At 37.3% G+C, this 60,000-nt stretch overlaps 2 protein-coding genes and 1 long non-coding RNA gene across 3 annotated transcripts in view; 2 read left to right on the top strand and 1 right to left on the bottom strand.

Annotated features, from left to right (window-relative positions):
- Positions 1 to 1,259, bottom strand: part of LOC137649173 (putative uncharacterized protein DDB_G0271982) — a 51,771-nt gene extending 50,512 nt beyond the window's left edge. Inside the window, exon 1 of the mRNA XM_068382162.1 lies at positions 1,145 to 1,259. Coding sequence (XP_068238263.1) covers positions 1,145 to 1,259 — 115 coding nt within the window. The remainder of the gene's footprint in view (positions 1 to 1,144) is intronic.
- A 14,428-nt stretch (positions 1,260 to 15,687) lies between these two features.
- LOC137649626 (small ribosomal subunit protein eS10-like) lies at positions 15,688 to 34,651 on the top strand. The gene is made up of 6 exons (XM_068382599.1): positions 15,688 to 15,758; positions 32,976 to 33,056; positions 33,211 to 33,302; positions 33,542 to 33,655; positions 33,934 to 34,104; positions 34,576 to 34,651. Exons 2-6 carry the CDS (start codon positions 33,005 to 33,007, stop codon positions 34,633 to 34,635), a joined length of 489 nt encoding a protein of 162 aa, XP_068238700.1. The 5' UTR covers positions 15,688 to 15,758; positions 32,976 to 33,004; the 3' UTR covers positions 34,636 to 34,651.
- Positions 34,652 to 35,672: 1,021 nt separating this feature from the next.
- Positions 35,673 to 42,525, top strand: LOC137649625 (uncharacterized). The gene is made up of 5 exons (XR_011045796.1): positions 35,673 to 36,384; positions 38,984 to 39,039; positions 40,883 to 40,943; positions 41,703 to 41,767; positions 42,421 to 42,525. It is a non-coding gene; the product is annotated as an uncharacterized lncRNA (long non-coding RNA).
- The last annotated feature ends 17,475 nt before the right edge of the window (positions 42,526 to 60,000 follow it).

Raw genomic sequence — 60,000 nt, 5'->3', positions numbered from 1 at the left:
TTTTTTTTCCCGGATGTTTTTATTGTAAATATAAATCGCAATATGCATCGTTAACGTCACCATTAAAGCCAAAGTAATGGCAGCCTGTGTCCTAGACATCGCTTTCTCCCAATAACGTCGTTTTCCGAAATAAAAATAGAATTTCCCCCGACGAGAATTTCTTCGTTCCGGCGTAATTAAAAATTCCTTTTTATGACAAAATAAAAGTCACCACTTATCTTTCATAATAGAGTTTTTTATAAAGATAATTTCCAACGAATCAAGTTAATTACAGCTCAGGTAATGACATCATAAGTTACCCACTCGTATTCCCATTAGCGCCACTTGAGCATATGACTCCTTCTCTCTCTCTCTCTCTCTCTCTCTCTCTCTCCCCAACCCCAGATTTTCTCTCAACTTTGTCTTCAGGATCCTTCAGGGACTCGAATGACCCTAGCTGCACTTCTCGCTTTGATCGGAGTTCCAGACTGGAACTTCCAGTCTCTTCATCTAGTGCAGATGTTGTGCAAGTTATAACTCATAACATTAAAATCAAGCTTGCAATGTAAGAATTGTCATTCATATATATATATATATATATATATATATATATATATATATATATATATATATATATATATATATATATATATATATATATATATATATATATACACACACACACACATATATATATATATATATATATATATATATATATATATATATATATATATATATATGTATATATATATATATATATATATATATATATATATATATATATATATATATATATATATATATATATATATATATATATATATATATATATATATATATATATGTATAAATGTATAAATGACTAATATGGTACCACCATCTTATAAGAAAACTTCTTAATGTTGTAAAATATATATCTGTCAAAATAATTCTATAGTATGATCCGCAAATGTTATTCGTTTAGAGCCCAAATAGACAAACGGTATACACCAGGATTACTAGAGTACTCTATAAATCCTGGGTATACGCGATGCCATTCCTTCTAATTGAATAGTCTCAATCAAACGAATTCCAACAAAATTTACCAACGTGTTCTTGAATTTATAGGGTTAACTTTCTTTTCCGGCTGATTTTTTTTCTGCAGAGTTGTTTTACATTATACTTCCTTGGTTCTGCCTCTTCGTCTCCTCCTTATGTTTCGTCTTCTTCTTCTTCTTCTTCTTCTTCTTCTTCTTCTTCCGTGTATGTCTAATTGCCCTGCACTCGATCCCAAACATTATGGTAGTCGTTGAAGTTATAATCCTTCCGTCAAGAAAACCCTATAGGAAACATAAAGATAATGAATGTTTAAGTGTGAATATTTAGGCTCACCAGATCCAAACTAATTGAGAGTTTATCTGGCTAAAGGGTTCCATTATCCCTGGCTATTTTGTTATTACAAAAATCATAATGTCCATTTTTTATTCTTTCTCTAACTTTCTTCAGTATTTAATCATTTTATTTCCGCCTCTTTTGGGACTACTAATATACTTTCCCTTCTCCGACAGAAGAGAAGAAACTGGATGTGGTAGAGATGAGAATGTTGAGATGGATGTGTGGGGTGACATGAAGAGATAAGATATGGAATGAGGTAATTAGGAGTGAGATGGTATGGTCATGTCATGAGAAGAGATGAACAGTATATTGGGAGGAGAGTGATGGAAATGGAGGTACAGGGAACGAGAAGGAGAGGGAAACCAAATCGAAGGTAGATGGACTGTATCAAGGATGACTTTCGATCAAAGGAATTAACCGGTGATGAAGTGTGGGACAGAGGTAGATGGAGAACGCTAGCCAGAAACATCGACCCCACATAAAGGTGGGAAAAGAAGCAGACAAAGAAGAAGAAGAAGAAGAAGAATACACTTTCCCTTCTCCACTTCATCATTTACCTATTTTTTCTTCAATGGCTGCTGTTAATTTAGCCATAAGCCTAGTTCTCCCCAGAGGTTCATGTCTTTATTCACCCACTTCTTGTTATTGTGCTACGTTTTATTCCTGAGTTGCTGCTACTCCTTTTACCTTTCTTGCCTCTCAGCAGCTCATTTCCTTGTCCCTAGCTACTTTTACTTGCTATTGTTACTACTTACCATAATCCTCCCACTTCTTTACAATGTCTTTTATATCAACCAGCCAAAGGTAGCACTTCTACAACGTAACCTAATCTCTTCTTTATTTCCTTGAAATGAGCATCAACCGGATTTGCGATTTTTCCCCGAAAATGCCAGGGGGGAAATGAACTCTCTCAAGCACGCCTCCTCATGCACGAAGCTTGCATTATCTACGATCATTTGTGATTATAACTTAGTCGGAATTTCGGCGAGTATATTGCACTAATATTTTACGCGGAGCCTACTCCTGTTCACTAGATATTTATGCGGTAAATTAAACTCCTCGCCAGCTTTCTCACGGGGGGAAATGAATGGCGCCCATTTTCGTGTTTCTCTTTCTTCTCGCTCTCGAGTTTCTTCCTGTTTGTTCTTTGCTAAATGCGTTTCACAGGGGAAGATGAAAGTCTCTTAACTCTATCCTTAGACGGGAATCTCTTTTGAATATGGAAATTTGACGTCGATTCCTTGCTCGGATACTTTCTTATCTCTTTTTTTTTTCTTTTATCTTATCGCTTTACATTTATAATTTTATTTTGAGGGGTTTTATGGTGTAATATAGTGGATAAAGGAGGGTTAATAAAAAGATATCCATCTTGTCTAAGCTTTTAAGCTTTCTCGAAAGCGCACTAGGAAGAATAAGAAAGCGGGTATAAAAATGATTACTACATATTTTATATGTGATCGCTGGGAAGCATTCTAAAGGGCTTTTTTATTTAGCCTCTTCTTATGACAACTTCTTTTGCATAAGGTTATTAATTAAGCATATTTTCAAACCTATGCAATATATAAAAACAGTCTTTGCGAGACCGTAAAGCGACTATTGCTTTAACTAGAATATCGATTGTTGTATAGCGAGTTAGATGTTATCCAAAGAAATTTATTTTACATGATGGAAATTCGTTGTATTTAAAGCATCTATCAGACAGCGTGTTATTTATTCGGTACATAGATAGATAGATAGATAGATAGATATTCTTATTAAACACGATACAAAATAATCTGAATTTTACAAAAGAATATTTGGTCCAAATTACAAAATTAGATACAATAGATTTTGTACATAGGCATAATTTACATTCCCAGTATTAAAATTGCCTATGCAGACTAGTACTTTTGAACGAATAGTAATTAGAATCCTCATATGTCTTAACTTACGTATATATATATATATATATATATATATATATATATATATATATATATATATATATATATATATATGTATTTATATATATATATATATATATATATATATATATATATATATATATATATATATGTATATATATATATATATATATATATATATATATATATATATATATATATATATATAAATTTACATATTCTATATATATATATATATATATATATATATATATATATATATATATATATATATATATATATATATATATATATATATATATACATATATATGTGTGTGTGTATATAACGGATTTGACATAGGAAAAGTCTATTTTTGGGCGAGATAGCCATGTCGTCCTGACGAAAGTTCCACAATGACAGCTTCCTAATTGGGATATTTCTGCAAGTGATATACCAGAGAATTTTACCTCAGAGGTATCAGGGAGTTCTAACCTCTGGAGCGAATGTCCCAAGAGATATCGTGTATAAATCAGGGACGCGTTAATAACAAACCATGGCTATCCTGGGCTATCCTTCCCCGAATAGAGATAACCTCCCCGAAGGATATGGGATAGGGTAGGATATGCGGGCGAGAGAGCCGTTACAACTCCCGATCTCAATGTGCTACAACCAACACGTTTCCTGTAGAACCATTCCTTTTAGCAGACGCCATCTTTGACTGTTGCTTGGAGTTTTTTCTGCTCATTTTCATAGCTTTTTGAGTAATTTAGAGATCATAGATGCTTCAGCTTCTTTCTTGTCGAATAAGTTGAATACCCTTTTCTTGTGTGTTGTATATATATATATATATATATATATATATATATATATATATATATATATATATATATATATATATATATATATATATATATATATGTGTGTGTGTGTGTGTGTGTGTATATGTGTGTGTGCGTGCATGTGTGTGTATATGTGTGTGTGCGTGCATGTGTGTGTGCGTGCATGTGTGTGCATGTTTATCTTATGTGTATGTATTTGTGCAGATATACACACTCACGCATATATATATATATATATATATATATATATATATATATATATATATATATATATATATATATATATATATATATATATATATATATATATGTGTGTGTGTGTGTGTGTGTGTGTGTGTGTGTGTGTCTGTGTGTGTGCGTGTGTGTGTGTGTGTGTTTACAAACATAAAAACACTCAACTATCTGTCTTTGTGTACATATACAGGAAAGTGGTCGTCATTAACCCAGGGTGTGGAGATACAGCAAGAAATAAAATAGCGACCCCAGCACCAACAACAACAACAACTACAACAACAACAAGCTGGATCTCAAACGAGATTACTGGAATTGGGAAGTCGAAGTGAAAAAACCAACACTGCAATGTGCGGGATCGTATTACGGAGACAGAAAAAAATAATCTAATAAAGTGAACTTTGTTTAACCCCCACCCCCGAAAAGACAGGGTTTTCCTTTCGTCTCTCTGACAGGTTTCTGTGAAAGTGGATTGTCTTTACAGTTTTTAATCGTAGGTGGTGTATTTTCGTTTCTTGTGACGTCGAGTTTTTATGGATTGGAGGAAAACATTAGCCTCAAAAAGTTTGTCCTAATTCGCTTTTCTCTTTACTACCGCTTGACAGTTATGGGTCCTTTGACTGGCCAGACACTACTACATTGGCTCTTCTCTCTGGTTACGGTTCACTTTCCCTTTATCTACACATACACCGAATAGTCTGGCCTATTCTTTATAGATTTTCCTCTGTCCTCGTACACCTGACAACACTGAGATTGCCAAACAATTCTTCTTCTCCCAAGGGATTAACTTCTGCACTGTAATTGTTCAGTGGCTACTTTCCTCTTGGTAACGGTAGAAGAGACTCTTTAGCTATGGTAAGCAGCTCTTCTAGGAGAAGGACACTCCAAAATCAAACCATTGTTCTCTAGTCTTGGGTAGTGCCATTACCTCTGTATCATGGTCTTCCACTATCTTGGGTTAGAGTTCTCTTACTTGAGGGTACACTCGGGCACTCTATTCTATCTAATTTCTCTTCCACTTGTCTTGTTAGAATTTTTATAGTTTATATAGGGAATATCTATTTTAATGCTGTTACCGTTCTTAAAATATTCTATTTTTCCTTGTTTCCTTTCCTCACTGGGCTATTTTCCCTGCTGGGGCCCCCAGGTTTATAGCATCCTGCTTTTCCAACTAGGGCTGTAGCTTAGCAAGTAATGATTAATGATGATTTGCCACTGCTTTAAAGCTCTCTGTCGGTTTCTTTCAGTTTCTTTCAGACAGCCTTGAAATATATGTCTAATGTATTTGGCAGTATCTAGTTAATCTTTAAAAGTTATTATAGAGTTTTCTTGTTAAACTAAGTGCCACTTCTTAAAACATCTATAAATACGGCTTTATCAATAAACCTGAAGAATCTATTACATTTATTTTACATATTTGCCATATTATCTTCAATCAAGTCTCCATTACTCATTCACTTCATATTTCCTTCAAGTGCGCTCGTAAATATTTTCCTTTCCTACTTGTGTTCTTACAAATATCCCCAATTTCACCCATGACTCTATTGTTAAGTTGTCAGCATCGTGTTCAAGGTGTATTGTTTACAAGTCGCTCATGTATGGCACAGGCAAGGGACGGGACAATGCCCTAGCTAGCAGGACAATGACCCAGAGACTAACCATACATACACATGACTAGCCTCCAAGGCCCCCTCCACGCAAGCTAGGACCAGTGAGGGCCAGGTAATGGCTACTGATGACTCGCAGGTAGACCTATGAGCTCCTAAAAACCCCCATACTTAGTTCAACAAAGATAGTGAGGTTACTGACACTACAAGTAACTCTCGAGTTCAAGCAACCTCGAACCTCAGTCCATCAGATCGCTAGGCAGGGACGTTTTCAATAGGCTTCCACAACTATTCATAAATGTACCTTTCCTATTCTACTGGTAGGTCATTAATGGTTCAGTTCTTAAGCTCTGCTAAAAAGTAGTCCTAGTTTTATTTTACTCACATACTAAGAATTATCATTTCCTCCGCCGTTTTCTTATCAAGAATCCCTGTTTTCTTACAATCACTCCCTCTTAATTAAGAGATCATCACTGTGTACTATCTCTAGAGTTTTGGCCATTTCCATCCATAACTGGTCCTCTGAAGTTTCTCCTACGCTCAATCTGGTCCATCATTCTCATTCCTAATGTCCATTTAGCTGTCTCCATCCCTTGAAGGTATGTGCCATTCCCCTTCCAAATTTACTCTTAGAAATGGCCACTATTATCCTCCTTACTACCCCCTTCTGAATTTTTGATATGGCTCTTCGATCGCTCCTCTTAGAACTTTAAAGGTTCTTTTATCCATTGGCCCAATAAGAACTTCCAGTTATCTCTTACTTAAGTCAAGTATATATTCAAAATGTTCATTCTCATTTCCATCTCATTCCTAATGTTCTCCTTTTATTTTCCTACTCTTTTAATTAGTCTACATTTCTCTGCTTAACCTCTTTTAAATTTAACGAATGCCTTAACGAACTCTACAATATCCTTTTTGGCTTCCTATCATGGAGTTCCATCTCGTCTTCTTCATTTTCTTTTCAATAGTTTCTCAAAGTATTTGGCTCGAAGAGTCCTCGGCTATCTAATTCCTTTTTTTTTATTATTAATGCGTTTTGGCTTCTCATTTCCCAATTATTCTTTCAAAACTTTTCGGCCCTCTTCACTGTTTATAAAGAACATTGGTAAGCCGAAGAGGCTGACATAAGTCCCTTTTTATAGTTTATATATGAAAGATCTGTTTTAATGTTGTTGCTGTTCTTTAAATATTCTCTTTTAATAATAGTTCATCATTTATCATATTGTTTATTTATTTCCTTTCCTCGGTGGGCTATTTTTCCCTTGGGCTTATAACATCCTACTTTTCCAACTAGTGTTGTAACTTAGCTAATAACAACAACAACAACAACAAACAACAAACAACAACAACAACAACAACAATAATAATAATAATAATAATAATAATCACTCAATAACCCAGCCACTGAGGGGGGCAAGCCAGCTTCAATTGGTGCCGGTGTGACGGTCTGAACGATCCCCTGGTCTCAGAATTCTCCTTGATAATCTGCGCATGCACCAACATTACCGTTTGCCAGTACATACGAGATTGATGTTTTATTTTCCTGTAATGTTAGCGTGCGCACCTCAACATTACCGCTTGCCAGTACATACGAGCTTGATGTTTTATTTCCATGCGAGCGAAGCGAGCTAATGGCGGAAAATAACCATTACACAATGTCAAGGAGAATTCTGAGACCGGGGGATCGTGCAGACCGTCACACCGGTCCCAAGCCCGGGTAAATGGGGAGGGTTGGCGGCAGGAAAGGCATCCGGCCATGAAAAAATAGCCAAAACCAATATGACCAGTGGAAATTGTGAGGTTAGAATTAATGCTAGGGTATATATATGATGAAGTGTGGGACAGAGGTAGATGGAGAACGCTGGCCAGAAACATCAACCCCACATAATGTGGGAAAAGATGCAGAAGAAGAATCCCTCAGTCAAACAAACATTCGATTAGTTTAGTCTATGCCGTAAGGGCATGATCATAAAAGAAAATGAATGGTAGCTTAATAAATAGAAAACGTAGCTAAAACGTTTATGGATAACTATGTCAAAGACTCTATTATTATTACATACATACATATACCAAAGGCACTTCCCCCAATTTTGGGGGGTAGCCGACAACAACAAGAAACAAAACAAAAAGGGGACCTCTACTCTCTACGTTCCTCCAGCCTAACCAGGGACCCAGCCGAGTTCAGCTGGTACTGCTAGGGTGCCACAGCCCAACCTCCCACATTTCCACCACAGATGAAGCTTCATACTGCTGAGTCCCCTACTGCTGCCACCTCCGCGGTCATCTAAGGCACCGGAGGAAGCAGCAGGGCCTACCGGAACTGCGTCACAATCGCTCGCCATTCATTCCTATTTCTAGCACGCTCTCTTGCCTCTCTCACATCTATCCTCCTATCACCCAGAGCTTTCTTCACACCATCCATCCACCCAAACCTTGGCCTTCCTCTTGTACTTCTCCCATCAACTCTTGCATTCATCACCTTCTTTAGCAGACAGCCATTTTCCATTCTCTCCACATGGCCAAACCACCTCAACACATTCATATCCACTCTAGCCGCTAACTCATTTCTTACACCCGTTCTCACCCTCACCACTTCGTTCCTAACCCTATCTACTCGAGATACACCAGCCATACTCCTCAGACACTTCATCTCAAACACATTCAATTTCTGTCTCTCCATCACTTTCATTCCCCACAACTCCGATCCATACATCACAGTTGGTACAATCACTTTCTCATACAGAACTCTCTTTATATTCATGCCCAATCCTCTATTTTTTACTACTCCCTTAACTGCCCCCAACACTTTGCAACCTTCATTCACTCTCTGACGTACATCTGCTTCCACTCCACCATTTGCTGCAACAACAGACCCCAAGTACTTAAACTGCTCCACCTCTTCAAGTAACTCTCCATTCAACATGACATTCAACCTTGCACCACCTTCCCTTCTCGTACATCTCATAACCTTACTCTTACCCACATTAACTCTCAACTTCCTTCTCTCACACACCCTTCCAAATTCTGTCACTAGTCGGTCAAGCTTCTCTTCTGTGTCAGCTACCAGTACAGTATCATCCGCAAACAACAACTGATTTACCTCCCATTCATGATCATTCTCGCCTACCAGTTTTAATCCTCGTCCAAGCACTCTGGCATTCACCTCTCTCACCACTCCATCAACATACATATTATTATTATTATTATTATTATTATTATTATTATTATTAGCCTTATAGTAGTTATCATCATTATCACTATTATTTTCTAATTTCAAACATGCTGCCCGTTGAGATACTACCGCTAGAGAGTTATGGGGTCCTTTGACTGGCCAGACAGTACTACATAGGACCCTTCTCTCTGGTTACGGTTCTTTCCCTTTGCCTACACAGACACCGAATAGTCTGGCCTATCCTTTACAGATTCTCCTCTGTCCTCATACACCTGACAACACTGTGATTACTAGACAATTCTTCTTCACCCAAGGGGTTAACTACTGCACTGTAGTTGTTCAGTGGCTACTTTCCTCTTGGTAAGGGTAGAAGAGACTCTTTAGCTATGGTAAGCAGCTCTTCTAGGAGAAGGACACTCCAAAATCAAACCATTGTTCTCTATTCTTGGGTAGTGCCATAGCCTCTGTACCATGGTCTTACACTGCCTTGGGTTAGAGTTCTCTTGCTTGAGGGTACACTTGGGCACACTTTTCTGTCTAGTTTCTCTTCCTCTTGTTCTGTTAAAGTTTTTATAGTATAAATAGGAAATATTTATTTTAATATTGTTACTATTCCTAAAATGTTCTATTTTTCCTTATTTCCTTATTTCCTTTCCTCACTGGGCTATTTTCCCTGTTGGGGCCCTTGGGCCTATAGCATCCTGCTTTTCCAACTAGGGTTGTAGCTTAGCATTTAATAATAATAATAATAATATGTATACGATTAGGCATATAAATCAAAGAAAAGCAGATTACATAACAATTAATGACTCGAAAATTAAACGTCGGTTGATGGATCTGAACCTAAATTATTATTCACCGTCTGAAATTCATTCTATCAATGAATTTGGTCTCGCTATCGAAAATACTGTCCTTCATGTTTTTTACTCTTTAGACTATGATATTTAGAATACGCAAGTGTTTTGCTAGCATGGACCCACATATTACTCCAGGTTGCTGTGGTACTAATGATTTAAGAAGCACATACAAAATATCGTCCAGTTAAACTATGTAGCCTACATAAAAATGTAACCTTTATTTTACCACAATTGACTAATGCAACTCTTTACTTTACTTTGAGGGCTGCTTTTCTGGTCCTACACTATAGGGAACCTTACTTTCTACATGACCTTCATAATCATTTTATCGTAAATATTCCATTTTTTTCAGCATTTCATGCAGAATATTACTCGTTTATTGTCAAATTCACATTATCGAAACACTTGTGGTCGCATATTTGAAAGCTTTAGAACCTATAGTAGACATATATTTTGGTTCTATCTGTTCCAATTTACCAATATATTCCATTTTTTCAGCATTTCATGCAGAATATTACTCGTTTATTGTCAAATTCACATTGTCGAAGCACTTGTGGTCGCATATTTGAAAGCTTTAGAACCTATAGTAGACATATATCTTGGTTTTATATGTTACAATTTACCAAAAGTGCAACTTAAGAAATTGCAGAACATCATAAGTAGAGCAAGATTGATAAACGGTGTTCCATCCTGAGAAAGGATTACCATTATATTTCTTGAATTACACTGTATGCTTGTTGAAGCTAGAATATACTTTAAAATGTGGGCAATGGCGCATCCTATTATCAGGACCTGGTGTTCAAAATATTAAGGAGAATTACTAAGCGTGTAGCCAATAGGTCGTGTCGACACGGGAACAGTTACAAATGGATTAAAATGATTGGTGCCAATATATGTCTCTACTGTAGGTTCTAAAACTTTAAAATATGCGACCACAAGACTATATAACATGCTCCCAAATATACACCCGAAGGACTAAAAATATTAAGGTTTTCAAGACGTTGAAGACTTTCTTGTTTTCCAAGTGCTTCGATAATGTAGTTTGAAAACTACTTTACCTTTTTAAGGGCTGCTTTTCCGGGCCTGTGCAGCAGGGTAAATTGCTTATACTCTAAATACGTAAGAATGTATACGACAAACAAATCGTGTATGTCCTGTAGGATACAGGGTTTTCATATGTGACAGGACCAGGAAAGCATTCCCTTAAAGCAAAATGAATAGCTAATAAATATATATTTCATAGAAAGACTCGAACATCCTAAAAACTGACGTGCACGACGAAACCGAGAACTGAAATTTTAGGTAATATGAAATAAAATAATTGACATGTTTATACTTTTATATCAAGAGTTATAAATTATTCCAAACAAACAAATATTTATTACATAAAAAAGCAAAACATTTTGTTGGGAAACTAATTTAAAAGTATACTGTGAGTCCTATGTCGATGATGGGATGCAATGCGACCAATGCCGAAGATGGTACCATGATGAAAAAGCTTGCTCTAATTTAAAGGATGGTTCAAGTACTCTTTTAAAAAGCAGGAACATCATTTATAAATGTCCAAAATGTGTTGAGTCTGCATGTGTTGATGACATAACGAGACTAAGCATCATCATAGAGGAGATGAAGGTAAATGTACAACAACAGATGTCTGGTTTTATGGATATGATAACTGCTCAATACATGGATATGCGTCAAGAAATTGTCGAGCTGAAAGAGAAACTTATGGAATATGAAAAAGAGAATGTGACCAAGACTACATATGCAAGTAAGTTGAAATCAAGAAACACTTTGGTTATAAAATCTACGGAGGAAAATAAGAAGGCTTCAGATATCAAGAAAACTATCATGAAGAAGATAACCACGAATGTCGAACAGGTCAAAACCTCTAAACAAGGCCACTTGGTAGTTAATTTTGCGGATAAAACTGGGTTAGAAAAGGCTAAAAATGACTTAGAAGAGGTCAAGAATGACATTAAGGTAGAAGTAGATAAAAAGGATCTACTTAAACCGAAGATCAAGGTCTGCAATATTGATGAAAATGAAGATGATATAATTGCCAGTATAATGGAGAAGAATTAATGGTTGAATGATATATGTGAAAATGAAGAAGACTTTAAATTGATCAGGAAGTTTAAATCAAGACAAAGCGGTAAATTACACGTCATTATAAAGTGTAGTCCAACTATCAGGAAAGTCTTCCGTAAAAGAGATGATAGAGTATATACCACGCTTGGAGGATGCTGTAAAATCTATGATTCCTACAATGTATTTCAGTGTTATAAATGCCAAGAATTTGGTCATTCTGCTGAAAATTGTAGCAAGACTCAGGTATGTGCCAAGTGTAGCCAGGATCATCGAACCACGGATTGTAATGTAAATACGTTGAAGTGTCATAACTGCACAATGAGGAATTACAATGATACGAATCATAGGACATATGATGATAACTGTAAGGTATACAAGGAGGAGCTTACCAGGATAAAAAATAGAACCGATCATGGAGTCTAGCCCATTGGTTAAGTGTGGTCTGATAAATATTCAATCGGTGGGGAATAAAACCTTAGAGATTAGAAATCTTATTAACGAGATGGAATTAGATTTATGCTTATTAACGGAAACTTGGTTGCAGGGAAATATTAGTGATAACTCAAAGATTCAGGAGATGACGCCGTGTACTCATGATTTCTATCACGTACCAAGAAAGGACAAAACTGGAGGAGGAGTGGGTGTCTTTGTGTCGAAAACTTTCTCTAGGGTTTCTATCGTGAATGAAATGGTATTTGAAACGTTTGAATATATCTGTTTAAAACTGACAAGAAACAATAAGGTATTGAATATAATATCATTATATAGACCACCAGCGAGTAATATGACTAAATTCATTGAAGAATTTAGTATTCTTGTGGGTGTGGTGGACGATATTAAAAATACATTAATTGGTGGAGACTTCAACTGTTGGGTAGATGATGAAAATGATAATAAGGCTAAAGAACTCAAGGAAGTATTTGAGATGTTTAATTTAATAAACAGTGTTTTGGTATCAACGTCAGTAGGTGGTCATACACTCGACTTGGTCATATGTGGAAAAGACTCAGACCTAATAAAAAACCTTGAAGTGGAACCAGACTTTGAGATCTCAAAAACACATAAACTCATCACCTTTAATGTTAATATAAATTGCACCAGAGTATTAAAAAAATGGATCACACATAGGGAACGGGAAAATTTTGATGCTGAGAATTTTATTGAAGCTAGTGTAGCGCAAATGTCTTGTGTGAACACACAATGTGAACATATGGTAGACATAGAATGTGTTGGGTGCTATACCAAGAAATACAACGACAATTTTGGAAAAATGTACGATACCATGTGTCCCATAAAGAACAAACAAATAGTGGTACGCGAAAATGTTAGATGGTATAATAGTGAACTATTAAAGGCAAAAAGACACAGACGTAAGATGGAAGGTAGATGGAAAAGAGCCAAATCCTTACAAGCCAGAAATCTATATAATAAGGCCAGAAATGACTATAACATCCTGTTAGAAAAAACAAAAAGAAAATTCTACAACGGCGAATGTAAAAAAACTAATAACATGAAGGACTTTCATAAAAACCTTGATGATTTGATGGGATTAAAGAAAAAATATGTCTTGCCTGATAATGTTTGTGCAGAGAGTTTTGCTATATTCTTTAGTGAAAAAATTGATAAAATCTATAGAGGCTTCCCCCAAAATCACTTGGAGGGACAGTCAGCTATGCCAGTGAAAGAGGGAAAGAAGTTAATAAAATTTAGGGAGATAAATATGTGCGACTTGTTAAAGGTTATGAGAGAGATGAAGAATACATATTGTGGAAACGACCCTTTCCCAAACAGTTCAATAAGTGAAGCTCCAAACAAACAAGTCGTATATAATATTTACCTGAACATAATTAACCTAAGTATATCGCAATCCTGTTTTCCTAGCTGTGAAAAAACTGCGTTGATCAAACCAATTTACAAAGGGAAAGGTGATGTAAACGAGCTAAATTCATATAGGCCCATTTCAAATTTATCCTACATGTCAAAGCTTATTGAAAAAGTCATAAGTGAGCAATTGTGGGCGCATATTGACGAGTTACAGGTATTCCCGGAAAATCAATCGGCCTACAGAGCTAATCATTCTACAGAAACTACTTTGTGCTCAATAATGAATGATATGATAGGTCTTCTTGATGGGGGAAAGTGTGGAATTTTAATTATGTTAGATCTTAGTGCTGCTTTTGACACTGTTGTGCACGAGTACTTACTTGACGACTTGAAGTCTATTGGAGTGACTCAGGAAGCACTGAAATTTTTGCGAAGTTACTTAGTGAACAGGAAGACTATTGTAGAAGTTTCTGGAAACCGATCCAATGAGAGAATTCTTATGAAGGGTGTACCACAGGGTAGTGTCCTGGGCCCTATCTTGTTTAACATATATACTATCGAGCTATCACACATCTTGAAAAAACACAAAGTGGGTTTTAAACTATATGCAGATGATACTCAGTTTTACCTCTCAATTTCAACAACACAAGATACAAAGAAGAAAATTGATGAGATAATGACTGAAATAAAAACATGGATGCAGAGGAAAAAGCTCAAATTAAATGATGATAAAACAGAATGTATGTTCTTTGGCACAAGGGTGGCTTTGAAGAATTACCAGTTAATTCAAAGTATAAAAATTGGTGATGCTGATGTTGGGATTGTGCCTGTTGTGAAAAATTTGGGTGTACTGATAGACTGTAATTTGTCAATGAAGGACCAAATTGTGAACACAGTGAAAGTGTGTAACTATCACCTGAGAAACATAGCATTTATTAGAAAATATTTAACAGAGGGCAGTACAAAAATTTTAGTGGTGAGTCATGTAATATCAAGGCTTGATTATTGCAATTCTCTGTACTACAAATTGCCCAATACACTACTAAGGAAGCTTCAAAATGTGCAAAACCGGGCGGCTAGACTGATAAAAGGCATTAAATTTCGGGAGAGAATAACTCCTGCACTGATCGATCTACATTGGTTACCTGTTAAGGCTAGGATTGAATTTAAAATTTGCTTGTTGACTCACAAAGCACTTACAGGTGATAAGCCAAAATATCTTCGTGATTGCTTGATCCCCTACCCTGAAGCTACCAGCGCCACTGTAAGAGTTAGACATGCAGATGACCCACATAGACTATTCGAAATTAGTGTGAATCATGCAATAGGAGGAAGAACGTTCAGTTATGCTGCACCGAGACTCTTTAACGACCTTCCACTCGATGTCAAGAATAGCAATAATGTGGCAGCCTTCAAGAAAAACCTGAAGACTTATCTTTTTAGAAAGTGTTATAATAGTGACCTGAAAACTATTAAGCCTGAATACAAATGCTAGCGAAATAACTGATAACGATACAGAGCAAAATATTAACTGGAAAGGAATTATTTTTTCATACACCAAGGCCCGCCTGAACAGACCTTTAGTGTTTGATGGAGGGCGAGAAATAAACCTCTAAAAGTAAAAGTAAGTAAAGTAAAATATGTTCCTGTTCCAGATAATCATTATTCTTTTCACGCCTAAACTGAACATTTAACGTATTTTTATAAGTTTTGCCTTAAGAATATATTATCCATGCCTATTACTTTACTACTTTCTATCCCACTATTTATTATTCTATGTATATATTAAAAAAGCATTATCAAGAGAGCAAGATGCGCATCCCGATGCTCAATCTTTCTTTGTTTATTTCTCTCAACTATCTGCGATTCCCACCCTTCCATTCGTTCAACGTCGGGTAAGCACGTTATGAACCCGCTTCTTCTAAGTTATCGTTAATTTGTGAAGTCATCCTATCACCTATTGCTACTCTAGACTTGTCAATGTTGGTATTGGTTGTTTAGGAGAGGAAATTGCATTAATCGAAACCATTTGAATGATGAATTCGTGTCGTAAATTACGTGAGAAAGTTGTAGTTGGTGTTCGATGTTTAGCGGCATTTTCGTAGCGTGATTTGTTTGATCCCAGCTCATGTCTGATGATCAATTTATTTAAGCATAACGCCAAGTGCTGTAAACATTTAGTGCTTGCTGGGGAAGGTTTGCCATAAGTAGGAATAGTTCCGTATTTTAGGATCATATTTCTCTAAGTGCACGCAATTATGGATTATTATAACTAGTGAATTAAGATTAGCCTCCCTAGGAGCCTTTGTATATCAGCGGCCAGTTCCTCTCGCGTCCAATGAAAGTGAACGTTAACTAACCTTAACTATCCTCCTTACCTAAGCTACAAGCCGTGTCCTTAACTACTTTCCTAACAGGGTAGCTAACACCCCCTTGCGACCCCTCGTACACAGTCGTATTCTAAGGTAGACATTATACATTTGGGTGCTACGATACATACACCCCCAAATCATATCTTATAATTAGAGAAATAGAGTAGCTTCCCTGTTCCGCTGTTATGATGAAGCATGTACACTTCAAATGTGATAATGGTTTTTCATTGGTATGGTTTAACCATGCCATTAATTATATAGCTTGAACGCCCCCACCTAACCTAACCTACAAGTCGTGTCCTACCTAACTTCTTAGTCCCTACCTATCTGGGTGGAGCCTAACGCCCTCGGCGACCCCCTTATACTGCCGTATTCTTAATAGTCTGTCATCATACATACATGTGGCCGCTGTCATACATACACTGGAGGAGGACTGGCTATAATGATATTTTTCGAAGCCTTTTAGGCTATATTAGCGGCTAGTTCCTCTCGCCTACATTGAAAATGAACACCAACTAACGCACACGGAGCCTTTGCAGTTTATAGGGAAAGGCCTTTGACCGGCCAAAATTCTAGTAAGAAAAGTCCGAAATCTGCTCTTTCACAGGAATGATCACGGAATTAAATAATATTAATTTCCACTAGTTTTGTAATTGCTTGTCCCAACAATCTACATACTAGGACCACTCTGGTCATGGATGTCGGAAACGTGCAAGATAATTGGACAACTAACCCAAAATTCCCCTCCTAACCTGACCTACAAGCCGTGTCCTTACCTTCCTCGTGAACTAACCGGGGGGGGGGGGGCTGACGCCCCCGTGCGACCCCCCAAACACTGTCGCTAACATACAAACCCAACCTAACCGAACCTAGTAGTTCCCAGGTTACTACCCCTACCCGGGGGCAAGCCCCCAGACCCCCTTCGTAAGTCTTTCCTACACAAAAAAAGGTATGGGCAGCACTCAAAATTATATCTTAACCACATTGTCATAATAAAAAAGTTACTCAGTCTTACCTTTATATTTGATGTCGCAACATCACCAACTGTACACTTCTCACGTGGACCCCTAAAATCCCCTAAGAGGCCTTCTCAAAATAAATAATGAAAGATTTCGGGGGTTACTAGAGAAAAATCAAGTAGGTGTATATATTTCTTAATCAAATCAATTTGATCAGTATGAGTGATAAACTCAACAATAGCGCTCAGAGTAACTGTACGAAACACGTCTATCCATTATGGTGGTTAGAGTTGGAAAGGGTCGACTCCAGGTCAATCTCGGGTCATGTGGGGGGGGTATTAAAAATTTGAAACCACGCGGCCAACAAAAGGTTTGGTACGATTGCTTTGTTTGACACTGGCGTTATCTACCGAAATATCTTAACTAGATGTTGGTTAGCCTAACCTTTGGTTGTATATAAAAAAAAATAAGTATTTGGCATAATTTCAGGACGTGTCCTAACGAAATAAGTCTTAACAAGAAGTTAAAAATGACGATTGTTGGAATTAGCGAAAACATAAGTCCGAACATCGATAACTGTTCAAGCTTGCGCCACCAGCTGATAGGCAAACGGAGCGCCGCCAAACAGATGTTGTTATAGTCAAGCAGGAAACCATGCTTACGGGAAATTTTACGATCGAGTAAGTTGGCCGTGGCTTGAGCGGACGACGCATTGTAACGACCTTCCCCTAACCTAACAATTCATGATAATTATCATGCAGTATCAAATATCACTATAAATGACGTGTCCTTAAAACCTACAAACTTAACAAAGGGGTAAATATGTAGATTGACGGGGCAGTATTAAATTGTAAACACGAACGTTTCTTATGCTGGGATGACACGGGCTCTATCTATCGGGAAAGTTGGAAACCAAGCAGGAGCTACCCGTGACTTGCGTTCGGGACGTGCTGAACTTAGAAAATATTGCCGTGGTAAAGGTAAATTATGATATCCAAAATGATAAAATATGATAAAATAACATCATATTATGGTATGTTGGATCATTGTAAAGAACATCTTCCCCATAATGAAAAAGTTTTGGCTAGTAATAAGAAAGATATCGACCTGTCCCCAAAAACTACAGACACCCCACGCATACTTCCCGCCCCCAACTAAATCTACAAGCTGTGTACTTACCTATGCGACACCCCCCCCCCAGTACGGTGTGACGGTCTGAATGATCCCCCGGTCTCGGAATTCTCCTTGATAGTCTGCGCATGCGTGAACATTTTGTAAACTTGCGGCCAGTCTGAAATGTCCCCATCCATGCTTGTTCTTGTTATTGGGCTTCTTCAACATGTGCCATTCGACAACTTGTCGCCGGGTGTTATTGCTCACGATGGACGTCTCAGAAAGACGAACACAGCGAATGACAGAGTTCAGAAACAAATGCGAACTTATTGTAACTTATCAACTGGAAAGCATGTATCAGGATTGAACAAGAACCAACAGAGGACTGTTAGGGCTCAGTCATTAAGCCCCCTTTGGGATAGTGAAAGCGAATGTCATTATTTTAATACGCTGTATATAATTCTTGACTTATTCCGATTTTCATTTTACCACAGTAATAATTACGAAGTACAAAGCACGAGATGACTTCCATCTGTAATGCCAAAAGATATCATTTGTGATTCATGTAAATATTAAACTCTACAGTGTAATCCAATATTGCAATAGTGTGTATACATACATACATACTGGAACGCATCATTTTATATGTACATACGATGTTGGAGTTTTTTTTGTGGTAACTGTGTTCAAATCTAGAAAAGAATTTTAGAAACAAAAAAAAAGTACAAGTCACAATTTAGAATGCTGGGATTGCTGAGACCAAAAGGTTGTATCATGGACGCATCTCATATCCGTCCATAAGTTATTCAGTTTAACTCTTAAGCTGTCAAGTGATCGATTGTGGATTAAACTCAAAGCTACCCAAACTAAGGTCCAGTTGATGATTTCCCCTTGTAACATATATTACTTTAAGGAAGAAAACACACGTACATATGTGTATATCTTTTTTATCCCCTTTTCTTTAAATTTGTGATATAATAAAACTGATACGTGTAAGGGCGCAATCTTAGAGTAAATTGTTTCATAAATAGCGATCCAGTTGCACAAATAATGATATAACGTTTGTTAACTCCCTCTATGTAGAGGAAGGGGAACTATGAGACCGGGGGATTTCCCAGTACGCGTCTGCTACGTACCCATAATTCCCATTAGCCACGCATGTGCAATAATGTCAAGGAGAATTTTGAGACCAAGGGATCATTCAGACCGTCATACCGGTGTCACGGTCTGAAGGATCCCCCGGTCTCAGAATTCTCCTTGACATAGTATAGTGGTTCTTTTCCGCAATTAGCTCGCTTCGCTCGCATGAAAATAAAACATCAAGCTTGTATGTACTGGCAAGCGGTAATGTTGAGCTGTACACGATAAATTACAGAAAAATAAAACATCAACCTCGTATGTACTGGCAAACGGTAATGTTCGCGCATGCGCAGATTATAAAGGAGTATTGTGAGACCGGGGTTGGTTTAGACCGTCACACCGGCACTATTACAGTTTCAACCTAATTCTGATACCTATTGTTTTACACATTTTTTAAATAACTTACGAATATTCTGCTAATTAAGGCTTTTTGAAATATTTGCTGAAGAATAATGTTTCAAATTATAATCTCAAGGATCTACTTATGCTGCCATGTTTTCTCTTTTCTCCTAGTTTTTTTTTCTATGATGCATTTTGGGCAAAAATGTCTGATCGTCCTTAGTTTCTGGTTGTGATGTGTAGGTAGAGTAAAACTGCTGAAACCTGATTGGTTGGTTTGGTTCAAGATTATGCAAATAACTGTGAATTTGGAATTTATCGTCTTGATGTATGGATTCTGTTGTGCAGACGTTCAGTGTTTGTTCCTCTTTACATTTTTTGGCGATTTTGACTGGTTTCATGGATATTACCATAGGACTCCATGTTTGGTAAATACTGTATGTTCATGCGTGAACATTCAGTGCTACCTATGTGTTAAGTGTTCCAAATGCGATTCTGGTAAAGATTATTTTATGACTGTACTGACTTTATTATAATGTAAGGATTTATTTGTAATTTACTTTTAGCTTATGACCTGGGAAGGTGGTTCTGTGAGCTGGACCCCTCCCTTGTTCTTGTTCTTGTTGTTGGGCGGAGGGATTTGCCTTTCCATCGGCACCTCCTTGGGTTTCTTCTTTATTCTAATTCTTTTATTTTCCTCTCTTTTTTTCCACATTTGATAGATATATTTTTTCTTTTCTCTATTCCTTCTTTCTTGAACAGCACGTTTCCTATTATCTTCTCATCTTCATACGGGGCTGTTGCAATTCCACTATTTTTCTTCTTTCGTCACTCAGGTCTGTAACCTGGAAACTATTAGGTTAGGCGAGTTTGTTAGGTTTTGTGGCCTCTTACAAATCTTGACAGTGTTGATCAGGTTTTGTCCTGTTTTCACACAACCAAAGTCCCAGGCTCCCACCTGTCTCGGTTGGGTTTGGTGTTCCATAACGGTAGAACGGCGTATTTACAGTGGAAATCAAGGTCAAATTCGTTAAAAACACTATTTAATCCAGAAAATAGATATTTTCACAACGGATATCAGAGTTTGGTTGAAACTGTAATCTTACCACTGGGCATAGTTGCCTTTAGCGATTGATTTAATTGTGAACACACGCTGTTCAAGTCCTTGTTTACTTTAGGAAGACAATAATGCGTTACTGTATTGTTTCCATTAGCCAGCTGTTCTGTTTTTGTATGATGCGTTCATTGCCTAACTTTTTGGTTTATTTTTTTCAAGGTTTGGTGTGATTTCATCTGATGGCTATTGATTGTAATGAAAATGCTCTCCGTTCAGTGTATAGATCTGATGGCTATTGATTGTAATGAAAATGCTCTCCGTTCAGTGTATAGATCTGATGGCTATTGATAGTAATGAAAATGCTCTCCGTTCAGTGTATAGCTATTGATGCTAATTGTTGGATCAGTAGAACTTCAAAAGTTCAAAGTTGGAGCAAATGCTTTTTTGTTGACCAGGCGGACATGAGTCTTTTTATAGTTTATTTATGACATATTTGTTTTTGACGTTATTAATAGTTTATATATGACATATCTGTTATGACGTTGTTACTGTTTTTAGAATGATTTATTGTTAATTTGTTCTCTTCAGTTATTTATTTCCTTATTTCCTTTCCTCACTGGGCTATTTATCCCTATTGGAGCCCCTGGGCTTGTAGCATCCTGCTTTTCCAATCAGGGTTGTAGCTTGGATAATAATAATAATAATAATAATGTGAAAGTAAGAAATAACTCAAATAACCCACACGGCTTGTGAGCGCAACTTGCCAAGAACCGCATGCCAAATCACAGGTTGTACAGTAGAATGTATATATGTCTGAGCTCATTCCTGGAGGTATGAGAGAATCTCACAAAATTTAAAAATAAAGCTTCAATAATATCGACGTCATCCAGTCTCAGCTCATAACGTGTTTGTAAGATGACGCATCACAATTTGGGTTAAATTAGCTAATGATATATTGGTGTTTGCTTTGCTCACAAACATTTATCTCAATGCTCTTATGTTCTTGCAAGGGAAACATATTAAACTAGGCACATTAGACCCCTGGGCTAGTATCTTAGTGTTATCAATTGTACACAAGGGCGAGTTGTCTGTCTACATTTTGAACGTGGACTAGGCTTCCATTTCCCATTATCAGACAAATTATAGTTATATTGTATTGTACAGTATGTTCCAATATTGAAGACAAAATAGTCAGCCTTCCTTCTCGGTAGTTTGGTTATAGACACAGGCGCGAAAAGGAAATTTTGCAAGTAAATGCTGTCACTGCCCCTTGCCATAAGCGGGTACCTATGCTGACGAGTAACACAGTAAATACTGCCTAATATTGTTTTAATTTGGTTTCTGCAACAGTTTATAATCATATATATACAATTCATTTGTACACTACGTACTGGACACTGTAAGGTTACAATACATGATTGTGCATATGAATTACCTTTACCATGGTAATATTTTCCAAGTTCAGCCCGGTCCGCGCACAAGTTGCGGGTAGCTCCTGCTTATTTTCAAAATTTCCCGAAAGATAGAGCCTGTGTCGTTCCCGGCAATGAAGCATTCATTTTTACAGTTTAATGCTGTCCTCTCAACGTCCATTCTTACCTCTTCGTTAAGTTTGTAGTTGGTTGGGACACATCCTTTATAGTGGCATTTAATACTGCTGTAATAATTATTATGAAATGTTAGGTAGGGAAAAGGTCCTTACAATGCATCGGTCGCTGAAGCTGCGGCCAAGTTACTCGATAGTGAAAATTTCCCCCCGAACATTGCTTCCTGCCTGACTAAAATAACGCTTGTTAGGTGGTTCTCCGTTCGCCTATCAGCTGGTGGCGCAAGCTTGGAAATTTAGTCATGTACGGGCTTGTATTATCGCTAATCCTAAACGATCTACATTCATACCCCCTTGTTAAGACTGCGCTTCGTTGGGACACGTCCTGGAATTATGCCGAACCACTATTTTATAAGTACAATCAAAGGTTGGGATATGCAATATCTAGATGTTTAGGAGGTTAAGCCAGTGTCAATCAGCCCACCAGAACTAAACCTTTTGTTCCGTGCGCTTGTAGGCCTGTTTTTGTTAGCAGTGTGATTTCAAAATTTTTAACCCCCGTCGCGATCCAAGATTGACCTGACCGAACTTCTGAGTCTGCCTTCCTAATGCTAACTGCTGCGGTGGACAGACGTATTTCCACTTGTAGGCCTACTGTTGTTGGCCGTGTGATTTCAAAGTTTTTAACCCCGCCGTGACCCAAGATTGACCTGACCGTGCCTCCGAGTCAGCCTTTCTAACGCTAACCGTCATGATGGACAGACTCATGTCCTGTAGGTTTTCTTTGTGCAATGTGGTTGAATTTATTACTCATCGATCAGTTTGATGCTTAGAGGACGATCGTGTGTAATTTGAGATGCAGGAACCGCAATTGTCGCACAATGTTCGCTTAAAGATAATTTGAGTACCATTTTTTTTACAGTTTAGTCAAGATATAATTTAGTGCTGCCCATCGCTTTTATTGTGTAGGGGAGAGATTTAGTTGTGATTCACTTTAATCATAGTGTAACGATTTAATGTTTTTGATTTAAGTGTGACCTGGGAACTGATCGGTTAGGTGGGTGAAATACAGCGTATTTTATAAACTAAAACCTTAAATCTCTTGATAGCAATTGTTTCTTTTAAATAAACAAACAAAAGCAGTGCATTCGATTACTTTCCAGCAGCTGATATCTCTTTCTCTCTAGAAAATTACTATTATTTAAATAGTTAATTGTGCTTAAAACATTTATGTACTTTTCCTTGGGGGGGGGGGGGTGTTTTGAGTGCTGTGATCAGATCAGCTGATGGACAACAGTCAATAACAAAAATTTTGTATATTCTATTTTTCAACTAAATCTAAACATCATCTATAATTGTTTTGGTAGTATTATTGCATTCTAGAAAATTTTCGATGTCAGGATGCCAGAAAACTTCAAATTCATATGAGATACTACTGCTAGAGGTGGGGTCCTTTAGCTGGCTAGACTACTACATTGGATCCTTCTTTCTGTTAAGGTTCATTTTCCCTTTGCCTACACATACACCGAATAATCTGGCCTATTCTTTACAGATATCACAGATCATTTCCCAATTTTCTGTAGTCTATTAATGCCTATATTAAACAACGTAGACAACAAAATAAGAATTCAATTCAGAGATATGAGCGAAGTGAATGACAGGAAATTCACGGAACTCCTGAGGGGGAAAGACTGGACCGAATATGGTCAAGCCTCATTAGATCCTCATCTGGGTGCGGCCTCTTTTACAGATGAAATAGACAGCTTTTTCAATGAATGCTTTCCTTTAAAAACAAAATATGTAAGTGTTAAAAGATTGGTGAATAAGTGGCTCTCCAAAGGGCTACTGAAATCAATTAACATTAAACATAATTTATATCGAAGAATGAAATTGGGTGCTTATAGTGCCCAACGCTATAGAAACTATTGTAATATGTTGCTTACATTAATTCGCGTGGCAAAGAAAAAATAGTTTGATAGTACTTTTGATCAACTCCGAAATGATGCTAAAAAATCCTGGGATCTCATAAATTCGTCCCTTAGGCCTGGAAAGAAAAAGCACACTTCGCTAAGAAAACTCATTGGTCGTAACGGCGAAACTATTACTGACAGCCAACTGATTGCAAATGCTTTTAATCTTCATTTCTCTACAATTGGCATTACTCTCCGAGATGCCCTGCCTCAAAATAATCAGTTAGATTTTCATTCCTATTTGCCTCCTTCAAATCAGCACTCATTTATTTGACCCCATCTTCTCCACTTGAAGTAATCAACATTATAAAAAAACTAAAGAACAAAAAAGCAAATATTCATTCTCCCCCTACTAAACTATATAAGAATAATGCTAGTTTACTTGCCTTTCTTATATCCTTATTGTTCAACCGTTGTACTGCCTCTGGCATTTATCCTGACATTTTTAAAATAGCGTGCGTTACTGTGCTACATAAGTCTGGTGATAAATCGGATGTCAATAACTATAGACCAATAAGTTGCCTTCCCTTACTGAATAAAATTTTTGAAAAATTATTGTACAATCGACTCTACTCTTTCTTTACTAGATGTAATATCTTTTCTACCTGTCAGTATGGCTTTCTGCGTGGCGTTAGTACAAGTGATGCTGTAAATGACCTTCTTGAAAATATCTACAATGCGATGAATAAAAATGAATACCTTGGTGCGGTCTTTTTAGATTTGAGTAAAGCCTTTGACACAGTGTCTCATGATGTGCTGCTTAAAAAGCTCGAACGTTATGGAATACGTGGAAATGCGTTACTCTTACTAAAATCCTACTTAACGAGTCGAAAACAATTTGTGACCCTCGATGGCCATCTCTCAGAGGTTATGGATGTCAAAATAGGTGTTCCCCAGGGATCAGTCCTAGGACCGTTATTTTTCCTCGCCTATATCAATGATCTACCTCGATCAGTAGGTAGGTTAAGCTCCATACTCTTTGCCGATGACACTACGCTTCATTTTAGACATAAAAATATCTACTCCCTCTGTGATACACTAACCAATGATTTAACTCTTGTAAAAAACTGGCTACTAGCAAATAAGTTAACCTTAAATGAAAGAAAGACATACTTCATTATAATAATAATAATAATAATAATGTTTATTGGACAAAAACATATATACATACAAAATATTTACAAAAAAAGATTCGGTCCAAGCCCATGTGGAGCAGAGCTCTTCGGGCAATAATACAATAAAATAATATCATCAATTAAAAAAATTTATAAAAAGTAAATATTGATATCGATAAACTAAATGTACTCATATATATACATAAGAATATACATATGCATACACATACAAATACATATACACACACATGTACATATACATACACATGTACACATAGACACATATAAATGAGATTTTTAGCCTAAAAATAAATGGAAATGTACAGTATATTCGTATAATAAAGTATGATAAAGAAGGGCGGAATAATAAATAGTACAAATTTTGAATTTAACATTGATATGGTAGAAATGCTAGACTTACAAATGTATACAAGCAATAAAGAATATAAGAATTAAGAACATTATTGCATTAATGGTTAGTTCATGAAGAAATGTCTACTAATAAAACTTAGTACACAGATAATAACATATTAGTATATGATTTTTTAAAAGATCGAATGCTAAGCAATGCCTTAAGATAAGCAGGCAGAGTATTCCATTGTTTAACTCCCTGATAGAGATAAAACTGTTCACATTTCTTTACACGTACGAAGGGAAGAGTTAAGTTAGAGTCTCTTGTTCCATATTGGTGTGCTGATTGTACCTGAATTATTTTTTGTCTAATGGATGGATATTTATGCAGCGAAAGGGTTTGAAACATCAAATTCATTAAGGAGAGTTTGTAGGTATCCTCCAACTTCAGAATCGAGAGAGACCGGAATAGAGGTGATGTATGAGCTAAATAATCACTCGAAGTTATTATTCTCACCAGTTTTTTTTGCATAATGATTAGCGGTTGCAGGACGTTTCTACTGCAACTCCCCCACGCTGTAATGCAGTAATTTAGATGAGGAGATACTAAAGAGTGGTAGAGTTGTTTTAATATATATAGCGGGAAATAATCCTTCAGCCTATATATGATACCTATAACTTTGGAAATTTTATTGACTATCATATCCACATGCTTACTGAAGGTTAATTTATTGTCAAACATTACTCCTAAAAATTTTCCACTGGATTTCTGGTCAAGAGTGTGATTTCCTATTGCAACTCTTGTGTTACCGGGAACTTTGCGCAAAGAAAATATTATGAAATATGTTTTTCTCTCATTTAGGGTCAATTTATTCGATAGTAACCAATTTTTAACATTATTTAAGTTAGCAGTTAAAGAATTACAAAGAGAATAAATATTTTTATGACAAAGATGGAGCGTGGTGTCATCGGCAAAAAGTATGGAGTTTAATCTGCCAACTGAACGAGGCAAATCATTAATATAGATGAGGAAAAATAACGGTCCTAAGACTGATCCCTGGGGGACACCTATTTTGACATCCATAGTCTCTGAAAGATGACCATCGAGCGTGACAAATTGTTTTCGATTTGTCAGGTAGGATTGGAGTAAGAGTAGTGCATTGCCTCATATACCATAATGTTCCAGCTTTTGAAGTAGTATATCATGAGACACAGTATCAAAGGCTTTGCTCAAATCCAAAAAAACCGCACCAAGGTATTCATTTTTATTCATTGCATTATAGATATTTTCAAGGAGGTCATGAACGGCATCACTAGTACTTTGGCCTCGTAAGAAACCATACTGACACGTAGAGAAAATGTTACAACTATTGAAGAAAGAGTAAAGTCGACTATACAATAGTTTTTCAAATATTTTATTCAACAAAGGAAGGCAGCTAATTGGTCTATAGTTATTAACATCTGATATATCACCGGATTTGTGTAACACAGTCACACATGCAATTTTCAAAATGTCAGGATAAATACCAGCATCTAAACAACGGTTGAATAGCATAGATATAGGAAAGGCAAGTAGGTTAGCATTGTTCTTATATAATCTTGTAGGAGGAGAATGAATATTTGCTTTTTTGTTTTTCAGTTTTTTTATAATGTTCATCACTTCAAATGGAGATGAAGGGGTAAAAAAAATAGACTGCTGATTTGAGGGAGGCAAATAGGTACGGAAATCTAAGTTAATATTTTGAGGTAAAGCATCCCTTAGAGTAACGCCTATTGTAGAGAAATGAAGATTAAAAGCATTTGCAATTTGTTTAGTGTCAGTAATGGTTTCCCCGTTTCGAATCAGTTTTCTGAGTGAGCTACTCTTTTTTCTGCCCGGCCTTAGTGACGAGTTGATTAAGTCCCAAGATTTTTTGGCATCTCTACGGAGTTGGTCAAAAGTACTCTCAAAATAGTTTTTCTTTGCCTTGCGTATTAATGTACATAACAGATTACAATAGTTATTGTACTGTTGGCTACTATAATTACCCAATTTCATTCTTCGGTACAGATTATGTTTAATGTTAATTGATTTAAGAAGTCCTTTGGAAAGCCACCTATTCATCAATCTTTTAACACTAACAAATTTTGTTTTCAGGGGAAAACACTCATTGAAGAAACTGTCAATTTTGTCACTGAAAGAGGTCACACCTACGTGAGGATTTAAGGAGGCGTGACCATATTCTGCTGACCAGTCTCTACCCCGGAGTAGTTCTGTAAATTTTCTATCATTAATTTGGCTCATGTCTCTAAATTGAATTCTTATTTTATCATTCATGCTGCTTAGTGCAGGCAATAAAAGGCTACAGAAAATTGGGAAATGATCAGTGATATCAGCTAAAAATATCCCAGAGTTACTAACGAGGTTATTATTGGCCCAAATGTGATCGATACAGGAGAGAGAGTCATTTGACCCGATTCTGGTAGGCCTAGTTATTGATGGTCGGTATTCGAAAGACCGCATTGTGTTGATCAGTCTCCGTGTGGTCTCGCTTTCCCCTTCCCTCATTAGGCAGATGTTAAAATCCCCTGTGACAACAGTATTCCCAGAAGAGATACCTGGACTTCTTAGTACCGCCTCTAGCGAGTTGAAAAACATATTTTCGTCACCTCCTGGACGCCTGTATATACCTAAGATAATAGCAGAATGAGAGGAATTGGGAACAGAAACTTGCCCCGGCACTTTCAAAATTATCTGTAGATATGCTTAACTCATCGAGAGGTTTAAACAAAAGTGAATCTTTAACAAAAATGCTCACACCACCGCCCCTCCGGCCCTCACGATAATTATGAAAAGCATTATACCCTGGAAGTGAATTCATGCAATGTGTTTCTTGCTTAGCCCAAGTTTCAGTTAGCACTATAATGTCAAATTCATGATTGCAATTTTTCAAATAACCAATAAATTCGTCGTGATTTTTCTTAAAACTTCTAATGTTAAGGCTTATTAGTGAAAGGCATTGTCGCATATGATCAGGGAGAGAATCATTAAAAGTATCAATGGTATAATATTTACAGGAAAATAGATCGGCTGCATTCACAAAATCTACAAAGTTCTCATCAGGATCAGCATGATTGACAGGATTAGCATTCATAAAATTAACAAAATTTATAAATGGGAAATATTAAATAATATGAACAGATAATTAGAAGGGAATTAAAATTAAACTTTAGGCTTATAATAATGAAATATTTACGACTGTATAAAAAGAAAATCGTTATGAAAGACGGAGAAAGAAAAAAAAAATAAGTAAAAAGTGCAATTGTGAAAGGATACAAATAATAAATTTATAATAATGGTGATGAATGTAATAAAGATAATCTAAGGCAATCTAAATAATTAAAAGAATATTTAATCAAGTAATACGTAGAAAACAATTTAAAATTCGAATCAAAAGAATAAAAAAAAAATGAAAAACTAATGAGTTAACTTATAAGCAGCTGCAAAATAATGTACAGAAATCATTTTGAAATTCACTCAGGGGCACTAAGGCCAGTACTATTATAAAACAGGTCCAGGTCCTTGCGGGTTCGGATGGCGAAGGTTTTACCCGATCGAGATGTTTTAACCCTGATGACACCATCACGCGTATGCAAGAAGAGACCGTTCAGTTGTTGTCTTTTCACTTGCCGAAGTTCGTAGTAAAGGCTATCGCGTTTCCGAGTCAGAGATTCGTTTATGAAAAGTCCTTTTGCAGTATCATTTTTATGTTGCAAACAGGAATGTCTCATATCTGACTTTACAGCCCGTGACATCACTTTCAGCAAAATGTTGTTGTTAAGTGGTGACCCATCGATTCCTCTCTTGCCAATCCTTCTTCCTTCAAGGATGAAGTGGTCGGGAAATTTCTTCTGGAGACACTTCTCTAGGAGATCCCGGCCTAATCTCCTTGTATCTTCGTCCGGCTGGGGAGCAGGCAAAGCAGGACCAGACAGAACCAGATCATTGCAGATCATTTGGGCCTCGGTCTCGTCTATCTTCTCCTCGAGAACTTCCATCTCCTTTGTTAAGTTAGGTCTGGACTCCAATGACGCAACTCTATTCGTGAGATCGGCAATAATTTTGTCTTTGTCACTTAAAATTCTCTCAACTTCTTCCTGGTGGTGACGAAGTTTATCCTCAAACGCAGCAGTCACCCTTTCCTCGATAGTAGCAATAGTGTTCTTTAAATCACTGACCTGGTATATGAGGTCTGAAATTTGAACTGAAAGGGAGGATTTAAGATCTTGAATTTCAGCACTCAGATCGGGAAGCGAGTTTAGCACACAAGATGCTTGGAGAACTCCATTTTCGTCTTTTGAAATTTTCGTCTTCAGCGGTTGGCCACTTACGATCTGAGAATTCACTACTTCTTGAGATGATGGCATTTTGGGTATTGGATTAATAGCACAGCTAAATAGGTCAACAGAAAAAAATACACTGTTCGTACGACGTGGAAAGGGACACGGACTTGGTTATTTTCACGGCAGTTCAGCAAACGTTTAGCAACTCATTAGTTTCACTGGGGTGACCGCTAATCCATAGGTCTAGTGGAACGAGAGGTCAGGAGAATAGATGACACGTCCGATTAGTAACCAGGTCAAGACCCAACTCAAGTAACCAGGTCAAGACCCAACTGAGTAACCAGGTCAAGACCCAACTTTTCTCTACGAAGAGTTCCTGTTAACATAAGGGTTGCTATAGGAAATCACACTCTGGATCAGAAGTCCAGTGGTAAATTTTTAGGGATAATTCTTGATAATAAACTAACTTTCTGTGAGCATGTAAATATGACAGTTAATAAAATTGCCAAAGTAATGGGTATCATATATAGATTAAAAGAGTATTTCCCCTTATATATTATGAAACAATTGTATCACTCGTTAGTATCTCCTCACCTAAATTACTGCAATACGGCGTGGGGGAGTAGTAGTAGAAATGTCTTGCAACCATTAATTGTAATTCAAAAAAGACTGGTAATAATCATAAGCTCCAGTGATTACTTAGCTCATACATCGCCACTTTTCCGGTCTCTCTCAATATTGAAGCTGGAAGACAATTATAAGCTCTCCTTAATGAATATAATGTTCCAAACATTTATTTTGAACAAATTTCCAGATTTAAGACGAAAAATAATTCAGGAACAATCAGTTCATCCATACGGAACAAGAAATTCAAACTTAACTCTTCCTTTCATACGTATTAATAGATGCGAGCAATCGTATCTATACCAAGGTATTAAACTTTGGAATACTCTGCCCGCTTATCTAAAGGCACTGCTTAGCGTTCGGTCTTTTAAGAAATCATATACAAATCTCCTGTTATCTGGGTATTAAGCTTTATTAATAAATATTTATACTTGCCTACCTAACCACAACGCAAGTATGTTTCATTGTTTAGAATATTTTTTTATTTGTAAAACTAGTTCTTTTACTGAGTTTTTTTGCTTAATATCTACAATTTTTTCAATGTATATACCATTAGCTTTCATATACCATCTTTCCTTATCATAATAATATGCATTTCCATTTGTTTTTAGGCTAAGATTTCTCATTTATATGTATCTATTTGTATACATATGATTATGTATATGTATGCGTACATTTTGTATATCTATATCCATATTTACTTTATTTTTTATTTTTACTTAATTGATGATGATATCTTGTATTATTGCCCGAAGAGCTCTGCTCCACATGGGCTTGGACTGAGTCTTTTTTTTTTCTTTTTGTAAATCTTTGAATGTAAATATCTTTTGTCCAATAAACATTATTATTATTATTATTAGATTCTCCTATGTCCTCATACACCTGACAACACTGAGATTACCAAAGAATTCTTTTTCACCCAAGTGGTTAACTACTGCACTGTAATTATTCAGTGGTCACTTAACTCTGTAACGGTAGATGTTACTCTTCTTAAATTTTTTTATCCTTGTTTCCTTTCCTTACTGGGCTATTTACCCCGTCGGAGCCCCTTTACCAACTAGGGTTGTAGCTCAGCAAGTAATATTTTTTTTTTTATTATTATTATTAAAGTAGCATGCCTTAGTAATGAGAGTTATTTGATCTGAAAATTGAGCTTGACAATGACTATAGGGTTGATCACCTGATTTGAACGTAAATAATGCATGAGATTGTAATTCGATGCTTTTAATTATATACTACAATGTGAATATTATATGCATTATTATTGGATACAGTAGTGAAACACCAGTTCAATCAAAATCCGGTTTATTTTAAAAATAATTAACTTTTTACCACAGTAAATGGATGTACACTACAGTACAGAGAGCTAGGACCAGTTGGGTGTAGAGATAGGTAGTGGCGCGCTGTGCTCCTAGTGTAAAGGAGTGCGGGCTATTTGAAAGCATCACCCAGCTAGAATTTTATTGCGATTTTTATGTTCTTGGCCGCAAAAAACTGAAACCGCGAAGCAAGAACCCTCGATAAACGAGGGCTGACTGGAATAAAGGTTGAGAACATAGAATGTAGGGCCCTTTATTCTGGTTGGACAACTCTTAGTAACGTCCTCTTTGGCTTGACGAAATTCTTGCTGAAGAGAAAGACGTAAAAGCAAACGAAAGTCAGAGGTCAAACTGAAACGTGTATTCTGAAGTTTGCGCTAGCACCGAAGTTTGTAATCATAACTTCCTGTCTTGTGACTCGTGGAATCTATATAGATGCCATTGCTCACAATTTGTTTTATAATATACAATAACAAAAGAAATTCTGCATTTTCCTGTAGGGATCAGTGTTTTTGGCTTATCGAGTTACTTTTACTAATTGCCTTGTAACTATGAAAGAAAGGAATTTTGACAAAATATTTTGTATACGCATTCTCGCCATTTTTGCATTTTTCGTCTTTTACCCCCATATATTCAGAAAATGAATTTGTAAAAGTAGGAAAGTATTTCATTTTAAAATTTATTTAAATACCTTCTGTGTCCAATATTAGGTACCTTCTAACTTGCTTACAATATAATGGCCCTAAGAAACAAACTGATTGATAATGTAGTCTGGTGCCTGAAAATGGGCCAAGAATAATGCGGAAGTATTTATTTTTTATTTTTAGAATAAAGTATCTGCCTTAGTACATTCAGAAGCTGAGAACTATTTTCTTTTATTCTAGTTGTGTCTTCGGACTAAAGACCTCCCAAGATGTTGATGCCTAAAGCCAATAGAGTTGCCATATATGAACACCTCTTCAAAGGTATGACAGGTTTTTTTTAAACTTTAGTACTGTACTTTGAAATTTCTTGTTTATTGAAATATTTTGAAAGTTTATTTCCAAACTACTTCTGTCCTTGGTAATTTTTTTTTTCTGTTCCGGGGCGTTAGAAATAAAACTAACTTTTCCTTTGCAGAGGGTGTTATGGTAGCGGAGAGAGATTTATTTATGCCTAAACATCCTGAATTGGAAAAGATCCCAAACCTTCATGTGATCAAAGCTTTGCAGGTAAGGCATTTTACCAGAAAAAATTTTGGAAAAATTTTTACTTGTGGTCATTTCAATATTCATTTACATCAAATTTTTGTAAGTGAAGACACTAAAATGTCATGCTATTTAAAGACTCAAAAGCAAATTCAAGGTTTGTTAGAATCTATATTTGGTACATGAAGTGTCCTATTAGATATGATTAGATACATAGTTACCGACTGTCCTTTATCCTCTTGACAATACAATTTTGTTTCCAGAGCTTGAAGTCACGTGGCTATGTAGAACAGAATTTTGCTTGGCGCCACTATTACTGGAGACTTACCAATGAGGGTATTCAGTACTTGAGAGATTTCCTTCATCTGCCAGCTGAGGTAATTTCAATAGGTGTTCTTGTTGAAGCAGCATAACTTTGTTTCTGTAATAGGTTGTTTAACTTTTCCGTTACACTACCTAATTGACATTTTGTGAAGGAAATGTACCTAAAAGATGGTTAGAATTTACCTTTATTCAATATTGAGGGTTTTTCAACTTATTCTTTTATGTATATTAAGTAATTTTGTATAAATTTTGAAAACCTCAAGCTGTAAAATAACACTATAGGTTGGTATTTGTCATATTGAATTAGAAGGCTAACTACTTTTACTTGCAGATTGTTCCAGCTACTCTTAAGAAGCCAGCACGCTTGGAAGGCCGACCAAGGCCTATGCAGCAACGGCCAGAGGGACCTCGTGGAGAAGGTTCACGCGACGCCTACAGGCGTGCACCTCAAGGAGTCGATAAGACTGGCGATGCTGGTGCTGGCTCTGCCTCTATGGAATTCGTAAGTGTTGATTATAGTTACATGAATTGAAAAAGATTTATCTATCTTAACCCTTTAAACCCCAAAGGACGTACTGGTAAGTTTCACAAAACCCATCCCTTTAACCCCATGGACATACCGGTACGTCCTTGCAAAAATATGCTATAAAAATATATTTTTTCATATTTTTGATAATTTTTTGAGAAAATTCAGGCATTTTCCAAGAGAATGAGACCAACCTGACCTCTCTATGACAAAAATTGAGGCTGTTAGAGCAATTTTAAAACAATATACTGCAAATTGTGCTGGGAAAAAAATAATCCCTTGGGGGTTAAAGGTTGGAAATTTCCAAAGAGCCTGGGGGTAAAAGGGTTAAAATAGGATGTTGCAGGGTGGTTGTAAAGTTTACTGTAGGTGTGATATTGAATACCTGTAGTTTACCTGTTTTAGTTAATTTGATACTAATCAAAGGCAATGTGTTTGTATTTTCAGAGTGGTGGTTTTGGCCGTGGTGGTGGCGGCTTTGGACGTGGTAGCCGAAGACCTCAATAAATAAATGAGAAAGGAACTGTTATTTAATTTCTCCTTAGGAAATTTATGGTTGATCATTAATTAAGAAGGATAATGCATACTTATTTGATGCAATTTTAGGGGAAACACAAGAGTTCTTGTTGAAATTTTTATTTTTTTTTAAGATTAGTGTTCAAGGAATTGGTAAATCAATGTTTAGGAGCTTGAGTAATTGTAAAGTACTTTGCAGTGCTCATTGTTGCTTTTGTTTACTTAAGTCCTATTTGGTTTGATGTGATGCAGCCATTTTTAATTACTAGTTAAGTTGAATGACAAAAGATTTTACATACTTTTGATAATTTAAGAGAATAAAAGTGTCAGATTAGAAGGTATGGGCAACCCTTTCATTCAGAAATGAAGTGGTGGATCAAGATGCCAGGGATAGATCTTGACAACAAAATTTATGGTCATTTTAACAAGAAGTGTGAGTATTTGTATGATGATTACATTGGAAACTTGATATACTGTGATTTCCCTAACATTTATAAAAAGAATCATTGAAATGAATTTCTGGTGTTATAAATGTGTTTTTACAGGAAGGGTAAAGCTAGATTCATCACTGGTCATTTATGGATTCTCTTCCTGTTATAGGAACTACAGACAAACCAGCTGGAGAAGCCAGTCAAAAGGAAAACTACTCCGTAAAGTGAGTGTTACGATTTAAGTTGGAAATTATCGAAATTATCATACTTAGAATTGGGGTGTAATGAAGTTTGAGACTACTATATTTTGCCATTAAAGTTAGGGATGTCCTGTGTGAAATATGCTATGCAAATAGTTCATAATCTGTAATTTCTTACAAAGCTTAATTTTTTAACCACATTTCTAAACTGAAATGCACGTTTGGCAGGGATAATTCCATGGTAATGAAATTGTCCTTTTTCACTGCTAAATAGGTTTTAGATAGATATATTTTTATATTGTAGATCTAGTGGCCCGTGTTGGAAAGACTTGATAATTATTCCAATGAATATGACTAGTTTTTCAGAAAATTGAATCTTTCAAGAGTTACTAGTCATATATTTAGTATGGTAATCATTAGAAGTGTCTGTTCTATTGTGATTGGGCAACTACCGTATTTTATGCAAGATGGAATTCCATGCAAGGTTAAATGACCTGGGTGGCCAAGAATCGTTGCTAGAACAACTTATCTTTTTATATTTATTGTTAGCAATAACAGGCTTGAAAAGATAAACAGGAATAACTCTGGAATATTTTAGGTTTCATTATCTTTTGCTTGTCTTTTCTTTTCACTTATTTTGAAAGCAGCGGTGTTTTTTCAATATATATATAAATACCTGAAGAATAAATTCCATTTAGGAACTAAGAAACTTTTGAGTAACTTTTTTTATATGGCAGTAGTTAAATTTTGGTATAATTTATAATTTTTTTTTTTATTGTTTACCTTATGTTGAACATCAAAGAACCTAATAGTGAATATATCTGTATCTCTTGGTCACGTATTATGGGAGATTTTGTAAATTCCAATGTGATCAACATGGCAATTATAATTTTTGGAATTTTTTTTGGGGGGGGTCTATAATTTATAACTAGTTCCTCTTGAGAATTATGAAAGTCAACATTTTTAACCAGTGCTTATACAGTACATAGCAATCTAATTTTGCTGGTCTTTTTTTAAGTATTCATAGTATCCATTATTTTGCTTTACTCCAGGTCCTTCAGGTTGTCTTATATTGTAATGATGGGCTGGCTCTAAAATCTGTAAGGCAGGTGAGTAGTATCTGGCAACAAGTAGATTTATATAGTTAACTAGTGTCTCGATGCAATTTATAGTTGTGTAAATTCATTAATAGTTATATCTTCTAAGAGGAGGTAGCAGCAGTAGGGGAGTCAGCATTATGAAGCTTCATCTGTGGTGGATAATGTGGGAGGTTGGGCTGTGGCACCCTAGCAGTACCAGCTGAACTCGGTTGATTCCCTGATTAGGCTGAAGGAACATAGAGAGTAGAGGTCCCCTTTTTGTTTTGTTTCATTGTTGGTGTCGGCTACCCCCCAAAATTGGGGGAAGTGCCTTGGTATATGGATGGATGGAAGAAAGTATATAGATACCAGGTTGTAGGTAATAGGTACCCTCTCAGATATACTTTGAAATTAGTGAAAATTGTAGGGTTTGTCTTCCATTTTTTTTTTTTTTTTGTCAAAGGAACTTAGTGTAAGCTGCTGTAGTGCATGATGGAATTCCATGCAAGGTTAAAATACTTGGGTGGCCATAAGTCAATGCTAGAGTAACTTGGTCTTTTCATTTCTTTTATTGCTAGAAATAGCAAGTGCTGAGAAGACAAAACAATTGGTTTTTAATTTGGTTATTTTTCCTTTCTGTTTGGAGTCATTTATAGACTTGAATATTTTATGCTTTTTGTTTGAAATACAGTAATTTAATTGTGGTAGTGTTATTGCGTGGGGAAATTCCATGTAATATTGAAAAATTTGGTTGCCATAAATCAATGCTGGAGGAGTTATATTTTGCTAGGAATAGGTGATATGAAAAATTGTAATTAGACTAGAAAATGTTGTGATGTGGTTTATTTTTTTTTTTTTTTCGTGCAAGGTACATCCTAATATGGGAGAACATGAACTATTTTCAGGAACCATGTAAAAACTAGTACTTTTGCATGCTTATGGCTTAGCTAAAGCTGCGTCCAACTGTTTGACTGTGCAGATTCAAAACACAATGTTTGTAAATGGGGAGTTTAATTTTACAAAACCACAATGTGTCTGTGTGCTGTTAAACAGGCTACAGACAATGCCTTTGTTCTAACTTTGAGTGTGAAACGGTGACGTTGCCAGACATAAAATCATGTTCATTATGGTTTTTTAGTGACTTGAGTTAAGATGGCTTTTTTATATTCTTTGATTTATCGTCCAACTCGCACGTATTGGTCTCGGAATAACATTATTGAATTAATTAAATTATTGCGTGAACGGGAATGTTTGTGTAAAGTAAGGAATGTTTTTTATAGTAATAGGAACTAACGTTCTGCACCCCTCTAAGAGATAAGTGATAAGATTACCAGTAAAAGTTTCAAATAGAACTAACATCCATCCTCAAGTAGGTGACATTCATCTTGTACTGTACTTCCCACAACAAAGTCATGGAATTTCCTAGTGTGCCACAGCGTTTCAACCACTACAATCCACTTTTTTATGAAGGTTTCTCTATTACTTCTTTATACATGTACCAATTATTGTGATGTATAGCGCAATCTTCTTATCACGAAAAACTCCGACCATTTTTATCGTACCATATTACGCTAGCACAAACACGCCGCTTTCTGCCTTGACTTGCTGCCAACTGATTACTGTAGTGGTTACCTAAAAGCCGAAACCCACCTGTTCTGTAGCTCTGCTGTGTGGAAAAAGTTTCGGTCAGAGTTTACGTACTTTATATGATCGACATAATCTCAAGACAGTTCAACCCTGTGGACGTGTCATAAGGTTATGGGTTGATTTATTTATTCAGTATGGCCGGTAAATTCACTTTGAAACCCTAGAACAAGTGTGCTTCTGGTATGTACTGTACATTAGGATTGTTCACATGAAATTTAAGTAAATCGTCTTGTAAATTGTAGTAAGAGGTGATATTTAACAGAATTCTTTAACTAGGGCTGACTGAATTGCGAGGCTTAAAATTTGTAGGATTATGATGGACAGACAAGTTTCAAAAGCCTGTGTTTTAAAGCAGGTGAGGAATATTTTTAACAAAGTCAATTGCTGTATGTATTAAATCTTGTAATAGCCATTCTAATACAGTATATTTAGTGAGAAATGTATAGTAATAGGTATATTAGCTTTAGAGGTATATGGTTAGGGAATACTGTATGGTTACCAGGAACAGGCTTAATTTAAACTGCAATTTGGAAGGTTGTATAGTCGAGTAGGTGCATCAGTTTTGCCCTTTATCTAGGGTTTGACGTACAGTGGTGTTGATGCATGACGGAATTCCATGCAAGGTTTAAATACTTGGGTGGCCAATGTTCAATGCTAGAATAATTTTGTCTTTGTATTTTTTATTGCTAGAAATAGCAAATTGAAAGGACAAAACAATTGTTGATCTTTAACTAATTTTTACTTTTAAATCTTTTATTCTTATCGACTTGATAAAGATGCATTATGATTTTAAGATGTTAGGTGCCTGAGAACTGAAATAGGCCGCATGAAACTTTTGAAAATAAGAAAAATATTTTTGTATTTCACATTTTCTGTTCATGGGGATGGAAATGCCACAAGGGTTTAACTTCTGACTGATATTTGAACTAGTGAAGACGTTTAAGCTAATTCATGTACTGAACAGTATATGTTTCCTTTTCAGGTTGAACTTTATAGGAGGTGCAGGACAAGCTTAGAAATAACCATTGTTTAAAGCAGGTAAGGATAGAATGTTGTCAATTGTAAATTATTAGTTTGCAATTTATTGTGATATAAGTTCGTATAGAGTACAAAAAATATATCAAGCTACTAACTTGGTTTGCACAGTATGTAACATTAGCTATGGTAACACTTTAAAACAAAATTTTTATAGGTAACAGCGATGGGTTATTTATTTACTTTAGTTACCTTGGTTTTCAGTATGGCAATGAAGGTTGGTCACATTACCTCCATAGCAAAAGCTTTGTGTCTTCCATTCGAACGTTCTGTTTGATGGTTGACTATGGGGCTCTATATCCAACCAAGATTAATTCACTATCATAGTACCAAAGTGAAATTTCTTTTGCTTTGGCCTCCATTAGTTGAAACATTTTCTTGAATATTATTGGGTGAATTAAGTATTTGTCAGAACAAATTATCCTTTAAATATATTTTGCAGAATAACTAGCCATGTATCTTCCACTTTACCTGTGGTGGGTTAGTGTAGGTGGTATCATTCCATGTAAATTTTTTTTTTTTTGGGGGGGAGAGGGAACTTTCCTGCGTAATGGGAAATTGGCTGCCATTTTATTTTCTTAATTACCATTATTTTAAGAGAAAAAAATTAGGAAAGCATATATAGCCCATGAGACGTATCATTTGATTATCTAGATAAATAACGAAGATATAACTTGTTTTCATTATGAAATCATCTTGACAACATTGTCTGCATTGGTAAGTTTTTTTGTCTTCTGACAATTGCACACGCCTAAAACGGTTATCAACCTCTACAAAATTAAAATACAGCTCTCACTCTGGGATCACTCGAAATTACCCCATAGATACTCAACTTTAACGGTGTCGCTTTGTTTACTCTCGCGAGCCTAAATTTAGTTGTTTGGCATATTTTCACTGTGTAAGTGGTTTGGCATTTATGATTTCAATATCATGCCAAAAGAAATACATATATCAACGCACATAAGATGTCTTCTGTTAGCATAAAAAAAAAAAAGCTAAATGGTGCATGATGGCATACTGCTAATAGCCCTGCAAAGGAGGTTGGGACAGGAACCATAAGGTATGATTCAGGAGTGGAACGGATGGAATGTATAACTTGTAATTACAACTCTGTGTTTAGGGTAATTATGTTAATTTAATTTTTTCCAAGAGGAAATCTGAAATTACATAAAAATCCTTGGACAACCATAATTCTGAAACATACTTTTCCTCATAACTTATCCTATTCATTATTTATTTTTTTATTGATAAGTATATCATTAGAAAGAAGAGAAAAATTGTCAGAGCAAATCATTTGTGAAATCAAATTTTTGGGAATTGGTGAAAATGAAAAATCATGGTTTTTGAAATTTGAAAATAATCCGTTAACATTTTTAAAAATTTTTTTACAACAATTAATAGGATATTTTTAAAGTTTCTTCAAATTTTTAAAAGTTACAGTTATTGACTGGGTACCTATAATTTCAGTATAAGACTTCAGAATATATTCTCAAACGTGTGGAAATTATGAATTTTCAAGCAAATGGTCATACACAGCAGCCTATTCCCAAATTATCTAGGGTTCAGCGGCTTACAGTATGGCAATGAAGGTTGGTCACATTACCTCCGTAGCAAAAGCTTTGTGTCTTCCATTCGAACGTTCTGTTTGATGGTTGACTATGGGGCTCTATATCCAACCAAGATTAATTCGCTATCATAGTACCAAAGTGAAATTTCTTTTGCTTTGGCCTCCATTAGTTGAAACATTTTCTTGAATATTATTAGATGAATTGAGTATTTGTAAAAAAAAAAAAAAATTTGTTCATGAGTTATAATTAGTAGAATAACCAAGTCTTGTTACTTTCAGGTAAATGGAGTGCTCCATTACTGTATTTATCAAGGTTTAGTGCAGAATATGACAGCATAAGGTAAGCTAATACAGTAATCCATTGGTTCAGGGTCTGTTATTATTGATTGGTTCATTCCATATGAATTCATGAAGAAAGAAATTGATGGTAAATTTATGTAATTAGGATGAACTGCAATGATTTTAAAAGCTTATTGGTTATACTACTATAAACATAACAAAAGCAATACACATAAGACAGCATGAAAAGGAAGAATAAAACTCCCATCTGATCTGACACATCATACTAAACTCGGTATCAGTGGGATAACTCCGATAAAGTGCGTCGGTGGACAAAAGCCAGCAGATAAGAATTGGCAATGGGACAGATGGAATATATTGTATAACTTAGAATTGCACCTCAGTTTATGGTAATTTTTTTTTGTTGGTTTTAATTGTTCAAGTAGGAAAACTAGTTGCATTAAAATCCTGGCATGCCTATAGCTCAAAAATTTACTTTTCATAAATTATTTTACATTGGTTATCTACTGTTCTATTTAAGAAATAGATATTAGAAAAAGATTCAGTATTGCAATCAAGGTTGGTCACATTACCTCCGTAGCAAAAGCTTTGTGTCTTCCATTCGAACGTTCTGTTTGATGGTTGACTTGTGGGGCTCTATATCCAACCAAGATTAAATTACTATCATAGTACCAAAGTGAAATTTCTTTTGCTTTGGCCTCCTTTAGTTGAAACATTTTTCTGAATATTATCATATGAATAAAATGTCATAAGAAAATATCTATTGGATATATTTAGCAGAATAACTTGTTAATTTCAGGTAAAGGGAGGTTGCCCCTTCACTATGCAGAGATCAAGGCATTGTGCAGTAAATGGCAGCATAAGGTGAGCTAATATTCTGTTGGTGTTGGCTAGAATACATTCCTTGTAATATTAAATAAGGCTTTTTTTTTTCCCCTTTAAATTTGACTAGTATGATGAATCAAGGTTGGTCACATTACCTCCGGAGCAAAAGCTTTGTGTCTTCCATTCAAACGTTCTGTTTGATGGTTGACTATGGGGCTCTATATCCAACCAAAATTAACTCGCTATCATAGTACCAAAGTGAAGTTACTTTTGCTTTGGCCTCCATTAGTCGATACACTTTTATTTTTCATATATCCAATCCTAAAGTTCAGAATGACTCTTCATCTCCACAGCAGAGGAAGAAATAAATAGGAATAGAAAAGCTTATGTGGGTCTCTCGTCATAACACTTATAAATATCAAAATGGGTGGGCCTTCATAAGGTGAACAGTTACCGTACTTGAATAATAAAATCCCATTAGGTTTTGTTTGTCCTGTCGAAAAATATTTTAGGTCTATTCTTTTGAAGGTTTATTTTTGCTCAAATCAATTGTAAAACTAATATTTTGTTTAAGCCTGACTCCTGTAACAAAAAGTTAACTAAGTGCAAGTAAAAGTCTGTTTATTTATTAACTAAATCATTAGTTATAGTGTACCGAATGGCTTGCATTGATAATTTAATTTCTATTGCAGGATATTTTTACGTGTGGACCCTATGGCTTGGCACAAGTTTGTAAGATTGCTTTTTCTAGAATTCTGAACAACTACGCAAACCGAGTTAATTTTTTATTTTTATTTTGTGAGTATTGGTTTTGATATTTGTAAAATGTGTAATTTATTGCTGTGATGAGATACATTTACAAAGGGTTAAAAACATATCTGATTTAATGATGCCAACTAGGGCGGACTGAGAACGCAAGTTGATGTGTTCCCTGTTGTTATACTTGGATATTTTTCTTGATTAGCGAAATCTGCTTTACAGGTAATCAATTGGCAGTGGTTTCTCAAAGGAGGAGCAGATGGTCATTCCTATACGGTAAAATGAAGGTAGGAAAGAGTAACATGCCTAATTTTTATAGCCATTATAAAGTGAGGCACTGTTTAGTTGTAAAGGCTAGACCCTGAGGTCTGTCTTTTGAAAACAGATGCCAGAGAAAAGTGCAAATATTGGTTGGGCTCCATGGTCTCCATGTTTGTCCTCTCACGTTTGCATACACCTTAATTTTTGAAATGTTTTAAAGTTTTGATTTATGGAAGTTATTCAAATTTTAATCACCCTTTCGTATTGTAAGGCCATGTCTGAGAATTGCATGTGCCGCTTTTAATTTTCAAAGGTTTTTTTTTTTTTTTTTTTCATTTGTAGGCCAGAGACTGTATGATTAAACTTCAAACTATAGGTAGCTTGAGTAAGGAAGGTGGGAGAGCCAAATGCAGTTGAGAGAGATTACTGCTAAACCATTAATGACATTAAACCAAGGAAGAAGATGCATCAAAACTAAAAACATGCATGCAAGTAACGCTTGTATATTCTTTACGAAAGGGGATTTGTGTAAAAATGCATTTAATATATTTTATGTTTTACCATTACAGTATTTCCAAAGCTATTTAGTTTATGCCGCCATTCAAGATGTATTAGTTTATTTTGTTTCAAAGAGTTAGACCAGTGAAATACTTAACAATTTCATTTGTATTTCATGTCTGGTTAGGAAATGCTGCTCCTAGCCCTATCTATAACTTTAATTCACACAGGGAGTTGATATGAAGAATTTTAGTATACAGTACTTCTGTAACAAAGTATATTTAAGAATAGTGAAATTTATGAAAAGGTAATTTGAGTTAAAGTAGCCAAAGTAGTATTTGTACTAATTAATGTACATTGAGAGAGTTAATTTTCTTTTGCAGGATTTTTTTTTTTTTGGAATCGAGACCATATGGGTTAGCAGAGAGTTTTGTAGAGTTCTTGAAAACTGTACCAATGAGGTTAACTGTTTTCGGTAAGTATTGGTCTTGATATTTGTTGAATTTGAATTTATTGCTGTGATGAGATAAATAAACAAAGGGTTAAAACATTTCTGATTTAATGATGCCAACTAGGGCGGACTGAGAACTTGAGCTATTATGTTCTGTTGTTGTACTTTCATATTTTTCTTCTTAAATGAAATCTTCTTTACAGGCTCTCATTTGGCTGTGGTTACTAAAAGTTGGAACTGATGGACATTCCTATATGGTAGAATGAAGGTAGGAAATGGTTGCACACCTGATTTTGTTGGGGTTATAGAGCCATTATAAGTGAGGCACTGTTTAGTTGTAAAGGCTAGACCCTGAGGTCTGTCTTTTGAAAACAGATGCCAGAGAAAAGTGCAAATATTGGTTGGGCTCCATGGTCTCCATGTTTGTCCTCTCACGTTTGCATACACCTTAATTTTTGAGATGTTGAATTTTTTATTGATGGGAGTTATTTAAATTTTAATCACACCTTTGTATCGTAAAGCCTTGTCTCAAAATTACATTTTTCTATTGTAATGCTCAACCTTTTTAAAACTTCCCTGGTAGTTACATATATATAGCTTAAATCTCGCGTTTTGACGCAGGATTTAAGCTATATATATGTAACTACCGGGTAAGTATATTTAAAAATTTATTTTTTAATAAAAAATAATTTTTTAATTGATTGTATACTGGAAACTATAGGTAGCTTGAGTAATAAGAGTGTAGAGCCAAATGCATTTGAGAGGGATTACTGCTAAACCACCGATGACATTAAATCAAGGAAGAAAATGCATCAAACCTAAAAACATATGCACGCAAATAACATTTGTTCATATTATATAAGAAAGGTGATTTAAGTTCATAAAAGCATAGAAAATGTTTTATGCTTTACCATTATCCCCAAAGCTATTTAGTTCGTGCCATTCAAAACGTATGGTGTGTGGTTTTTTTTTTTTTTTTTTTTTTTTTTTTTTTTTTTTTTTTTTTTTTTTTTTGAAAGCTAGTTATCTTTAGTTAGGAGTTTTTGCTCCTGGCCTATCTAGGACATTGACAATCTTAACAATATAGTCATTTACAGTGTTGATATAAACATACTCTATAACTTTCATTCACATTTATGACGTTAATGTGAAGAAATTTAATGTTCTGTAATGATGTACATTTGAAAATATTTTGTTCTATAAATAGGCATTTTTATGAGTAATTGTAACCAAAGCAATATTTGTACTACTAAATGTACATAATGATATACTTCAATTTCTTTTGCATGATTATTTTTTTTATAGAATTCGGACCATATGAGTTGGCAGAGGATTTTGGAGGATTAAGCCTTCTGTAGAATTCTTGAAACTTTATGCTACTGAGGTTAACTGTCTTTGGTAAGTATTGGTCTTGATATTTGTTGAACTTGAATTTATTACTGTGATGAGATACATAAACAAAGGGTTAAAAAAAATTCTGATTTAATGATGCCAACTAGGGCGGACTGAGAACTTACTTAATGTATTCCCTGTTGCTATAATTCGATATTTTTCTTCATAAACAAATTGTTCTTACAGGCTATCATTTGGGAGTGGTTACTGAAAAGTGGAGCTGGTGTACATTCATATATGATAGAATGAAGGTAAGAAAAAGTTACACAGGTAATTTTTGTTGGGGTTATAGAGCCATTATAAAGTAAGGCACTGTTTAGTTGTAAAGGCTAGACCCTGAGGTCTGTCTTTTGAAAACAGATGCCAGAGAAATGTGCAAATATTGGTTGGGCTCCATGGTCTCCATGTTTGTCCTCTCACGTTTGCACACAACTTGAGTTCTGAAATGTTCATGGAGTTTTGATTTATGGGATCTGTTTAGATTTTAATCTCATTTTAGTATTGTAAGTCCTTGTCTCAGAATTACATTTGTCTATGTTAATGTTCGAAACTTATTAGAATTATTTGCAGACCTGAGACTTGTAGGATTAACTTCAAACTATAGGTAACTTGAGTTATGGCGTGGAGCCTAAGGAATTCTCTTGTAAATTTGAAAGAAACTCCTGCTAAATCACTGATGACATTAAAAAGAGAAAGAAAACGCATCTAAAATCTAATACCATATGCTTTTATGTAATTCTTGAGCAAGTAGTATTTTAGTGTATAAAAGTATAGAATAGGTTTTATGCTTTACCATTATTCCCAAAGTTATCTAGTTCAGACCATTAAAGATGTATAAAATTTTGATTTTGTTTCGAAGAGCTAGACCTGGGAAATGCTTAGCAATTGCATTTGTATGCATTTCTGATTAGGAAATGTTGCTTTTGTGTCCTATCTAACACATGACACTCATTTCTATAGTAATGTACAGTGTTGATATAAATATACTCTATAACTTTGATTCACACGCCTGGTTTTAGTGTGAATAATTTTAATGAAGCTCTGTAACGATGCATTAAAAATAGCATGAATAGGTAATTTGTGAGGTTTAGTAACGAAGCCTTATTTATATTAATTATTATACATTGAGAGATTTTAATTTCTTTTTCAGGATTTTTATGGAATGGGGACCATATAGGGTAACAAAGGGTTTTGGAGTATTTAGCCTTTTGACGAGTTCTTGAAACTTCATACTATTGAGGTTAACGGGTTTGGTAAGTATTCGTCTTGATATTTTTTTAACTATAATTTATTGCTGTGATGAGATACATAAACAAAGGGTTAAAAAATTTTCTGATTTAATGATGCCAACTAGGGCGGACTGAGAACTAATTTAATGTATTCCCTGTTATACTTTGATATTTTTCTTCATAAGCAAATTGTTCTTACAGGCTAACATTTGGGAGCCGATACTAAAAGATGGAGCTGGTATACATTCATATACGATAGAATGAAGGTAGGAAAGAGTAAGACGTATAATTTTTGTTGGAGTTATAGAGCCATTATAAAGTGAGGCACTGTTTAGTTGTAAAGGCTAGACCCTGAGGTCTTGTCATTTAAAAACAGATGCCAGAGAAAAGTGCAAATATTGGTTGGGCTCCATGGTCTCCATGTTTGTCCTCTCACGTTTGCACACAACTCAATTTTTGATATGTTGAAGTATTGAGTTATGGGAGTTATTTAAATTTTAATCGCCCTTTTGTGTCGTAAGGCTTTGTCTCAAAATTCTATTTTTCTATTGTAATGATTATAGACCAGAAACTTTGTATGATTAAACTTTCAAACTATAGGTAGCTTGAGTAAGGAAGGTGGGAGAGCCAAATGCAGTTGAGAGAGATTACTGCTAAACCACCGATGACATTAAATCATGGAAGAAAACGCACGCAAATAAAATTTGTTCATATATAAGAAAGGTGATTTTAGTGTATAAAAGCATAGAAAATGTTTCATGCTTTACCATTATCCCCAAAGCTATCTAGTTCACACCATTCAAAATGTATTGCTTCTTAGTTTTTGTTTCAAAAAGCTAGTCATCTTTAGTTAGGAATTGTTGCTCCTGGCCTCTCTAGGACATTGACAATCTTAACAATATTATCATTTACAGTATTGATATAAACATACAATATAACTTTCAATCACATGCACAACGTTAATGTGAAGAATTTTAATATAGTTCTGTAATGATGTACATTTGAAAATAATGTGTTCTATGAATAGGCATTTTATGAGTAATTGTAACCAAAGCAATATTTGTCCTAATAAGTGTACATAATGATACACTTTAATTTCTTTTGCATGATTTTTTTTTTTATAGAATCCGGACCATATGAGTTAGCAGACAAATTTGGAGGATTAAGCATTCTGTAGAATTCTTAAAACTTTATGCTAATGAGGTTAACTGTCTTTGGTAAGTATTGGTCTTGATATATGTTGAACTTGAATTTATTACTATGATGAGATACATGAACAAAGGGTTAAAAAAAATTCTGATTTAATGATGCCAACTAGGGCGGACTGAAATCTTATTTAATGTATTCCCTGTTGCTATAATTCGATATTTTTCTTCATAAACAAATTGTTCTTACAGGCTATCATTTGGGAGTGTTACTGAAAAGTGGAGCTGGTGTACATTCATATACGATAAAATGAAGGTAGGAAAGAGTTAACACGTATAATTTTTGTTGGGGTTATAGAACCATTATAAAGTGAGGCACTGTTTAGTTGTAAAGGCTAGACCCTGAGGTCTGTCTTTTGAAAACAGATGCCAGAGAAAAGGCAAATATTGGTTGGGCTCCATGGTCTCCATGTTTGTCCTCTCACGTTTGCACACAACTTGAGTTCTGAAATGTTCATGGAGTTTTGATTTATGGGAGTTATTTAGATTTTAATCTCTTTTTAGCATTGTAAGGCCTTGTCTCAGAATTACATTTGTCTATTTTAATGTTCGAAATTTATTAGAATTATTTGCAGACCTGAGACTTGTAGGATTAACTTCAAACTATAGGTAACTTGAGTTATGGTGTGGAGCCAAAGGAATTCTCTTGTAATTTGGAAAGAAACTCCTGCTAAATCACTGATGACATTAAACAGAGAAATATAAAGCATCTAAAACCTAAGATCACATGCTTGCATATAATTCTGGAGCATGTTCTATAGCAAGTGGTATTTTAGTGTATAAAAGTATAGAATAGGTTTTATGCTTTACCATTATTCCCAAAGTTATCTAGTTCACACCATTAAAGATGTATAAAATTTTGAGTTTGTTTCGAAGAGCTAGACTTGTGAAATGCTTAGCAATTGCATTTGTATTCATTTTTAATTAGGAAATGTTGCTTTTGTGTCCTATCTGATACATGACACTCAACTCTATAGTAATGTACAGTGTTAGATATAAACATACTCTCTAACCTTGATTCACACGATGGGTGTTAGTGTGAATGATTTTAATAAAGGTCTGTAACGATACATTAAGAATAACATGAATAGGTAATTTATGCAAGGTTTAGTAACCAAGCAGTATTTATACTACTTATTGTACATTGAGAGATACTTTCATTTCTTTTGCAGGATTTTTATGGAATCTGGACCATATAGGTTAACAGAGGGTTTTGGAGGATTAAGCATTTCGACAAGTTCTTGAAACTTCATACTAATGAGGTTAACTGTTTTTTTGGTGAGTATTCGTCTTGATATTTGTTGAACTTTAATTTTTTGCTGTGATGAGATACATAAACAAAGGGTTAAAAAATTTTCTGATTTAATGATGCCAACTAGGGCGGACTGAGAACTAATTTAATGTATTCCCTGTTATACTTTGATATTTTTCTTCATAAGCAAATTGTTCTTACAGGCTATCATTTGAGAGCTGCTACTAAAATATGGAGCTGGTATACATTCATATACGAAAGAATGAAGGTAGGAAAGAGTAACACGTATAATTTTTGTTGGGGTTATAGAGCCATTATAAAGTGAGGCACTGTTTAGTTGTAAAGGCTAGACCCTGAGGTCTTGTCATTTAAAAACAGATGCCAAAGGAACTTGCAAATATTGGTTGGGCTCCATGGTCTCCATGTTTGTCCTCTCACGTTTGCATACAACTTAATTTTTGAGATGTTGAAGTATTGAGTTATGGGAGTTATTTAAATTTTAATCACCCTTTTGTGTCGTAAGGCTTTGTCTCAAAATTCCATTTTCCTATTGTAATGATTATAGACCAGAAACTTTGTATGATTAAACTTTTCAAACTATAGGTAGCTTGAGTAAGGAAGGTGGGAGAGCCAAATGCAGTTGAGAGACATTACTGCTAAACCACCGATGACATTAAATCATGGAAGAAAACGCACGCAAATAAAATTTGTTCATATATAAGAAAGGTGATTTTAGTGTATAAAAGCATAGAAAATGTTTCATGCTTTACCATTATCCCCAAAGCTATCTAGTTCACACCATTCAAAATGTATTGCTTCTTAGTTTTTGTTTCAAAAAGCTAGTCATCTTTAGTTAGGAATTTTTGCTCCTGGCCTATCTAGGACATTGACAATCTTAACAATATAGTCATTTTCAGTGTTGATATAAACATACAATATAACTTTCAATCACATGCACGACGTTTATGAACTTTCAATCACATGCACGACGTTTATGTGAAGAATTTTAATATAGTTCTGTAATGATGTACATTTGAAAATAATGTGTTTTATGAATAGGCATTTTATGAGTAATTGTAACCAAAGCAATATTTGTACTAATAAGTGTACATAATGATACACTTTTAATTTCTTTTGCAGGATTTTTTTTATAGAATCCCTACCATATGGGTTAGCAGAGGATTTTGGAGGATTAGCATTCTGTAGAATTCTTGAAACGTTGTGCTACTGAGGTTAAACTGTCTTTGGTAAGTATTGGTCTTGATATATGTTGAACTTGAATTTATTACTATGATGAGATACGATACATGAACAAAGGGTTAAAAAAAATTCTGATTTAATGATGCCAACTAGGGCGGACTGAAATCTTATTTAATGTATTCCCTGTTGCTATAATTCGATATTTTTCTTCATAAACAAATTGTTCTTACAGGCTATCATTTTGGGAGTGTTACTGAAAAGTGGAGCTGGTGTACATTCATATACGATAGAATGAAGGTAGGAAAGAGTTAACACGTATAATTTTTGTTGGGGTTATAGAGCCATTATAAAGTGAGGCACTGTTTAGTTGTAAAGGCTATACCCTGAGGTCTGTCTTTTGAAAACAGATGCCAGAGAAATGTGCAAATATTGGTTGGGCTCCATGGTCTCCATGTTTGTCCTCTCACGTTTGCTCACAACTTGAGTTCTGAAATGTTGTTCATGGAGTTTTGATTTATGGGAGTTATTTAGATTTTAATCACCTTTTAGTATTGTAAGTCCTTGTCTCAGAATTACATTTGTCTATTTTAATGTTCGAAATTTATTAGAATTATTTGCAGACCTGAGACTTGTAGGACTAACTTCAAACTATAGGTAACTTGAGTTATGGTGTGGAGCCAAAGAAATTCTCTTGTAAAAAAGAAAGAAACTCCTGCTAAATCACTGATGACATTAAACAGAAATAAAATTCATCTAAAACCTAAGATCCCATGCTTGCATATAATTCTTGAGCATATTCTATAGGCAGTGGTATTTTAGTGTATAAAAGTATAGAATAGGTTTTATGCTTTACCATTATTCCCAAAGTTATCTAGTTCACACCATTAAAGATGTATAAAATTTTGAGGTTGTTTCGAAGAGCTAGACCTGGGAAATGCTTAGCAATTGCATATGTAGTCATTTTTAATTAGGAAATGTTGCTTTTGTGTCCTATCTGATACATGACACTCAACTATATAGTAATGTACAGTGTTAGATATAAACATACAGTGAACCCTCGTTTATCGCGGTAGATAGGTTCCAAACCCGGCCGCGATAGGTGAAAATCCGCGAAGTAGTGACACCATATTTACCTATTTATTTAACATGTATATTCAGACTTTTAAAACCTTCCTATTTACGTACAGTAGGGTCCCGAATTAAGCGTGTTCGAATTACACGATTCCCCTTTTCCGCGATCGCTATTTTTCAAAAATAAATTTTTTGTATCTGCGAGGCTGTTCAAAGTTCGCGAGTCAAGCACTACAAAATGTATCAAATCTATTGTCTATATAAGTATATTGGTAGCCCTAAATACGGTGATTTATAATAAATGTTACAAAACAATATCAACATTACATTTCATTAACATAATTTCATAATGAATAGCCTATTTAAGGATAAAATTCCACATCAACAATGAAATCAACTGTTAACTGTGTGAGTCCAGCTGACAAAATGTAAACAGAAATGTGGTTACGTTCTCGGCAATCTTTATCTTTCTCCAACCTTACGATAATTGTAATGGTAGTGTTAATGATGGTATATTAAAGCATTATTTTTGTTTAGTACAGTATATTTAAAAGCCTTATTTTTCCCTCTGGGCGTTCAAGGTTTTCACGAGTAGACTGGGTTCGTTTATCGGCAGTGAATAGCCTAAACTTCGGTAACGAGTCGTCAATATTTTGTCATATTTTAAACAGTATACATTTGATTTGCAAACATTGGTTTTGTAGAGTAGACGGTAAAATAAAATCTAGAGAGAGAGAGAGAGAGAGAGAGAGAGAGAGAGAGAGAGAGAGAGAGAGAGAGAGAGAGAGATTTGATGGCAGAAATCTCTCTCTCTCTCTCTCTCTCTCTCTCTCTCTCTCTCTCTAGATTTTATTTTACCGTCTACTCTAGAGAGAGAGAGAGAGAGAGAGATTTGATGGCAGAAATCCCTCTCTCTCTCTCTCTCTCTAGATTTTATTTTACCGTCTACTCTACAAAACCAATGTTTGCAAATCAAATGTATACTGTTTAAAATATGACAAAATATTGACGACTCGTTACCGAAGTTTAGGCTATTCACTGCCGATAAACGATAACAAACCCTTTAATGCACACTAACTGTATCCTTTGATATTCCTCTATATTTATCACGAATTCCTTCTATACCTCCTCAGACACTCTTATTTCAAATATCTAAACTATTCTTATCACAACTAACACCATCTAGTCATTTTCATTCCATTATATCTATTATTCCTCTGGATCTTATTCCCTTTCCTTATTCTGTTTATTCGATGGGATTCGTTTTTCCCTTTACCGTCTTTCAGAATCTATTTTTAGCCACTGGCAACCAAATCCCCCCTTCCCCCGTCTCCTACCGTCTCCCCGGCGAGTCCACCCAGCCTATCTCATCACTCTCCCCACCTTCATCCTCCCCTGTTCTAGGTCTGTAACCTTCTGCGTCATAATATCTCTCTCTCTCTCTCTCTCTCTCTCTCTCTCTCTCTCTCTCTCTCTCTCTCTCTCTCGTTATACAATACTTACAAATAGATGAAGAAACCAAAATCGGTTTTCTTGAAGTGTCAATTAAATACAAAACGAAAAAATTATACCGTGTATACATCCATTTCAATCATAGCTTAAAATACGGTAACCGATTTCGTCCGCAAACCACTATTTTTTTAGGAAACACCATTCTATTCCAGAAAATTTTTACTCTTTAAATGTCAATTGCGCTATAATAAAACATGTACTTATGTTGTTAAATTTCGGGTGTGTTTTAAAAATCGAGTATTGCTAACTTATTTTTGTTTTACTTTTGGCTGTGATCACATCAGCTGATGTCTAGCTTCCGCGCGAATACAATAACAAAGAATTGTTTACACCATTTCTTAACTTATTCAAACCATCTATACAGTTAATATTACATAAACACCAATGTGTTATAACCTATCATTTGTTCCGACACAGAGACTTACCTTGAAACACTTTATAGGAGATTACTGGTAACTCCTCTCCGACGACCAGATTTTTACGTAGTTTCCCCCTACTTCCATGTTCTATACTGTCCTGAATAACGGGAAATAATATGACCTGGGGGCATTGCCCGGGCAGGTCGTCCGTCTTTGAGAAGCTCTCCCCAGTAAGTTTTCTGGTCGGTTCGTGAACACACGTGCTTCACGAAACTCCTCATACTCCGTGCGATTCCCTTTGTGTTTAGTTCCACGTGCTTCCCACGTGATCGGGATCTCTTAGTGTGTGTTTAGTGCTTTCACTACGTGCTTTTGATTTCGCTCCCTTGTGCTTTCCTAGTGTTTTAGTGCTTTTCCTTTGTGGCTTGCTTGTGTCTACGGCCCTTTGTGTTGCGTTATGGAACATTTTCGCCGTTGTCCTGGGCCTAGGGCTGGTAGATCATGCGGGGCTTTTCTGTCTAAGCCCGAGGTTGACCCGCATACGTTGTGTACCTCGTGTAGGGGTAGAGCTTGTTCGCCGTCGGATAAGTGTTCCGAATGTGCCGATTGGCCCGAGGTCCAGTGGATAAAATTCCGTACCAAAAAGAAGAAGGCATCGAAGAAGTCTCCTAGGAAGACTAGCGTTTCTTCCCCTGCGACTTCAGCAGGAGAAGGGTCAGGTAGGGTACATCCACCGTCCCCTACCCAAAGTAAGGGGCGAGGTAAGTCCAAGGAGAACATGCAGTTGGCTCCTCTTTCCCAAGAGAGGGAATTTGTGGGCGGTCCTTCGTTGGCCAAGGCAAGTCAAGCGGCCGTAAGTGAGTGTAGTGGGGGTCCGGGGGACGTGGCTCTCTCTCATAAGGGCCACGTCTCGTCGAGGGACCCCATGTGGTCTAATAGTGTCCCTTTTTCTTCATCAGGTTCCTGGGTGGAAGTTCCAGGGTCATCAGCGACGAGTGGTGGCGTCGGCAGAGAGGAGTCCCCGCAAGAAGATCCATTGGCTTGGGACGTGCCGAGGACTCCGATGAGGTCCCCACTGGACATGGAGGAAGGCCTTGGCGGGGCCTTCCCCGGTTTGGCGGGCCCGTCGGGATGGTTGCCGCCGAAGACTTCGCTACAGGAGAGTCTCCCCATTCCTTCTCCGTCAGGGGTACGGCGTAGCCCCAAGAAAACGCAGTCACGTGCTAGGTCACGATACGGAGGTCAGTCTTTCTCGTCAGGACGTGACTCTTCGGATTCGTCAAGCAGTGAACGGAGGAGACGACAGAGGAGGAAACGAGATCGGTCGGTGCGGAGGAACTCCCCTTTGCGGTCTCCCACAAGATCTCGGGACAGGGTGAGTCCCAGTTCCCCTCCTCCCAAAAGCAGGAGAACAACTCCCCCAGTAGGGACGTGGAAAAGAGGTCGGTCTGTGCGGAGGAACTCCCCTTCGCGGTCTCCCACAGGATCTCGGGACAGGATGAGTCCCCGTTCCCCTACATCCAAAAGCAGGAGAACAACCCCCCCAGTAGGGACGCGGAAACGAGGTCGGTCTGTGCGGAGGAACTCCCCTTCGCGGTCTCCCACAGGATCTCGGGACAGGATGAGGCCCCGTTCCCCTACACCCAAAAGCAGGAGACCAGTCTCTCCGAAAGGGACGTGGGTGTTTGTCCCAGAGAACAATTTTAAAGTCTGTTCCAAACCTATTGGTTCGACACATGAGCGGGCAGGAGGCAGTTCCCCTAGAAGGACTTCCACATCCCGCGTCAGGGAGTCACCAGATGAGCGAAGGGCTACATCTTGCAGGCCTAAGACCCGTCCTGGAGACGTTTATCCCGACCAGCGCAGGGGGCCGTCGTCTAGGCCGGGCAGCCTCGACAGGTCTCCCCATCGAGACCCCAGAAGGGGAAGGACACCTCCGTCGATCTATCTCACGGAGGACACCGTTTCACCGAAAAAGGCCACGAAGAGGAGAGGTACAGCGGACGTCGAAGATAGAGGGAACCGTGGACCCCGCCATCACGGCAGAGACCGAGATCACGATTCGCCCCGTCGGTCGGAAGGAGGGGAGGGCGAGTCGGCGGTGACGGAGGACTCATCGTACAGGAGAGTCCTTGCGTTAATTAGGGGTTATAACAACCTTATAGAACCCGCCACTCAAGAGGAAGAACCCTGGACTTCAGGCCTGAACAAGTTCATAGCGGTCCCCGCCCAGAAAAAGTCTTCTCTCTCTCTCCCTGAGGCCAGTAACGTGGGGATTGGGAAGACTCACATTGATAAGGTCATATCCCGCAATAGCGACTCCTGCAGGGCTCACAGCTCAGCAAAGCTCCTACAGGGTTTGAAGTCGCAGTCGAAATACTACTCTTTAGAAAACAGGCCGACCGGTGCGTGCAAGACCGAGGAAACCATAGACATCCTGTGCCAGGGCATCTCCGACGGGAGGGCATCGGCAGCATCTACCTTCTTCTCCTCTTCCGAGTCGGTAATGATGGAGGAGATGTCCAAGGACTTAGTTAATGTGGCCTCCTGGCTGGATTGGTGGGCCACCACCCTAGTAGGCACCCAGATTCCTACAGACTCCATGGAACCTGCAAAACGGGAGGCTCTGAATGAGTTGCTGGGGTCAGGTAGCCGCGCCCTTAAATTCCTGACCTTTCAGTCTTTGGCTCTCTCCGCAAATTGGATTCTCCGGAGAAGAGACGCCCTAGTCAAGAACCTTCCCATTAAGATTCCTGACAGGGAAGCTAAAGCCTTGAAGACCTGCTCCGTCTGGGGGGAGCAACTTATTCCGACGAAGAAGGCGGAAGAGGTCGTGGAGAAGTTGGCCAAAAAGAGGGATCTACCTACCCTGAAGCCACAGGCGGCACGCCGCCCCATCTTCAGGAGGCCAGTGACAGAAGCACCCATGGCCGCGCGTACCACACCAACTCAAGGAAGGAGGGAACCCTCGTCAGGACAGTGGTCTTCCTCTGTGGTTCCCCCCCGAAGAGGTTCATCTTCTAACCCCCCAACGTATAGGTCTTCTTTCTACTCCTCCAGGAGGGGGAGAACAGGCCGTTCTTCCCGTAGGAGATAAGATGGGAGGCCCCCCTCCCCTGCCAAAGCCTCAGGTAGGGGGATGCCTCAGACTCACTTGGCAAGCATGGAAGCTCCACGGAGCAGATCCGTGGACAGTTACAGTACTAAAGGAGGGCTACAGGATCCCCTTCATGGAAGAGACACCCCCCCTAGTTCCAGCAACGCAGGCAGACTGGTTGGTGCCCAAGGACCTGGCGAAGAGGGCAGCGTTGGACGGAGAAGTCAAGACGTTGTTGCAGAAGGGAGCTTTAGAAACAGTGACATTCCCGGGTCCGGGGTTCTACAGCCGCCTGTTCCTAGTGGAAAAAGCGACAGGAGGGTGGAGACCTGTAATAGACCTGTCAGCCCTCAACAGGTTTCTCAGGAAGGTGACCTTCAAAATGGACACTCCAAGAACGGTCATGGCGTCCTTGAGAGAGGGCGACTTTATGATTTCTATAGACCTCAAGGACGCCTACTTCCAAGTGCCCATTCATCCGTCGAGCAGGAAGTTTCTCCGGGTCAAGTGGGGTACCCAGGTGTTACAATTCAAGGCCCTATGCTTCGGTCTTTCAACAGCCCCCCAGGTATTCACGAGGGTCTTTACGACGGTCTCCATATGGGCCCACGAACGGGGCATTCGACTCATCAGGTACCTGGACGACTGGTTACTCCTTTCATCCTCAAAGGAAGTCTTGAAACAACAGGGCGAAGATCTTCTTCAATTGTGCAAGACCCTGGGCATCGTGGTCAACTTGGAGAAATCACAACTAACCCCATCCAACAGGAGGACGTACCTTGGAATGGTCCTGGATTCGTTACAGGTCAAGGCATTCCCAACCACGGAAAGGCTGGACAACCTGGATCGAGTGCTCCGGCCCTTCCTTCTGGGTCGCCCCAGAAGAGCGCAGGATTGGCAAAGGTTGGTAGGGCACCTGGTGTCCCTAGAGAAGCTGGTACCTCACGGGAGACAGAACTTAAGGGTGGTTCAATGGAACCTGAAAGAACATTGGAACCAGAAAAGTTCCCCGGACATTGTGGTCCCTCTCCTTCAGGAGTCCAGGAAGGCCTTGGAATGGTGGCAGGATCGGTCGAACACCCTAAGGGGGATGCCACTGTCCTCCCAACCTCCGGAGGTTCTTCTCTTCACGGACGCATCGAAGGACGGGTGGGGAGCCCATCTCCGGGAAAAGACAGCAAAGGGGGCGTGGTCAGAGGGGGAGAAATCCCTACACATAAATATCCTGGAAATGAGAGCGGTCCAAGAAGCCTGCAACCACTTCGAGGAGGACATGAGAGGGCATTCGGTGGCCCTAATGTCAGACAATGCAACGGTGGTGGCTTACGTGAAAAAGGAGGGGGGACTGAGATCAAAAGAGTTGTGCGAACTAGCCCTTCAAATCCTAAAATGGGCGGAACAGAAGGACATCATCCTGACGGCAAGGTTCATTCCAGGGAAGAACAACGTCCTAGCAGACGGCCTCAGCAGAGTGGGGCAAGTGGTAGCAACAGAATGGTCCCTACACCCACAAGTGGCAAGCTACATTATACAGATGTGGGGATCTCCGGTAATGGATCTGTTTGCAACAAGGTTGAACGCGCAACTCCCCGTATTTTGTTCTCCCGTCCCAGATCCGAAGGCGGCAATGGAAGACGCCTTTCAGCACAAGTGGGACGGACTGGACGTGTACGCCTTTCCCCCCTTCTCCCTGATAAGGCAGGTCCTCAACAGAGTAAGAGCAGCAACCAACCTAAGGATGACTTTGGTAGCGCCTTGGTGGCCGGAGAGAGAATGGTTCGCGGACCTAAGGAACCTCACCGTCCTACCTCCTTGGCCTCTACCCGGCAGGTCAGACCTATTAAAACAACCTCACTTTCAGCGGTTTCACAAAAACCCGCAAGCCCTTCGTCTTCACGCCTGGAGATTATCCAGCGGCTCCTGAAGAAGCAAGGGTACTCCGGCAGGACAGCCAGGAGGATGTCGCTATACCTGAGGAAATCATCCACAGCCGTCTACCAGTCTAAGTGGGCGGTATTCGTGAAGTGGTGCAGGGACAAGAAGTTAGAGCCCTTGAAGCGTCAGTGCCCGTGATAGCCGACTTCATGGTTTATCTCAGGGACAAGTTAGACATGTCAGTTCCAGCGATCAAAGAGTTTCGGGCGGCCCTGGGTCAAGTCTTTCTTCTCAAGGGCATAGATCTCGGCTCCTCCAGGCATATCTCCATGCTTATCAGAGCGTCGAACAATCATGCCCCCCTTCCGCCCCTAGAATCCCGAGTTGGGACTTGGCGCGAGTCCTAGATATGTTACGGAAACCACCATTCGAGCCTTAAAGGACATTGATGACAAGAATCTCACACTCAAGGCGGTCTTCTTGCTAGCATTAGCCTCGGCTAAGAGGGTGGGCGAGCTACACGGACTGTCATTCGAGGTGGAGCACACTAGGGGATGGAAGGAAGTAACCTTTAAGTTTGTCACATCCTTCGTCGCCAAGACTCAGAACCCCTCGGTGTGGGATCCGAGGTTTGAGAGTTTTTCGATTCCGGCAATCCCGATAAAGGAAACCCGGAGGACCTAAAATTATGCCCGGTCAGGACTATTAGGAAATACCTTAAGAGAACGGCAAACCTCCGCCCGTCTATCAAGAATCTCTTCGTCTCATGGGGAAAAATGAAGAAAAACATATCCAAAAATACGGTTTCGTTCTGGCTCAGGAAAATGATCACGCAAGCCTACTTAAAACAAGGTCTTCCTACACCGGGGAAACCCAGAGCTCACGATGTTCGGGGCATTAGCACCTCTCTAACGTTCGAAAAGAACATGTCAGTAGCGCAGGTTCTTCGAGCGGGAACTTGGTCCAACCAGTCGACCTTCACCGCACATTATCTCAAGGACTGTACGAGAAAGTCTCTAGACGGGTTTTCTATCGGGCCGGTCATCTCAGCCCTGCATTCGGTTTGACGGCTCAAGCCCCAGGCTCAATCGCGAAACATAAAGTATCTAGACACAAGGAGCCGAGTTCTATTTTTCCCCCCTTTTCTATCTTTCTCGTACCGTCAGTCGTCATCAAGAAATATCGCTCATTACACAAGACGAAAATTCGCCATATCAAGCACAACGAAGATATTGCAGAAGGGTAAGTGTTATACCACACTTAATGAGTCTTTTACGTAGTTTTCCCTACTGTCCATCGGGGTCAGGGCTAAAGGGCACTCCCCCCTCCTAAGGTGTAAGTCTCCTATAAAGTGTTTCAAGGTAAGTCTCTGTGTCGGAACAAATCACAAATTTTAAGTAATTTGTATTTTTCCTAACAATACTTACCGAAGAAACACTTTAGGTTTAGGGCCCCCCCAACCGTCCCCGCAGTGCCCCGCTGACCTCGTGGTTTTGTTCATTACATAAAACTTACTGGGGAGAGCTTCTCAAAGACGGACGACCTGCCCGGGCAATGCCCCAGGTCATATTATTTCCCGTTATTCAGGACAGTATAGAACATGGAAGTAGGGGGAAACTACGTAAAAATCTGGTCGTCGGAGAGGAGTTACCAGTAATCTCCTATAAAGTGTTTCTTCGGTAAGTATTGTTAGGAAAAATACAAATTACTTAAAATTTGTGATATTTATTGTTTAGTACTTTAAAACTCTCTCTCTCTCTCTCTCTCTCTCTCTCTCTCTCTCTCATCGAACGTTATAGCGGTAACCTAATTGTTCGGTGACTTTAAAAATAGGCCTAGTACTTTCTTCTTATACCTTTTTTTGCATATGGATCCATAATTGAGGTGGGTACAAGTTGACTTATAACTGAAGTTAGGAAAAGTATTTGGATTGGAAAGGACAATTATCTTTCGTAACAGTTTAGAATTATCGTAAGTTATCACTCTGTCATTAGCGGCAGTTTGCTATTGTGGATTAAACGCATAAGGAAAACAAAAATTCCAGCTTTGCTACGAATTTAGGAATTTATATGGATACGGTAAGTAAAATATTTGTAATAACATAATGTTTA

This window comes from Palaemon carinicauda, chromosome 11 (assembly GCF_036898095.1).
Source record: "Palaemon carinicauda isolate YSFRI2023 chromosome 11, ASM3689809v2, whole genome shotgun sequence".
Classification (NCBI taxonomy): Eukaryota; Metazoa; Arthropoda; class Malacostraca; order Decapoda; family Palaemonidae; genus Palaemon; species Palaemon carinicauda.
This window is presented reverse-complemented; position numbering and strand designations above follow the sequence as displayed.

Bases quoted from the DNA above. Each gene is read 5' to 3' on its own strand.
- LOC137649626 (XM_068382599.1), top strand. From the start codon at position 33,005: ATGTTGATGCCTAAAGCCAATAGAGTTGCCATATATGAACACCTCTTC. The intron at 33,057-33,210 runs GTATGACAGGTT...TTTCCTTTGCAG, and splicing joins ATATGAACACCTCTTCAAAG to AGGGTGTTATGGTAGCGGAG. The intron at 33,303-33,541 runs GTAAGGCATTTT...TTTTGTTTCCAG, and splicing joins ATGTGATCAAAGCTTTGCAG to AGCTTGAAGTCACGTGGCTA.